This window comes from Bidens hawaiensis, unplaced genomic scaffold, assembly GCF_021521415.1.
Source record: "Bidens hawaiensis isolate Kalapana, Puna unplaced genomic scaffold, B.hawaiensis_p1.1 tig00030154_1, whole genome shotgun sequence".
Taxonomy (NCBI): domain Eukaryota; kingdom Viridiplantae; phylum Streptophyta; class Magnoliopsida; order Asterales; family Asteraceae; genus Bidens; species Bidens hawaiensis.
The window spans coordinates 134,195-206,283 of record NW_027494999.1 but is presented as its reverse complement, the minus strand read 5'-3'; the positions used below and the strand labels follow the sequence as shown (position 1 = coordinate 206,283).

The 72,089-nt window shown below is 36.6% G+C and overlaps 1 protein-coding gene and 1 pseudogene across 2 annotated transcripts; one reads left to right on the top strand and one right to left on the bottom strand.

The window, feature by feature from the left end:
• The first annotated feature begins 6,362 nt into the window (after positions 1-6,362).
• LOC143579884 (T-complex protein 1 subunit eta-like) lies at positions 6,363-10,926 on the top strand. Its single transcript, XM_077063059.1, has 12 exons — positions 6,363-6,415; positions 6,502-6,888; positions 6,954-7,327; positions 7,407-7,542; positions 7,635-7,751; positions 7,847-7,966; positions 8,385-8,483; positions 8,576-8,665; positions 8,845-8,932; positions 10,003-10,091; positions 10,177-10,251; positions 10,652-10,926. The coding sequence occupies exons 1-12, from the start codon at positions 6,401-6,403 to the stop codon at positions 10,733-10,735; spliced, it is 1,674 nt and encodes a 557-aa protein (XP_076919174.1). The 5' UTR covers positions 6,363-6,400; the 3' UTR covers positions 10,736-10,926.
• A 2,398-nt stretch (positions 10,927-13,324) lies between these two features.
• LOC143579882 (uncharacterized) lies at positions 13,325-55,200 on the bottom strand (annotated as a pseudogene). Its single transcript, XR_013143545.1, has 14 exons — positions 54,754-55,200; positions 18,205-18,261; positions 18,038-18,112; positions 17,905-17,954; positions 17,707-17,796; positions 17,055-17,111; positions 16,778-16,847; positions 16,565-16,626; positions 16,306-16,393; positions 16,178-16,230; positions 15,951-16,095; positions 15,803-15,887; positions 15,586-15,712; positions 13,325-13,580 (listed from the first exon to the last, which is right to left on the bottom strand). The product of XR_013143545.1 is annotated as an uncharacterized LOC143579882 (transcript).
• Between the last annotated feature and the right edge of the window lie 16,889 nt (positions 55,201-72,089).

The following is a 72,089-nucleotide window of genomic DNA, read 5'->3' as shown; positions in this document are numbered from 1 at the left end:
TGTTCTATAAAAGGAGGTTGTTGTGAATGTTATAAGATATATCAAACACACCCACTGCACTACACACGTATTCTAGCTATCGTCCACAATCAGTTCTCGAACTGTAAGCACCTTTTTTATATTAATAAATTGAGGTAGGAGATAGTTTTTCTCTTTTGAGGTTTTTTAAAAAAGATCTGTACCAGGATCCTAGGGTTTTCCTCGTTATATCGTTGTGTTAACCCTTTACTTTTACCGCAATTGTCTACTATAATATTAAAGAGCACACTGCCTCACTTAACAAATTTGTTCACTTGTTGCTTCGGAGATTTTTGACCAAAATAGTTTGGCGCCACTGTTGTGGGTCAAAATCTTGCTTAAGGATCCTGAGTCTCGGCATATTGCCAGTAGGAGCCCAAACAGGTTCGGTGTCCTGAACCTATTATTTTGTTTACTAGCGGCTATAATTTTTCAGGTCGTCACTGAAGACTTAATTGACGATAGAAGTTCATTAAATGCTTGGTCAAACCTCTGGAACAAATCTTGTAACCGCTAAGACTAATGATTGCATTGAAAGACACATTAAACGCTCGAGATCCTCACTGTCGGTTACGATTGTGAAGTTATCTCTTCTGAAGCAGCCCATTATTTGCTACCAACGGCTAGTAGCTCGCTACTTGATCAAACATGGCGTGCACACACAACAGACTTGGTCCAACGACACTCTTGAAGACATAGTTAATAACTTTTATTTTTTAGATAATCATTTTTTACTATATAATGTGGCTATGATGAACAACATAGGACATTTACAACTACTCACACTGCACTAGCACTCTCTGTACTCTAGACTTGTTCATCACTAGTTCTTGAGTTGTAACAGCATTTTCTTACTAATAAATTGAGGCATGTGGATAGTTTTCCCCTCCCGAGGTTTTTTGCCGAAGAACCTACTAAGGATCAAGGGTTTTTCCTCGGTAAATTGTTGAGTCATTTACCGCTTTATACACACTCTTGCAATATTGAGAAAAACACGCTACCTCACTTACAAAGTTTGATAACTAAATTGCTTAGTTAATTTTTGACCAAAACACCCACCTTGCAAAGCTATACTAAAAAATGGCATCTCAATCAAAAGCTACATCTTCATCCATGTCGTCTGCAATTTACGGAGCCGCTTAGGTAATCAAAAGCTACATCTTCATTCAGCCTCTATACTAAGTTTGGCGCCCACCGTGGGGCAAGTGGTGTTTTTCATTCAAAAATTCATCTACAACCACAATTCGTTCAAGCTCAATTTAGAAATGGCTTCTCAATCAAAGCCTACATCTTCTCCAATGCCATCCTCAGTCTGTGGAGTTTCACAGTCGCTTTTTCCTCCATCTGTTGTTCAAAAACGACAACCATTGTTGGGATACCCATCCCTGGATCTGCTCATGCTCAAGGATCTCAAAGACCAAGATCCTCCATTGCGATACCCGTACTTATGTCCAACAATGAGATATTTCCTTACCGATCGTCATAGAGATTGCAGACACATCGTCGTCACTTGACTCCACCTTCTTCGATTATCAACTTTCCTTATCGATCGTTATCACGGGCCGTTGTATCGGTCATGTAGGTTTTCGGTGTATCTATTCCATAATTAAACCCAACATGCAAGATAAGAAGAATAATTGCATTCAGAAAAACTAAAAAAGCAATCAAATTAAGATCTGAAGACAAACTTGCAAGCTATCGCCGGCGACTTCAGAGAAGAAGCATATAATGGGTTAGCTGGAAAGTGAAAAGAAAAGTGATATTAAACAACATTCATAGCTAAGATGAAACAAAATAAACACACATGGAAGGTATACCATTAAAGCAAAATGACACGTATCATATCAGAAGGTGCATTTGATGGTACAAATCACTAAGCTGAAGGTACAAACCTGATATGCATAAAAAGTTTGCAATTGTAATATATATAATTGCTTCAAACTTGAAAGAAGGGTTGTTATAATAGAAACTAATAGATGTGCTCGTTTTATGATTTTTAGTTACATATAAAACACATGTCGATATCCCTTTATCATATTACAACTTTATTTTTTGAAATTTCTCTGTCAGTTTCTATAACAAACAAGGTTTCAAAAGCCGCTAGCCAGATCTTAGGCGGGTGACTAGGGAGTTGGATGTACTCTGAGTATTCGGACATTATAAATATAAAGAAAACTATTTTTTTGGATATTATACATATGTCAAATATCTTAAGTATACTGATATTTATAAGAATCTTAATCTTAAATATATATAAATGATATTTCTCTAAATTCTCTCATGCCACCAGATTGTTTTATTCTTAAATGAAGGTTTCTCTTGCATTTGACCTGAATTCATGGGTATGGGTCTCACCAAACTCATATAGCCCTTAAACGGGTTAGAACATCTCATTATATTAAAAATTAATCTCATCAAATATTTAATATGAAAATCCTATAAAATAGAAATACAAAAAATTAATATCCAATTATTTAAGAAAAAACATTATTTATATTAAGAAACAATTTTATAGTAAAAAAATAATAAAAAGTGGGTCATGGGTCTCACTAAACCCACATAGCTTTTACGCTCTGTTCCTGAGTTTCATTTAACAAAAGAAAAGAAAGGAAAAGAAATTAGGTGAGAAAGGAAAGGAAAGGAAAATGTGTGATTGTATTTCATGTTTCCGAGTTTAATGAAAATTGAAAAAAAAAAGAAAGGAAATGAAACAACTTGTGTGTTCCCGGGATGAAAGGAAAAGAAAAGAAACTCGTTTTTTACCATTATACCCTTTGGAGAAATTAAAATTTAAAAACATGTGCATATAGTGTGTTTCACAACTTTAACCTTTGCAAATTGTGTTTCAGTAACATTTATCATTTGCACATTGTGTTTCATTTGACGGTTTAGTGGTAATTAAACTAAAAAGTTTCAGCCGATTTAACACTTCTTGAAAATCTATGAATTAAAAAAAATTATCAAAGAAGCCTATAAATTTCAAGTTCATATTAAATTCAAAAAACAAATTTCAAGTTCATATTAAATTCAAAAGCTTTAAAATCAAAGAACCGCAACCTCGATTACCTTAAAGTTACTTTTATTTCATACAAAAGCCAAATTAATCCATCCTTATTTGGTTACTACAACCCTAGATATGTAAAATCAAAACAGAGCATTAGAAATTAATTTATAAATACCTAATTGAAGAAGGATTTGAAACATGAGTTGAGAAGCAGGTGGGTATGCTTAGCAGCTTAGGGTGTCGCTGTGTCGGAGTTTCGTGATGAACGACATTTTTAGGTTCGGAAGGTAGAAAAGGGAAACAAATATATGAACTGATAAACTAAGGGCAATATCGTAATTATAAATATACTGAGTTTCATCAAATCTCTTCCACCTTTCTTTCTCCTTGATTTTTTCCAATTTGGAAAGAAAAGAAATACAATCAATTTGCTCTCTTTTTCATTCCCTTTCTTTTCCTTTCCCTCTCAAAAAAATCTCTGGAACACCTTATTTGCCTGATTTTCCTCACTTTCTTTTCCTTTCTCTCTCAAATTTGAACTCTGGAACAGACTGTTAAACCAGGTGTAACATTTCATTTATTTGTGAAACCCTTTTATCATCAAATCCTAAGAATATTATTAACTTACTTATAATAAATAAAATTAAAATAATATATATATATATATATATATATATATATTATAAACGAGTAATTTAAAATAACATATGAGGATGTAAATATTACTATAGAGGGGAGGAGGGGTCATGTGGAGACTTAGATGGTTTGGTCATGTGAAGAGAAGACAGACGACGAATCCTGTTAGAATCGTAGAAAACATTACTATAGAGGGGAGGAGGGGTAGAGGCCGACCTAGATTGACTTGGGAGGAGAGGATTAGGCAGGATTTGATAGACCTAAACCTTTCAGAGGATATGAGTTCTTGGAGACGTAGAATTAAAGCTAAGGATTTTTAGGGCGATATGAATTATTAAATGGGCTACTGTTTACCTTATTTTGGTCACACACCATTATGCTATTTTAATGTCATATATTATATAGTTTTATTTATTAGTAGTTTTAATTCTATTACGGGCTATTACTAATTATATTAATGTTAAACTTTAATTTCCTCTTATATTCCCTCAAACATATGTTTTTAGAGCCGAGGGTCTCCCTGGAAGCCACCTCTCTATCCCCTCTGGATAGAGGTACGGTGTGCATACATCCCACCCTCCCCAGACCCTACTTATAGCTTGCTATTGGTGGGATCCCACTGGGTATGGTTGATTGATTGATTGATGTAAATAAATTACAATACATGTTGCGCGCAAATAAAAGGAAAAAGAGAAGAAAAACTATTGAACTAAGAATCTTAATGTTAAATATATATATATATTTAAAAGCTGTCTGATTGTTTCTTATATTTTCTCAAGCCACCAGATTGTTTTATTTGAAGACTTCTCATGTATTTGACCCGAATTCACGGGTATGGGTATCACCAAATCCAGATAACTTTAAACGGGTTATAACATCTCATTATATTAAAAATTAATCTTACTAAATATTTGATATGAAATCCTATAAAATATGGATATATTAAAAATTAATATCCAATTTTATAAGATAAAAATAACATATATAGTAAGAAACAATTTTATAGTAAAAAAATATAAGTGGGTTATGGGTCTCACCAAACCCATAGCTTTTAAACGAGTTATAACATCTCATTTATTTGTAAACCCATTTCATCTTCAAAACATAAGAATATTATTAACTTTCTTACAATAAATAAATTAAAATAATAAAAAAAATATAAATATTAGGCTAAAAAAAACACATTCCCCGTAACACGGGGGATAAAAACTAGTTTCAATATAAATATGAGATATACATTTTTAAATACTAAATTATTTTAAATTTTTATAATCATCAATTAAAAAAATAATATTTTTTCTTTAATGTTATAAAAATACAAATTATGTTTTATTTTTTGAAGTTAGGTTCAAGTTGACAGAGTAGATTTGATTTTGGCTTAGGTTGATCACCTTTGATCGATTCTTAGTAACTAGACAGAGTTAAAGAAAGTTATATCGGTGTCATACCTTGTAGCGATTACTCATCGAGTACTCGACCTATTTTTACAACATTGATAATAAATAGGGGGTGTGCAAACGGGCTAAACCCATGAGACCCAACCTTATTGTAAATAACCTGGTTTGAACGGTTCAGGTCTCACGGGTCTTATCCAGTTTATGTAAAAAAATGATTAGACTCGTGAAACCCAACATGAACCCAAACCTGTTTAATGGTATTTTTAAGACCTAAAAACCAACTGTATTGTAACTAATTGAGTCTGATTCAGATCTTATAGGTTTTACCCAATTTATGCTCGCCTCTAATAACTAATAACAAATGCATACACATAACAAACACCAGCGATTAAATTTCCTTCGCATCACATAGGATCATCCAAATAAAATTCGAAAAAAAATAACAACTAACAATCAATAAATTAAAAATATATCTATACTATATATAAAAAGAATGACAAGGATCTCTTAATTTTTAAGAGGTTCAACCTATAATGCAACTTGTACAATACATAATGCATAAAATTATAAGATTTTAAGGGCACTTTTGTCTTTAACCATATCAATTAATGGTTAGCTTCAACTTTGTAAAAAAAAAATTCCAATTTTAGTTCTTAAACCTCAATTAGTTTTTGTTAATTTATATAATACTTACACTTTTACCCCTTATTCTAAACAAACTACCTCCACGACTTTTAAACGGCCATAATTTTTTCACAAGTTTATATAATACTTACACTTTCGGCTCATGGGTCATAACAAATTATGGTCAGAATATGCCGATACAAAAAATGGTTAATTTGGTTCGGTTCTCGATGGGTTCAGGTCAAAAGAGGCCAGGTCAAAACGAGCTTTGGGTTAAAACGATGTTGGGTTGGAATGGGTGAGTTAAAAAGTGGTCTACTTGAAATTACTGTACATTTCATCTTTGCTTCTTCCGGCATTAGTTACGTGGATGACCTTGTTTATGCGTACCAGATTACTCGCGTGTAGGCGTTGTGTGACGCGATTACCGACACTGGCTACGTGTCTGATGTCACATTACGCGCATACCATCATCGGGATATGCACATACTGTTGCGAGGAATGTACTGATATCAATAACGTTCGTGCGTATCCCAATGCATCGTGCGGGTAGCTGACTAGTATAAATAAATACATATACTCGCACCGTCGAACATCCTCATAAAACAAATTATTATTATTATTATTATTATTCTTATTATAAAGACACACCAGGTAGCGAGAAGCCACTACACACACAAAAGAAACCCTAGTTTCACCAGCGTTCTCCGCCGCCTCCACAATGGCATCAATGATGGTACTCATATTCTTTATCTATGTTTATATGATATTAATTAATCTGACAACAAGAAGATAATAATTTGTTTTGTTTACCACCAACAGCAACCGCAGATCATCCTTCTGAAGGAAGGCACGGACACATCGCAGGGCAAGCCGCAGCTGGTGAGCAACATCAACGCCTGTATGGCAGTCGCCGACGTCGTCCGTACGACCCTGGGCCCACGAGGGATGGACAAGCTGATCCACGACGACAAGGGCAACACCACCATCTCCAACGACGGAGCCACCATCATGAAGCTCCTGGATGTGGTGCACCCCGCCGCCAAGATACTCGTGGACATTGCAAAGTCACAGGATTCAGAGGTCGGTGATGGAACCACTACCGTGGTGATTCTCTCTGGTGAGCTCTTGAGAGAGGCCAAGCCGTTCATTGAAGACGGTGTTCATCCACAAAATCTCATTCGCAGTTTTCGAGCAGCTGCAAATATGGTACAAATCGTTTTTTTCTACATACATATATGTATTCATTTCTGTTTTTATTATTATTATTTCAGTCGATTCAGAAGATTCTGGAATTGGCTGTCAGCATAGAGGGAAAGAGTTTAGATGAAAAAAGAAACTTACTATCGAAATGCGCTGCTACCACACTCTCCTCAAAGCTAATTGGAGGCGAAAAGGACTTTTTTGCAAAAATGGTTGTGGATGCTGTCATTGCAATCGGAACTGATGATAGATTGAACATGATTGGAATTAAAAAGGTTCCTGGTGGTACAATGCGTGACTCCTTTCTTGTAAATGGTGTCGCGTTTAAAAAGACCTTTTCTTATGCTGGGTTTGAGCAGCAACCCAAAAAGTTTCTCAATCCAAAGATATTGCTTTTGAACATTGAACTGGAACTGAAATCTGAAAAAGAAAATGCTGAGATTAGGTACATAGTTTGTCATTTGTCTTCCTTATTATATTATTTCTTTAATCATGATTTGACATTTTATGTTTATATTTAACAGACTTTCAGATCCGCTGCAATATCAGTCAATTGTTGACGCTGAGTGGAATATCATATATGATAAGTTGGACAAATGTGTAAAGAGTGGTGCCAAAATTGTTTTGTCACGTTTGGCTATTGGTGATCTGGCAACACAGGTGACCAAACCTTGATTTTATTTCTTTCTGCAAATGGAACTTGATTGTTTTATAAACCAGTTTGTTGAATGACATGTTTCTTTGGTGATCAGTATTTTGCAGACAGAGATATATTTTGTGCTGGTAGAGTTGCTGAAGATGATTTGCACCGAGTTTCAGCTGCAACCGGTGCTACTGTGCAGACATCAGTTAACAATGTTATAGATGAGGTCATATACACACTTGCATATTTTTATTAAAACTTGAAATGATCCCCATGTTATTTCTGTTCTAAATATATAACTGCTTTTTGTATCTTCAAAAGGTTCTCGGGTCTTGTGAGGTTTTTGAGGAAAAACAAGTTGGAAATGAACGCTTCAACATATTTAATGGATGCCCTTCTGGACAGACGGCTACTATTGTCCTTCGAGGTGGAGCTGATCAGGTACGTTCTTTTCACACATCTTAGCTAATTTTATTTTATTTAATGGAGCATTGCATAAATCTCTTTGTAAACTTTACTAATTGCATGTTTACTCTACACAAAATTAAAGTTGCTTGGCATTGTTGGTGCTTGTTACCTGTTTTTTTTATGATTTGATCCAAAAGTTCATCATAAAGAAGCAAAGACGAAAGCAAATAATGAAAAAAAAAAAACACTGAAAACTTAGTGAAAACGCAAAAAGGTTAAAAAAAAGGAATTGACATAAAACTTATTAACCTAAAGGCAAAAAAAAGGGTGTAGATAATATTTTATACAACATGATACTCAAATATGGAAAATATGCAGGTGTATTTTTGTGGGGATTCATTGATAGATATGAACTTAATTTGATATGCTGTCTTTATATATTATTTTATAGTTTATTGAGGAAGCGGAGAGGAGTTTACATGATGCAATCATGATTGTGAGGAGGGCAATGAAGAATTCCACAGTGGTTGCTGGTGGCGGTGCAATAGATGTATATATGTTGTCTCTATACTTTCTATAAACTTTCCAACTTATTTTGTAGTTTTTGTTATTTAAAAGTGTATGTATTTTGTACAACTACAGATGGAGATAAGTCGGTACCTGTGGCAACACGCACGCAATATAGCTGGAAAGTCACAGCTATTCATAAATTCTTTTGCTAAAGCACTTGAGGTGACTATAATCTTTTTTGTTTATAAATTTCAACTTGCAACACTAGATAAGTTTTGTGGACTGTTGTATTATTTTCCTCATCATTGTACTCGAAATTAACTTCAGTTGCATGTTATCATATGACTATATCCGTAATTATCAATCTGATTACTTGATTAATGGGAATGCGAAATGGACAGGTTATTCCACGACAACTTTGTGATAACGCTGGATTCGATGCAACTGATGTACTTAACAAACTCAGGCAAAAGCACGCTCTTCCATCTGGTTGGTCTTCTGTGCTTGCTATATGCTTTGCTTGCTCGTTATAGTTTTATGTTTTATCTCATTTATTGATCATAATATTACATTTTGGGCTTTAAAAAGCGCGCCTGAGGATATATTATACTTTTTAACAATTAGTTTTAAGTATAAAGTTTATATATATTTTGGAGAATTTTTATACATTGTTGTAGTTATAAAATATATTCTACAGATTGATTTTCATATCAAAAGTTATTTTTTTTTTCAAGAAGTAATTAGTCACAGGGGCGGATCTACCTAGGCGAGACCGGGTTCACGGGAACCCACTGAGTTTCGAATTCTATATGGATCGCTTATATAAAACATGAGAGTAAACCCACATATATTTTGAGTGAACACATACACAAAATGGAACTCTAGTCTAGTGGTAAACATAAATGCTCTTCAATCTAAGAACCAGGGTTCGATTCTTGCTTTTAGTGCAATGTTTTCTTTTTTTCTTTTCCCCAACCCTCTCCAAATTTCAAATATGCATGGAACAACCCTATTAGAATTATGTAAGTTATTTTGTGAAAATGAACAAATAAGCAGGTATACAAGATGTAATATACATATATATTACAATTACTTGTAATAAAAATTTTGTTAAACATTACTAACAAAGTAACACTTCTTATTAATCGATAATATGTAGTAAATTATTTGTAATAAATTTTTTGTTAAACATTACTAACAAAGTAACAATTTTTATTAATCGATAATATGTAGTTAAAACAAAATATTTGCTAATTCGTTAGAACCCGTTAAACTTAACCCATTAGAATTGGATTGTTATTATGTTTTTGTTAAATAAGTTATTAGGTTCCGATCTTAACCCGTTGGCTGATCCGTGAGAACCAACAGTATGGATAAACCTTAACCGACCTGAACCGTCAAACCGACCTGAACAGTGAACCCACTGGAAAAATTCCTGGATCCGCCACTGATTATTCATGTTAGATATTTTTGAAAAGTAGTATAGTGAAAATAAAGAGGTAAAGAAAATATGTTTTGTTCATCAGTCTGGCTTATATAAAATTGTTATATATAAACAGGTGAGGGTGCACTTTATGGAGTAGATATCAACACAGGTGGAATTTGTGACTCATTTGCCAACTTTGTGTGGGAGCCAGCACTAGTGAAGGTAGTAATTTTGGTTATTTGTGTTGTCGTTAGTTTTGTATACACGTATGTGAAGTTGCTTACCTAATTGATGTTTATTACTATAGATTAATGCTATAAATGCTGCAACAGAGGCGGCATGCCTTATCTTAAGTGTTGATGAAACAGTGAAGAACCCAAAGGTAATACCTTTTTTTTTATTTGCATTAATATTTAAACATATAATATAATACGTTCTTTAATGGGTATGATAATGATAAAAGGATTTAGTCTATTCAACCTTAACATGCTATAATAAATTCTTTAATGGTATGTTAACAAATCTTGTGTTTTGGGTGGACTCTCATATTTAGTAACAATTTAAATAATCATATTACTAAATATCAAACTTGATTTTACATATTTAGCTTGAGATTTGAAGCAAGTAGAAATGATTAGAGAATGGTAGTTAGAATTTAACAATGAATTTTTGGAAATTAATCTCAAGACATGAACCTAATTTCACCTTTGAATAATTAATTAATGGTTCAAAGAAAAATAAAAAAGATCAAACTTTGTGTTTTGACTTTGTTTGCATTGTAGTCGGAGAGTGCACAAGGAGATGCTGCTGCCATGGGTAGAGGACGCGGTGGTGGTGGTCGTGGTAGAGGGATGCGCAGACGTTAAGCGTTATATTCTTTGTTTCGGTTTATATCATTTGAACTTCAGCATGGGAGATGTGAGTTGTTTTTGGTTTTTGAGTGAAGATAATTTGTTTGGTGTTTATGGAACTTGTGTTTTTTGTAGTAATAGGATCATTTTGAATGTATGGATTACGGAATGGTTGATCTTTTTTAGTTATGCAAACGTTTGTGCTATTTATTTTACAAAGCATTGTATTAAGTAGCTTTGGTATCTTCATTAAGGCTAGTCAGAATAATGAGTTAAAGTTCTCTTGTTCTTATCTATAATTTTTAGAGTTTAAACTGGTCTTGGTCTTATGGCATGGTAACACTTGATTTCTTCTAGAAAAGGTGCAAATTAGGATTTTGTTTTTTGAGTGCCACTTGCTAAAGTGAGTTTTTTTAGGTGACATAATTAATTAGTTAGCAAGCAAAAGATATGAAAAAAAATGTTTTTCTTGATTCATTTTGTATATTAATTTAAGTTACTAAAAATATATTAGACTGAAGTACAAGTTTTTGAGTTTTACTCATTCTGTTATATTTGAAAAGTTTATGCGTTTTTGTCCTTTCGGCAAATTGAGCATTATTCTCTCTCTCTTTTTTTTTTAAATGATATGTGATTTTATTTTCTCAACTAAACTATTAAATTTGTCAATTGAAGTTTGGTCTCTTTTATGACTTTCGTTCATTTTCTGTATTTCTTTTTGGGTAATTGGACTCCTAAGGTTTACAAATTATTACCAACATAGTCCAAATCAATAACTCTGTTAAGTTATTTAATTTGTTTAATATTTTATTAATTTTTTAATCTTTTTAACAAAAATTTAATTTGTTTAAAACTTATTTTATTAAATTTTTAATCCTCTAAATTGTTATTTAACATCTTTTTTCTACTTTACATAACTGTTTCACATGCTACCACATTACTTTAACTATTTTTCTATTATGAATTTTATATAATAAATCAAAACTCGTCAATAATATTATACACCTAATCAATCTACTACCATACAGTATATTGGTTGTTTTAACACTATTGTCATTCATTCTATTCTATGACTTCGGTGTTTTCGATCCAATTTCATTACAGATACATAAGATTTATGTAAATGATCTGTTGATATCACATCATATTTTACACACTGTCCAAATATATAACATTTTTTATATTTGCATTTTATTATATTTCTAGCTTGTTTGATAGACGTGTCCCAAACCTAATAATAATAATAATAATCTATTTCAAAGTTATACTATAAGATTTGAACCCTCGATCTTTAAAGTGAGAAAACATGTGTTACACCATGAGATATCACTAGGATAATGCCCTTTTGGTATATAATATACTAAAAGTCATACTAATTTATCCACATATTTTTATACCATTATTTATTTATAAATATTTAAAGAAAAGAAAAAAATAATCAATTCCGTATTTCCATCTTTCTATCTCTTTAAATGCATATATGCCCAACTCAAAAGTTTTGCATATTTCTGTCTCCTCTAATGAAAATTTAATATTGACAAAATTGTCTTTTCATAACTTAAACAACTCTACCCAAAAATGCTCTTCTTGAAAAAATATCAAAAAAAAGCCCCTTGTCTTGATTTAGCTTTCGGGCTTAGTTTAACTTTCTAGGTTAGATTTTTTTTAGCCGGGGGGGGGGGGGGGGCTTAGCTTTGGGTGGTTTAGCTTTCTTGGGGTGCTTAGGTTTTTCTGAGTTTTTGGTTTAAAGCACACCAAATTAAGGGTAAAATAGTTAACACATAAACTATTTTTAATTAAAATATATCAAAATTAGTAAATTTGTCATTTTTATAATTATAAAGAAAATATGCAATTAAAACTTTGGTTGGGTATATATGTATTTAACAAAGTTTGGAAGAGGAAAATATATGATTGCTCTACAAAAAGTAATATTTTACTTAGTGTTGTAACATTCTCAAAATAATGTATTCTCCAACATAAGTCTAATGATTAAGTGGGTTCATTTCAAACCTAGCGCTTCAAGTATCCCTTAGTGTTTCAAATTTATTTATCATATCGGTTCAACTTAAAATTAATGTTTACAGAGTTAGTAATAAACCAAAATGATGTTGATACTTATGTGGTGGAGTGTAATATTGTTTTAACTATGATAGAGCACATGTGATACACGGGTGCTTAGAAATAACAAAAAAATTAAATTTAATTATAACATACATTATGGATTAATAAGATAAAAATAATGATTAACAAAATGTTACAATTACAATCCATAAATCTCTAAAAACCTCTTTGAATACAACATTGGATATTGACTTAAATTTTTAATGATTTGCTAGCATTTACTTATAAGTGAATTAACAATATATCATTTATAAGTCAAGAAATCAAACACAATTACCACTTAAGTGTAGTTGGTAAACATATTAAGTTTGAAACAAGAGGTCTTGGGTTCAAGACTTGTATCACATATTGTCTTTAGAAGAAGAGATGATAAAACAGGAAACTGCTCACATGACATTTACATGGACTCCTATGGAGCTATTGACGGGGATTAACCATGTATCGCCCATCTTATTATTTGGTAACAAGTTGATACATTTCTATACATCATAAATGTTTAAATAGAAGCATTAGATTATAACAATTTGGTGTTTGTAACCGTCTCCCCAATGTTTTCATGTGTGCATGAAGCTATCTAGTAGTTCTGAAACTATAACATATCCCGCACCTCCAATTACTAATGAAAGGGTTAACCAGCCTCCAGGCACAAGCTCGGGAATATTTGAGGACGAAGAAGAACCCGAGTATCTATCAGACCAAGACATTGCAGCAGGAAGAACACCAAACAACACTAGAACTACACAAACACAAATGGAACCAGCCATTGTTAGCATTCTACACATGCGCGAAAGCAAATAAACGAGCACCCTTTATCCAACCGGGCCGACCTGCTCGATCTCCTGGCTAAAAGCTCGAATCAAGTCCAACTTAAACCACCTCGAGCCATAGCCTAGGCTTCACTTAACGAGCTCAAGCTAGCTAGCGAGCCTAAAGGATCCTATTATTTATATAACTTATTTATTTAATATATATAATAATTTTCATTATATCTAAAACTATGATAAAAAAAATAATTAAATAACATATATTAAGTTATGTATACAACTTTTACTTATAAAAATATATTACGAATAATTAGATAATCAATGAGACGGCTCGAGCTATAAAAATAAATGTGGAACCAAGCGAAGCTCGATCTCTGCTTGGCTCGTTTAAACCCATAGTCAGCAGAAACTAAATAAATGATTATGATTTGAATGCAATTTCTCATTTCTCTTTGTTGAAAGGTGCTTTTGGATATTTAACATAGAGAACATTTTACATCAGCAATGTGCAATGTCCACAAGATTGGTAAATGACTAGCATAAGTGGCATTTTACCTGGTCTTATTGGTTAGTGTGGTATTGGTAGGGCCCGTGAGTTTCTGATTGTGGGTTCTCACAGCAATAAATGATCAATAATGAGATCCCCGAAATATAGGAGTTTGGGGTGTTGGTTCAGTTCAGACGGAGCAGGTAATAGACTTGGCCCAACAGTTGTTTTGTTTGGAGACTAGAACTATAGTTTATGGTAGAATTGATTTATTAGTGTTTAATTTGGAAATGTTTAGTTGAATTACACACACGGTCAGCCATTTGTACAAATAACTTGTGTATTGAGTTTGTTTATTATAAGCAATAGATGATATTATGTGTGTTCATTTTAGTAATGTTAGGTCGTTTGTTATGACGAATTAGCTACCATACATTATCATCTCAAACCTATTACTGTAGTTTTCAAATGCAAAACGGATATGATTTGCCGCAAATTTTAGCACTTGTGTTATTCTATATGTATTGCATTTGATTAAAGATTAAAGAAACTGGTAACTTTTGCTAGAATAAGTTAAACCCATGTTAAACTAAATACATCTATATATTTTTTGATAGAAGTTAATTAGTGATGAATTCAGTGCAGGTGAATGATGGTTTATACCTATTATAACATAAAGTGTGTGATTGAAAGCATATTACTTTTATTTGGCTGATATCATCAGGATCTTATTTGAAGTCCGTGAGGCCTTTTTATTGCACAAATTATGTTCTGTTCCTGATCTTGATAGGTCAAGAGTGGTTTTTGATATAAGATGTCCACCTACTATCAAACGGCTGCATGGAGATCAAGAAAGACATAGATGTCCACATTGTTGTATGTATTATGGTACCAAAAATGGGTCAAAATTTTGGCATCGTTTTGGAGTTTGTCACATCAATTTTCTGTCATTTTTTTCACATGATTGTTTTGGCACCGTAATGTATAAAAACTTTGGCACTTTTATTTGATTTTGATGATTGCCATTCGTATTTTTATCTTTCTTACTTCAAAGCTCGTCATAAAGAAAAGTAGATTATACATGAAAGAAAATAATGAAAAAACGCAGAAAAGAAAACCTGGTAAAAACGCAACAAAAAAAGAAAAGAAAAAAAACTCATAGCAAAACATAAAAAAAAAAAGAAAGAAAGGAAGCACAAAGAAAAAGTTTGTAACAAAGACAAAAGAAAAGGAATAAAAAGCTAGTTAAATATGAAAATTTGAGAAACTTAAAAGTTTTAGTAAAAAAAATAAGGGTAAAATAGTCATTCTAGAATCTATTTTTAATAAAATATATTAAAATGGGTAATTTGATAATTTTTAATTAATGCAATTTTGGTTTTGGGTTGGATAAATATGCAATTAATGAAATTAACAAGGGGATCGATGCAATTGTCTCATTTAAAAAATAACCGAAGTAGGATCTGAAGCATAACTGATAATAAACATACCTCCATAAGTTCCAGCAAAATCCAATGCTTTGAAAAATATCAGGGTCTAACAATGACAGTATTAATGGTGGAAACAATGTCAGAAGGTAAGGCAACGGTCTATTTCTATCAGATGGCAATTTCAACACTGCAACAACATAAGCATATGCATGAATAATTTAAATTTAAAAAGAATTAGATAATACGATTATTATTACATAAGAAAGAAGTAACTTACAGTCGGATAGGAAGTCAGAGAGGCCCAAAACAAATCCAATATAAGAAGTTGCAATCGCAAGGAGCGAAAACGCCCCAACAATAGGCTGCACACATCATTTTTATTATTTGATAAATATAAAATAAATAATGTGAAAACAAATACTGACCCCAACAACTCCATTAGTAGCTTGCAAAGCCTGCAGTGGGTCAGCAATCTTATCTGTGCCTGTTGTTTCAATCGTTCCAAGAATGACAGCATTCCAGATAAGAAAGAGACCGAGGGGAATTGCAGTGCCTAGAATAATCGAATTTCTGCAAGTAAATATTTAAATAAATATACATAAATATAAATTTATTTGAATTTGATATATCATGTCATGTGTCATTGTGTCACCTTATTTTTGACAGGTCTCCTTCCAGATTTGTACAAATAACAGGCACTACATTCTAAAGTGAGCAAATTACTTAAAATAAATTATTATTATGATAAATGTTATTATGTATTGAAACCAGAATTGTTACCTGATAAACGAAAGAGAGTGCTATTATAGGTATACTAGCGGGAATAGCTTGCAAGTTAGCCTTCAAAAGAGCATCCCCCCGCAGCCGCCTATAAAAATATTATTAATATGTATACTATTAATAATATCAAAGAATGATGCTAATTAGTGGAACAAATCATGACATTAAGCGTTTATTCAGACCTTAAATTCATTCGTATGCTGTGAATTATAATTTAATTAATTCTTCTTATTTTGTGCTTCAGCTTAAAGTCACCAACACACTTAAATAAATGCCAATATATTTTGCGTAAGTAAATGGAATATGTTCTGCATAGTCTTTCTATATACATTTCTGCTTAAAACTCTAGCAAAATAAACAGAAAAAAGTTGAGAACAAAATCAACAAATTATGAAAAAAGTAATCATGATTTGTAGAACTCTCATTAGTGAAATTAGCAAAAATCTATTAGTTCATAAGTTATGAAAAATACCACTAACGCTGCAAAAGAAATTATGATGCCCGCCACTAGAACTCCATTGACTACATCAATAAGCTGCTGGCTACATAAAATATATTAACGGTTCAGTCACTAGCATATTTTCTAAAATTGCACTAAATGTAAGTGTAATAACAACAGCTACTAATTTATAAAGATGCCGGAATAGGCTTTCACCAAAATATACACAAAATACCAAGTGCATTAGGATTTCTGATATTTATTAACGGTTAATATAAAACTTGAAATAAATGATAACAGAAAAAAAGACCTTCCAAAGTAGCAAATGCCGCCCAGTAGAAGTGAAAACATGGATGCACATTCCCATCTACAATCATAACCGTGCTGTCAATATTATGGGGACTTATATATGACACTAGTAAGTCTAGAATGCTCAAACTGGAAACTCATGTTAATGTTTACTTCATGTCTCTTCTAAATAGAAAGTAAACAGCATGATACATTCATAATGACCCATTTACCCCTATCGTCACATTTGTCAATATTATGAGAACTTATTTTATATGACACTATTAAGTCTAGAATGCTCACATTTGCATTGAACCATTTAGCCCTCTAGTAATTAACATACACACTCATAGTGACTCATTTAGACCTTATAAAACATTCTTTCAATCGAGCATAATTGCAATACTTTTGAACATCTCTAACACAAGTTAATTCACTTTTAATATAAATTAATTATTTGTTAGCTAGGATGCTATTTGATCCCAAGTTATTAGCACAAATGAGTATTTTTTAATATTAAGGATTCAAGTGAACATATAAATACCTACATGTTGACAATAACTGTACTAACATATATTATGCATGAAAAGTTGGTCTGTTATAAGATTAAGGATCTCATTTTAAAGCATGAAAATTAGATGCTTGAAATATGGTTACAAGAACATAAATCATACACTGGGATGCCAAGGATGTTTGTCAAGATGTCTGATGAACGGGCCACATAGGCAACAAGAAGGGCGTAATGTATAAAAATATATGACCAGCTGCAAGAACAGAGTGGGACTGTTATTGTTACAACAACAACAACAACAATAATAATAACAATATACTTCATCAGGTAATAAGAAATTCAGGATATTTGATCATCTTACCAAGCAATCTGAACTCCAACTGCCCCAAGAGTTCTTGTAGCCATTGATACCTGAGCATGAAATGTTAAAATGAAGTATAGTTTTTATTCTGTCACCTAATAATTTATCGTTGCGTAAAAAATGTTGTAATTACCAATGATACCCCACCGGAGCCCAGTTGGGACATTGTGTTTACATTAACTTCAGCTATCAGTAAGCCAGTCACAACCTGCAGGATACCGATTTTTGTAATGTTGTATAATAAGATACATATATTGAGGAGGCAGGCAGAAAAGGTAATTAAATACTAGTACCATATACATCCAAGAAAGAATGCAAGTGAGTAACTGCAGGAATAGCAAGAATTCCTGCACCAACCTGTTTAATAGAAATAAAGAGTGAGTGTGAGAGAGATTACTACTTACAGTGGTTCCAGCAACGAGAAGGACCGAACCGGTGACGCTTCCTGGAGAGAAAGAGAGAGAGCACAACAATCAATCAATCAATCAATTAAGTAAGTATAATTTTAACATGAATATGAGAGTGAGCAAGCAGCAACAACATTAAGTTAAATAATAATAATAATAATACCAGGCTGTCTTTGAAGAGTAGCTGGATTGAGGTTAGAAAAGAGGCGCCTCTCAAACTGCAATTGAGATTGTTGATTGAGTTTGAGTGGAGTCTGTTGGCGTTGGCGTTTGGAAGAACAGAAGCATCGTAATTGTGGATTGGTGTAATGAGGAAGATGATGATGATGATGATGATGATGATTGGAAGAAGTAGAAGAAGAAGAAGAAAGTGATAACCCACCCACCTAATGGCGCAATCGTCACCACCACCATCTTTCTTTCTTTTCTCTTCTTCCCTTCACCCGCAAACCAATCAAAAGCATTTCTATTTTAACTAAACAACACAATGTGATATTTTTCCTCCTAAATCAACAGGACATGAGTTTAACGCGGTGTTTCCGAAAGAAGGGAATTACCTAGGGAAAGGAAAATGGGTGATTTTATTTTATGTTTTGAGTTTAATGAAAAAGGAAGGAAAAAAGGGAAATTAAACATTTTAGGTGTTCCGAGTTAAGAAGAAAATAAAAGAAAGATACATTTTCCTATTATACCCTTAAAGTAAACTATAATACGGAGTTAGATATAAGGGTACTTTAGGAATTGATAAAAGTTATAAATTAAACATAAATATTATCTCTCATAATCTCTCCAATTTAGGAGGATAATAATATGTTTATATTTTCTAGCATTTTCCTTCCTTTCCCCTCCCCTCTCTTTCTTAAAAAATCTCAGGAGCATAATTTTTTTTTTATATTTTCCTCTCTTTTCCTTCCTCTCCTCTCGTTAAATGAGACTCGGGAACACAGTGTAAGTTTTAAAGAGAAATTCAAAAATATAAATCAAACATAATAATTTGACTCGATTAAACTTAGTTATAAACGTTTGGGGCGTATTCACCTTTTTGCTTAATCAGCTTCACTTCACTGATTGAGTTCGTCTTTTGTGTTATCTTGGACCTATAATACGAGTATAACAATTTTTTATTACTAGATCAACGATCTAGCTTAAGATCTTTAGTCTTTTTCGCATAATCTTCACCTCGATTATATTTTCTTTTTCGAACCTTTAGTTCAAATCATATTTCCTTTATTAAATATGTTCGAAACTTTAGTTCGACTTGTTTACTTTTCTAAACACTACGTTTCTTCTTCTCGAAGAAACGTAAACTTTATTTCTTTATTTATTTTAGAAACTTAAATAATATTTTTATTTAATAACAAAGAATTATTTTATCTCAATATCCTTTATTTATATTTTTCTTTGTTTATACTTTCGAGGTATCGATTATAACCTCGACTAGGGTCTGAGCGCATTTTAATAATATTTTATTCAAGCAAAACCCCTACCTTGATTGGCTTAATAAACACCTAGACTTTCAACAGCACTTCGGCACTTGCATGCTTATCGAGGTGTTCTTGGTTAATTCTTGGCACGCACAACGAGGTTACGTTCAGTGTTCGCCAGGTCGTGCACGTACTTCGAGATAGAATGTCGGTTATTTTTGGGTGGCACGAACTTCGAGGTATTGTCGGTGTTGGGCACAATTTACGAGGTAACGGTCGTCGGGTCGAGGGCACGGGAAACGAGGAAGATAAAGAGAAGGTATACCGGAGAGATGTGAAGATGGGATGATGAAATGAGAGGGCTTGATGCCCTATTTATAGAGCTGTACCGCGAGGGGTCTTGAAAATGATCCATCGCGTATCGCGATGAAGTTGGCGACATATTTAATGAATATTATAATCCATCGTGTCATCACTTGGTTTTCTACGTATGCCACGTGGCGTGACACGCGTCTTGAGCTGTCAGACCACGTCATCGCGATACGCGATGACATAGTGGCTTTGGGGATCGCCTATCGCGACATTGCCCATTTCTAGGACTTTGTGACATACCCATCGCGGTACGAGATGGGCTGTGTTTCTGATCCATCGCGTATCGCGATGGGTCAAGAAAACTAATTTTTCAATTTTGGTCCTTTAACTTTGATATTTTGTCACATCCTAATCTCGTTTTCACTTTCCAAAAACATTAAGGCGGCTCTCAAGCGACTCGCGGCGATGCGAGCGTGCGAAATGTGCCATCAAAGCGCCACATTGCGCCCATCGCCCGAGCCCGTTCCCGTGCCCGTGTGTGTCGGGTGTTTCGCACCCTCCGCTAGGACCAATGGTTTACGCATGTCATAAACGAATATTACTATGAAAACTTATCTCCTTATAAAAAGCTTCCAAGTATTTCCTACTTTTCATGTGGGATGAATTTTATCTTTCTTATTTATACCCATGTGAAGGAGTTATATTTTATTCATTCTTTCCATGTAGGATGGATTCCTTCCATTTCCGTAATATGGAATTCTTCCAACTTAATATATATATATATATATATATATATATATATATATATATATATTATTTCTTTACCATATTTATTATTAAAATATTTTTGGATCCCTCTATTTTCAAAGTTGACATTTTTAACCAATATAAATATGGTATTTTTCGAGATTTTACATGAATGTTTAGTAAAGGATTATTAATGAAAACTCCAGCCAGCTTAACCCTATCCAGGGACTCTACCCCTTAGACCCTGCTAGGGGCTGCCGCCCCTAGAACCCCGCTGCCAGGGGCGCTGCCCCCGGATCCCTGTTCGTTGAGCGTTTTACTAACCTAAAAGTATGATATAGTTAGAAGTAGTTAATTAATACTTATAATTATTACACAGTAAGCCTTGCACAACTAAGGAGGGGCATTAAAGTTAACTCAGAGAGGAACATGACACATGTGAGTTTCTAGCCCTTTTCCCTGTTATGTTTTTTCGGGGCTGTGTGCATACTCTATGTAATAGGTTTAACACTTATTATATTTTGGTAAGTGTATAACATGTGAACGTGTATGTATAAAGGTATATTATTATATGTATATATGACAGAAGATATGTATGGATGTGTGGCAGTATGGTTATCTGTAAAAAAAGGATCAAACCATAATAATATCTTAGATAGAAGAGACCAGACCCTAATAATAACTTAGATGGTCGAGGTAGTTATGCATGAAGTATGAAAGTATAACGAATGTACGTGTGTATGAATGTATGTATGTAAGTATGAAGGAAAGGTAAACATGTTAAGTATGTAATATGTATATTCGGATATGTATGTATTAGTATGTGAAGTATGTTACCTTATTAACTAGAACTCACTCAGCATAGCTGACTTTTTGTATGCACGCATGTAAATAGGATAACGGGGTTGGCTTGAGGATGTCACATGGTATGGACTAAGTGGTTGGCATCTAAAGAAGGAATACATGATGTTTTATATTGAGACCATTGTGATGTTGGTTTGTAAGAAACTGTTGACTTTTTATTATTTCACGAAAAGTTTTATTCACTCTGATATTTGAACTGTGTTTATGAGTAAATCCAACACCAAAGTACGGCACCCGGGCTCGGGGCCTTACAAGTTGATATCAGATTAAGGGCCGGACCGGTGGTGCTAGGTCCTGCGAGGACGCTGGACCCCTAAGGGGGGTGGATTGTGATACCCCACTTCGGTTGAGGAGGAGAACCAAGCCTTCTTTTTAAGGAGGTGGATACCTTCCCTATCATGACGCGTTTTTGGTGCTTAATGGTAGTGGATCATGTTGGTGCATGATGTCAGTAGTTCAGTGTCTAGTGTCTGTAATCGCGTTTGTAATGTTTTATGTTTTGTATAAGCGAAGTTGCTAACAAGTTCGCTGATATGGGCGAACTTGTTAGACAAGCGAAGTTAGTGACAACTTCGCCTGAACATGCCAGGCGAAGTTGTCGTGATTATATAAGCCATCTGTTACGGCTTATTAGTTAATGATATACATTCAGTTTTACAGAGAGTATTCGAGAGAGAGAGTCTGTAATCAAGTGATCTTCGTATCACGTGTTTAAGGTTGGTATACAACGTATTTGATTATCGTATCGTGTGTTAATCGTATTGTTTTCTATACTCGTAACGTCTTACGTAGGGATTCCGCACCTGCGTAGTACGCGATATCTCGTGTAGATCCGGCTGGGAACCTACAATTGGTATCAGAGCTTTTGCTCGATTGTGTGGTTCGGGATTATCACGCGGGTATAGAAATCGTTCCGTTCGACTATTCGCGGGACGAGTTTTCTGAGTTTTTGTGTCATACTCATCTCCTACAAGCTTAAACAACCCATAACACCTTCACAAACCTCGAAAAACCCAGAAATCTAATCTGCAGAAACTTCGTGTTCATCAGGCGAAGTTGCCGTCACTGTTACTAGGGTTTCGGCGAAGATATAAGGTTAAGCGAAGTTATCCACAACTTCGCCTACCTCTTCAAGTTCGCTTACCTTAAGCGAAGTTACCCACAACTTCGCCTACCTCCTAAGTTCGCTCAACTTAAGCGAAGTTATTCTCAACTTCGCCAATCCGGCGAATTTAAGAAAGTGAGCGACGTTACAAATTCACGCGAAGTTAAGCTTTAAGCGAAGTTATCCACAACTTCGCCTACTGTGCTGTTTGAAAATAAAATTTTTGATTTTCGGATTTCTTTGAGTTTTGAGAAAGATGTCTTCGATAAACATTACCGAATTAGTAAAGATGGAAGTAGAAGCAGGTTCGGCTACAAAAGCACCCAAGATGCTTAAGAAAACTGATTATGTAGCGTGGAAAGACCGTTTTGAACAATATGTCAAGTATCAAGATGCCAAGATGTGGGTATGCATACAAGATGGTTACATTCCACCTACTACTGAGTATGAAGGTCGTGATCAGATCAAGAAGTACAAAGAGATGGAAGATGAAGAGAAGAAAATGTATGAAGCCGAAAGCAAAGCTCATGCAGCAATTACAATGGCTCTTCCACAAGAGATTCTGCACACTTTCAGAAAGTACAAAACTGCTAGAGAGCTTTGGGAAGCTCTTGAAAACCGTTTTGAGGGCAATGTGGGAATTCGTGCTTCGAAGATTAAACTTCTAAAAACCCAATTCTCGGTCTTCAAGTATCTGAAAAACGAATCACTTGATGATATCATCACCAGATATTATCATCTGATGACTGAACTCAGCAACTATTCAATCGCATACAAAGAAGATGAGATTGTTGAGAAGCTTCTTGATGCTCTCCCACCAAAATGGGAGATGTATACAGTGTTGATGAGAGAAGATAAAGACTTTGCTGACTATGACCTTGAGACAGCAGTTAACAAGCTAAGAACGTTTGAACTGAACATGGTACGAAAGGAAACACCTACCGATCAGGTTCAAGATCCGGGTATGTATGGGGCAAAGGTTAACTCAGGATCAAGTTCGAAAATGGAATCATCTGCTTATTACTCTAAGGGAGAGTCAGGCGCGAGCTCAACACATGAGGGACACGTATCTCTCAACATGAACGGTGATGTGTGCTATGTAGCTGGAGGGTCAAATGCTTCTCAACCACAAGCGACCAAGAGTAGTTATTCCCCAAGTGTTTCAAACAACAACTACTCGAAGATGCCCATGAGTGTCAAATCTGCTGAACAGCAGTTTGCTCTCTATGCATCTTTTATTGTTTCGTATGAGAACTACATTCAGGGAAAGATCGTTGATCCTGCAGTTTTGGATGAAGACTATGACCAGATCGATGCTGATGATCTGGAGGAGATGGATCTGCAGTGGCAGATGGCTATGATTGTCAGAAGGGTGAAGAGGTTCATGAAGAAGACTGGCAGGAAGTTTGTCGGTGAGAGGCCAGGGTTTGATAAGACGAAGGTTCGCTGCTACAACTGTCAGCAGAATGGCCACTTTGCAAAAGAATGCAAGAATGAACGTGTAGAACGCAGTCAGAACAGATCTACACAGCAGAGTGGTAGTGGTAATGACTATAGAGCCATGATTTCCAGACAGAATGAGGAGTATAACTGGAATCTGCATGTTGAAGAAGTATTTGAACATGCCAACTTGGCAAACACCGAAAATGCAGATAGTGAAAAGGGAACTGGCGAAAATGAAGCCTACATGGCAGATGTAGCAGACCAGCTCTCCGAGGTAAGTACCGAACTCCCTTGTACTAAGTGTGAACATCTGTCTGAACAACTGACAACTCTAACCGATCAGTTTGTTAGTTTGGATGCGCAATATAAAACTTTAAAAGGAATCTTAGTCGGATACGTTGTTGGGACTCCCAACAGACGGGTCTTTAATACATCGACCAGCAAGGTTGAGGTGGTGTGTAACACTGATATCACAAGTTACAAATCACCAAAACCAAGCACGGGACCCGCTGGGGTTTTTGACTATGATAGACTTTTTAAATCTTTTAACATGCCTTATTTGGATTTTGCAGAAGATGAGGAACGAATTGCTACGAAGATGATATGCGATGAGGAAGACACTTTGGTGCAAAGACCACAGTATGATGAATGTCAGCCTTCCTCGTCAAATGCTGTCAATACCCGTGCTGCCTCTACTGAAGAGGAATTCATCAATCCGTTTCACTCTCAACATCAATCAACCATGGATGAGCTATCTTCGAACTTGGAAGATAATCTAAATGTCAGTTCGGTTCCGACTACGAGAATTCACAAAAATCACCCGTTGGAGAATGTGATAGGTGATCTGTCCGCCGGTGTACAAACAAGAAAAAGCGTGAATGAGCACACCTGTGTTTACACAAGCATTAAAGACACGAGCATTATCAACGAATGCTTGTACACCTGCTTTATCAGCCAGATTGAACCAAAGAACTATCAAATGGCTCTTAAGGACAGCTCGTGGGTCGAAGCCATGCAAGAAGAGTTAGCTCAGTTTAAGAAAATGGAAGTATGGAATTTGGTTGAAAAACCGAAGAATGTGCATGCGATAGGCACTAAGTGGGTCTTTAAATGTAAGAGAGATGAGAAAGGGGTTGTTATCAGGAATAAGGCGAGGCTGGTTGTTAAAGGCTTTAATCAGCAAGAGGGGATTGATTACAATGAAGTATTTGCTCCTGTGGCAAGATTGGAAGCCATTCGACTATTTTTGGCATTTGCTGCTCATAAGGAGATGAAGGTCTTTCAGTTGGATGTGAAGAGTGCGTTCTTAAACGGTAAAGTCGATGAGGTTGTGTATGTTGAGCAACCTCCGGGTTTTCCTGACCCTGACTTTCCCGATCACGTGTACAAGCTAAGTAAAGCGCTGTATGGACTACATCAGGCACCTCGTGCCTGGTACTCAACGTTATCCGATTACTTGCTTGAGAATGAGTTTGAAAGAGGTAAGATTGATAACACGTTGTTCTTCAAGAGAAAGGGAAGCGACTTTCTGCTGGTGCAAGTCTACGTGGACGACATTATCTTTGCTGCATCAAAGGTCGCCATGTGTCAGGAGTTTGAGGCCGTCATGAAGAAGAGATTTGAAATGAGTGCTATGGGTGAACTAACTTTCTTTTTAGGATTGCAGGTTGATCAGAAGAAAGACGGGATGTTCATTCATCAGACAAAGTATGTCCATGATGTTCTCAAACGCTTCAAGATGGAGGACAGCACTCCATATGATACTCCAGTCTGCGTCAATCACAAATTGGGTGCTGATTCAGATAACGATGCAGACGTGGACCCAACCCAATATCGGGCTATAATAGGTTTTTTAATGTACTTAACTGCTTCTAGGCCTGATATAATGTTTGCTGTTTGTCTTTGTGCACGCTTTCAGGCAAACCCAAAAGAATCTCATTTGAAGGGTGCGAAGAGGATACTGCGGTATCTCAAGGGCAAACCGAAGCTGGGGTTGTGGTACCCGAGAGGAGGAGACTTGGAGCTAGTCACTTACACAGATTCTGATTATGGAGGGTGCAATCAGAGTCGGAAATCTACAACTGGTGGATGTCAGTTTCTTGGTGGCAGATTGGTGTCGTGGCAATGCAAGAAGCAGACTTCAGTCGCAATTTCAACCTGTGAAGCAGAATACATGGCAGCATCCAACTGCTGCTCCCAGGTTCTTTGGATTCAACAACAGTTGCGCGATTATGGTCTGAATTTCTCACTCACTCCTATTTGCATTGATAACACTGCTGCTATCTTAGTAACTAACAATCCCATGAAGCACAGTAAAACTAAACATATTGACATACGTCATCATTTTATACGGGATTGTGCTGAGAAGAAACTGATTGAGCTCGAAAAGGTTGACACGTTAGATAATTTCGCTGACTTGTTCACGAAAGTGTTTGACAAAACTAGATTTCAAAACCTTGTTGAGCTGAATGGGATGATCAATCCCGAGTAACCATGCTTTGTGTTTGATTAAAAAAAAAAAAAAAAAAAAAACGTCACTATCGCTTAGAATTATGTCGGTTGCCTCAGTTTGAAGGACATGTCTTCGGATATGTTTGGTCCACATTTCTACTTGTAGAATATGAGGATAGCCATTAACCAGATGACTGAAAGTGACCGGGGCGGTTTATGATGTGTTTTTATTCTTTCGTTGAAAATTAGTCGAGTCGATCATACTTAGTTAGAAGGACACATACTTGTATGAGGTCGGTCCAGCTGATCCATTGGATCTTCGGGATAGCCGTTTACCTGAGGACTTTGTTTTGGTCGGGGCGATTGATGTTAAATTTTTTTTTTCGGGAAATGAAATTATTTTTCAAGTCTACTACTTCGTAAGAAGTTACTTTACTATGTTTAACAGAAAATTGATCCAACCTTGGAAAATGATAGATATACTGATTCTGTGTGCTTAAATAGTGAAGTTATTAGGCTTAAAAGACTTTAGAACAGTCATTGTATGTCATGGTAGCTTTTTATGGTGCGTAAAAGTAGAAGTGATACTAACTAAATCTACTCGATTTTTTGTGGAAACTCCTTAAGAGTTGTGCGTGTCTTCATACATATCTTTCCGAATGATAGGCAGAAAAGCGATTACCCAGTCATACACGAGCCCGTGAGTGTTCTGATTCCCGTGAAGATAGCGTGTCAAGACACTGCAGTGATCCAGATTCGGGACTTGCAGTTACTTTCTACTTGAAGTTGTGTATATACATGTTAGATTAAAAAAAAAAAAAAAAATTCTAGAGTTCATAATGATAATGATTATCAATCAAGACACAAGAAGGTGAACGGGAAGCAGAGTCTAAGATCGAAGAGTAATTACTACTTAATCAGACACTACGGGTCAAGGTCAATTCGGGGTGACTTGGGGAAAGCCAAATACGCCTTGAGAATAGATAGGAGGCATCATAATCTCTGAGTTGTTGCCCACTTAAGTTTTGAGCTTAATTGAACCTAACTCGTATCACAGAAACGATAAAACCATTTTAAGTAGATTACCTGCTTACAACCTGTTTCTTTATGTCATAATACAGCTGAACACGGATCTGTGTGACAGTCACGTAATTAGTATGATTCCTGTTCGGATCTTTTCTAAAACATGGTAGTCCCTGTCGAGACTGAAATTTGATCCCGTGTACTTTAATTTTTCAAATTTTTGTTAGTTTTGGAGTTTTATGATTTTATACCTGGTTACTTGGTCTTGATCGTTTCATTTAACGCTTTAAAGGATGTATTAAAACTTAATTGCAAATCGTTCAATGTATAGGGGTGTATTTTGTAAATACCGGCGAACTTGTGCTTAACTTCGCCTGGAATAGGCGAAGTTATAGACAACTTCGCCTATACTAACTTTGACCCTATATAAAGGAATTTAAAGGTCAAACGATTTCATTATTTCAAAATAACAGCGAACTTATCCTCTGATATTTCAGCGAACTTATCGATATCTCAAATCAGTTTTTGTTACCTCGATTCAGATCAGATTCAAGGTGTGTAGGGTTCCATATTCGTATAATCATTGTCGTTAATGTTAATCACAGGTCGATACAACCCGTTTCGTGACCTCGATTATTTGAAACCTAAACACCCGATTTTCAAACTTGATATTACGTGATAGTAATGTGCATGAACGTCTAAAACTTCATAAAATCATGTATTTCGGAGTCCACGATCTCCGAAATCATCATCTACACGTCGTTCAATATCCCTAACTGTTGCCGATTCAAATTCGGTGAAGTTATCCGTAACTTCGCCTGAGGTTTAACTTCGCCTGATTATTGATTTTGAAACAGTTTATGAGGCGATGTTGTGATTAGGCGAAGTTATCAGTAACTTCGCCTGGACCATTTTACTTAACTATTATCAGACGAAGTTCAAGTTGAAGCGAAGTTGTTTCCCAACTTCGCCTCACCTTTAACTTCGCCTATACAGTATTGATCACAACTTCGCTCATGGTAACAGGCGAACTTGTGATTCGCTTTGAAGTTTACCTAACTTAACCTGTTTGTTGAAGATATGGCTGCTGTTGCTGGAGCAGGTGGTGCAGGCGGTGATGATGGAGGTGATCAACAAAGACAGTTCTTCCCGGGTCATAACATGTTTATAAACCTTAGACCCGGAGGCGAGCGGAGTTGATGATTTCCGCGAAATCATCACATTCCTTTTACGCTCGAGGATATTCCACGCCATTACAACAACTCTGCCGATATCCTTACCCAACATTGAGGATTTCTGACAGACTGTGGAATACGACTGTAGAGTCGAGCCCCCGGTGATGCGTGTAACAGTCAACGGTCAGATTGTTCAGTTCTCTTCTGAACAAATCCGAGCGGCATTACGATTTGGGAACGAGACAAGGGATGACCCAACCGAGTTTGTAGCTCCTTTCCGTGATGGAGCGTTTTAAGGATGGGATACTCTGGTCCCTTGGGGGATACACAGAGGAGGAAAGGCTTTCTACTTGACCAGTGGCGCTTTCTCATGCATGTTATGATAGTATGCATGTCAGGGAGAAAGGCGGGCACTGATGGCATGGGCGCGACCATGCAGTCAGCAATGACTGCTCTGACATACAACAAGCGATTCAGCTTTAGTCAGATGGTCTTTTATGAGATTGATCGTCAACGAAGAGCGATGGCGCGTGAGCGGTTCATCATGTATCCAAGATTCCTTCAAAAGATCTTGAATCATGTTGCTCCAACACTTCCTCAGCGCCGTCCGATCCGATATGTAGAGAGTGTGAACAAACGGATCTTCGCCCAATGCAGATCCTCCAGTGCGAGGAGCAAACCTGAGCTTCGTCCTCGCCATACTCCACTTTTTGGGTACTTAATTAACCCGGGGTATGTGCCTGCTCGTGGGGATGAGTTTAGGGACCCGGCACCACAACAGACAGGAGCACCTCAAGCTATAATTGCTGCTCCTGTTGTGTCACCGGAGGAGAATGTGGACCTTGACGCAGAATTTGGTGGTCAAGGATTCTTTGATATGGATCGGGTGGATCCAGAGGAGAACGTTCAGGTCCCAGTTGAACGTGCCTCGACTGTGCATGTTACTAGGGCAGCTACAATGGTGGCTGGCTCAGATTCTGATGATGAAGTGGCAGAGGCTAGAAGGATTATGGTGACTCGAGAAAGACTACATGGGAAAAGAAAGAGAACAGATGATGATGACGAGTTAGACTATGAGGAAGAGGTACAACAGTTGATAAGGAGGTCAAGAAGGGAACGGATAGGTGCAGGATCAGGAGCTGGTGAGAGCTCTAGGGTGGTACGTTTCACTCCACCAGCACTATCCGGTATGACAATGGTTCCCTCATCACTACAGGTTACAAGGCCAAGCGCTACGGGTGTTCCCGTGGTGGCTACCTCGTCTACATTTGGCCTCCCACCCACTACTTTTCAACTTTCGGCTCCGAAGATCGTTTCATTGCCGCCTCCAACCGTTACTCCATCGGAGGTCGTGGCACACTTTATAGAGTCGACTGTTGTGGCCACTGCAGGGCTATCGGTGACGATACCACCTGCGGTTACGTCTATTTCTACTTCTGAGGTCCCGGTGACATCGGAAATCCCTCCTCAGTACACTCAAGACATATCACATATGAGGTTCGATTTCGATGCAACCCTCTCAGACTCAGAACGAATAGCAGCACTTGAACGGGTCGTGGCAGAACAATCAAGGGTGAATCTTATCCAGACCCAGGCTATTCAACGCCTAGTTGCAGAGAATCAGATCCAGTCGTCCCTGCTGGTAGAACATGGAAAGATCATAGATGCTCTGAAGGAGTTCTTGGCATCTCAGGGGGAGACGAGCTGTAAAGGCGATGAGTTGAGGACCAAGAGAAGGAATGATAGAGACGATGATCCCAATGCGTCGAAAGATGCAGGTGGTGAGCTACCAAGAACTACTCAAGCTCTTGGAACTTCCACAACTCAGGGGGAGTAAACAACTGCAGCTGGTGGTGATGATGTGGTGGTGGTGGACGTAGAGGAGATGGATGATAGCTTGGTTGGTGATGATGATGTATTGCCAAGTGATGTGATAGAAAAGATTGGAGAAGATATTGTGATTGATTATGAGATTGAAGAGGGAGAGATAGTAGAGGAGAATGTGGAGCATGAGATACCGCAAGTCGATAACGTAGATATGAGTCAACAGCTTGGGAATGATGAGTCTGAATGGGAAGAGCAACCTAGGTGGAAGGAAGGCTATGCTCAGTGGTTCGTCAAAACGAAGAAACCGGCGGTCCCTACAATGTTTAAGAAGAGTTACAACATTAAAGGCTATGCTGAAGCGAAGAAAGGGATTATTTGCTGGATCTATGATGAGCAGTTGAGGCTCTTCGTGATTAAAAGGTATAACGGTGTTCAGTATTTTAGAAGGATGTTAAGATCGTTGAATACACTGCCAGAATGTGAAGTGAAAGACTTAGCCAGATTGGGATTGATAAACAGAAGTGACGATAATATGGCTAGAGTCATTGGGAAAATTGTATGGAAAGAAAGTATAAAAGAGAAGAAATTTGAGCTGTTGAAGCCACAAAAGGGAAAACTTGTTGAAGACAAGGATAGAGGTTTGAGAGCTGATGGAAAGCCTTGGATGGTCATGAAGTATAAACCGATCCGGTGTTTGAAAGAAGTACCGATGAAACTAATGCCCAAGGATGTGCTTAAAGACCTAAAGTGGTGGTTTGTAGATTGTGAGATAGCTGAGGCAGTGATGGAAGACGAGGATGAACAAGAGGTGCTAAGAGTTTACGATCCGATGCATTTGGTAAACTTATCGCAAGCTGATCTGCAGGTGCTCAATGAGAAGAAAATTTTTTATATTCCTGCTTGGAAAGACGAAGCGAGGAAATATCAAAGAGTTGTCTCTGTTTGTGTTCGAGAAGGAGTGCATGCGTGAAGATACAAGGTTGAAGATTACAAGACACGTGTTTGAAGCTAAAGAGATGAAGCTACTGCCAAGGGGGAGTCTGTTGGTGCATGATGTCAGTAGTTCAGTGTCTAGTGTCTGTAATCGCGTTTGTAATGTTTTATGTTTTGTATAAGCGAAGTTGCTAACAAGTTCGCTGATATGGGCGAACTTGTTAGACAAGCGAAGTTAGTGACAACTTCGCCTGAACATGCCACCCGTGATTATATAAGCCATCTGTTACGGCTTATTAGTTAATGATATACATTCAGTTTTACAGAGAGTATTCGAGAGAGAGAGAGAGAGTCTGTAATCAAGTGATCTTCGTATCACGTGTTTAAGGTTGGTATACAACGTGTTTGATTATCGTATCGTGTGTTAATCGTATTGTTTTCTATACTCGTAACGTCTTACGTAGGGATTCCGCACCTGCGTAGTACGCGATATCTCGTGTAGATCCGGCTGGGAACCTACAGATCAGAGGAGAACTCCACAATTAAACTTCAATTAAGATTCATTATAAATCAAGATGATACTATGAAAGTTTAGCCAATAGTAAACCTAATTCTATACATCAAAGTAATAGATACAAACATGATCAAACTATAACAAACTAACCAATTTGGATGACTAATCTTTGATGCTGTTGACTTCTTCCAAATGCTTTATCTCCTTGATCTTCAAAGGTTGGATGGATGAGATGATTCCTTTATTAATGTTGGTGAAAGGAGGTTATTGAAGAGGATTTAATGTTATTGAAGGTGTAAATGGGTATGTATTCAATGAACAATGACATGGTGTTTATAGGCTGAGCTAGGCACTCAACACGGTCGTGGTGAGTTAGGCACGACCGTGGTGATCACGTTGTCTTGTTGTAAATAATGCTCGTTGTTAGATGGTACAACATGAGAGTGAACACGACCGTGGTGAGTTTTGAACATGACCGTTGTGAGCTTGGAGGAGTCATTTTTTGTATTTTCTCTTGTACTATCAACATGGACGTGTTTAGGGTAAATATGGCCGTTGAGCTTCAGAATCTTCTATTTTTTCTTGTCTTATTGTTATTGTTAACATGGGGTGTGTTGAGGTTAACATGGTCATGTTGTGACTTCTTGAATTTTGTCTTTTCTTCGTATGTTCTTGACATGGCTATGCCTTGATTCATTATGGGGTGTTGAGTCAGTTTTTCTCTGTCTTTTTCGTTTATCAGCTCGCTTTATTCTTTAAGGCTTTATTTACCTAAAAATAGAAATTATATAAATTACTGGTTAATTATTCTAATATAATTGCTGAAATTATACCATTTTGGAGATATTTAGTGCTAAAAAGATGTATAATTTTATATACATCAGTAGCCCCATCACATCGTTACGTCATCTTTTTTTATTTTTTTATAATTAAATTAAACAAATAAAAACTCATTAAATTAAATAAATAAATAAAATACATTAAAATTAAATAAAACAAAATTAAAATACAAAAATACTAAAAAAAAAACACTAAAAATAAAAACTAATTTCGTAGGTCATACATTTCCCGTGTTTTTTGTAATCTTTTTGCCTCCAATTCTCCAGTCGCTTTGGTATGCTCCTTTGAGAGGAGGTAATTGATGTCTCATTGCATTTGTCGCAATCCATAAGCATCGGAAAATCGTTTATTGGCGTTGGTACTAGCACGGAGGGTAGCGAAACAGTCCATGTATTGGGTTTTGAAATGACCGAACATATCATTTAGTCAGTCCAATTCTTCGCGGGCCTTCTAATCGGCTCGTGTTGACTACAAACCGCCCACATTTTTTCCCTTGTTTTTACTTCCTCTCCTGTGGGGTAAGGCAAGTCTTGTACGTCGTCGTCCCCAAAATTAAACTCATCTTCCTCATCTTCGTCAACGAGGTGGAAGTTATTAGCATCGAAGGGCGTTGCAGGTGTGCTTGGATTTGTCAAATAGGGATGATGCACGGGATCTTAGAGCGACCAGAACAGTGGGTTCTCCTTTCCATTTCGGGCATTCCTGAAGTCTCTTCCAAGAACTTAAATACTTAAAAGCCTTCCATTGCCCTTGAGTTCGGTAGTCGGATAACACTTGAGATTGGATGTCGGCGTCATTTTTTATAAAGAATGAAGTTCTGGTTTAACGAATGAAACATAATGAATAATGAACACGAAGAGATTAAGCGAATGACACAATTCAAACGAATTAACAATGACGAATGAAGTAAGACGAATGAGGCAAATGAATATTAATTGGGTAACGAATGTGTGAACAGTATAATGAATGGGCGAATATTGTAACGAATGAGCTGTTAAAATGGTTACAACAACCTATTAACCGCTTAACGAACGAGTTTAAACAATGAAAATGAATGAACTCATAATTTCCAAGAAACTAACGTATGTGTTCATCATCATCTTCAACTTTCCAGAACCAAACCCAATCCAAACCTTACCAAACCACTCCAATCCACACCAAATCACACAAAACCAATTCCAACACACTCGCAAACCAATTCTGAACACAACCAAACCAATCCGAACAACAAATCCGTCCAAATTAACCTAAATTTTGACTCAAATAGTCAAAATACGTTTAAACACTTGAACAATTTCCCGCGAATTTTGAATTCATGTCTAAACACCAAAGTAATACAATTAATTGAATCCAGCTAATCAACTGATCATTACGATCAATCCTAGATCCAATTCAGTACTAATTATCATCATTATGATTATCAATTGATCGAGTATAAGTTCAGTAATATCCTTGAACACATACGAAACAATTAGAACTCGAAATCTAGATCAACTGAAGCTAATTCGTATCCTAAACGTATTCAATTAGACAGAATGCTCTGATACCACTTGAGAATACTTTATTTGATTCATATTATATGATCTAGTATTTGATATGAATACGATTAGGTTCAATTACGTTAAGTGTGTGTACAGTGTGTGTTGAGAGAGAATTTGGACAACATAAAAGTGCTTTTATGTTAAGATTAGAACTCTTATTAATTTACACAGGTATAGGGGTATATATAGACGACGAGACATTCATCTCTCATTCGTTAGACATGCCTAACGAATGAGCCTCTCATTCTTCTTCTATATATTTAGTCATTCGTTAACATTCCCTAACGAATGACACTACGTACGTTAACCTCATTCGTGTATAGGGGTATTTTGGTCATTTAATGTAAGTCTTATTGGTTAAGGTTATAATGACTAATGAGACCCGCTTATTTTGTATATATTCGTTAACGTTCCCTAACGAATGAGTACAAAATAAGCGGGTCTCATTAGTCATTATAACCTTAACCAATAAGACTTATATTAAATGACCAAAATACCCCTATACATTATCTAATTCCCAAAATACAATAAAACAAAGACCGAGATGCAAGACGATGCATTAACACTTTTCATCTTCCAAGACAACAAGAAGTTATATATGAAGACTTAGATGACATACCGACGATGTCTTAGATAAACCTTCAGTGGCTGCTTCCATGTTTTAGAATAGATGAACTCCAATAAAACTTACCAGCAGCACGCAAACTAAGTTATGTTAAATTTCCTACACAATTTGTTTGGAAATTCGATAAACTCAAGTGTGAGAAAAGGAAAATAGGTTTCTCAATTGGTTGAATTCATTCCGTTTCTACCTCTCATGGTGAAACATATTATTTTAAGAATTTTGTTGAACAAGGTAAAATGTCCAACATAATTAGTTGAAATTCAAACTGTAAATCATGTGGTGCATCCTACGTTTAGAGATGCATGTTACGCATATGGAATTTTGGATGGTGATGGTGAATACGTTGAAGCAATGTTAGAAGCAGGTTTCTCAAGAATCGGTTATTATTTACGAACTTTATTCGCTACATTGTTAATGTCTGAGAGTATCTCTACACCTGAAGTTGTATCTCTAAACCAACGTCTTCTTTTAAAGCATCCATGTATCTAACATTTATAAGTTTCTACAAATTTCTCTTAGTTATAGTTAGAAATTAATATATTTATTTAATGTAAACAATTTTTACCAAATACTTTTGCAGGTTTAGTACTTAATGAGCAACAAATTAAGAACCTTACGTTGTTTGAGCTTGAAAGTTTCTACAAAGAAATAACTCAACTCTAAATTTTTTTTAACCATGCCTTATCCTGATCATGATTCTATACCTTTTGCAAATAATCGTCTACTTAGTGAAGAACTGGCTTACGAGAAGGTGATGCTAGCTTAAGAGTTTGATTAGCTTTTTTCTTCACTAATTGATGAACAACGACTTATATATGAACAGATCATTACCGCAGTTGGTAAGAAGAAAGGAGTCGTATTTGTTGTTTATGATTTCGGTGGGATATGATAAATATTTCTTTGGAAGACCTTATCTGCATCTATAAGATCTGAATACAAGATTGTTTAAGTGTTGCTTAAAGTGGAATCACATCTTTGTTGTTATTAGGAGGCAAGACTGCACACTCCAGGTTTCACATTCCTGTAAATTCAGTTGAGGATTCATTGTGTCACATAAAGCTAGACAGTGATCTTGCACGTTTTTTAGATGAAACGTCGCTCATTATTTGGGATGAAGCACCAATGGCACATAAACATGAATTTGAAACTTTGGATAGATCATCAAAAGACATAGTTTCATCTTAATCGGGAATACCATCAAAATTACCATTTGGTGGAAAGGTTACAGTTTTTTAGGAGATTTCCGAAAAATACTACCCGCTGTCCCTGGTGGAAGAGACAACAAATTGTAAATGCCTATTTATGTCCGTATTACATTTAGAGAAACTGCAAGTTACTTAAACTCACAAAAAACTTGAGGTTGACTTCCTCAAACGACTCATTTCAAATTAAACAAACTAGGCTGTTTGCAAAATGGCTTTTGGATATAGGGGAAGGTTATGTCGATGGTTAAAATGTCAGTGAAACAATCATAGAAATATCGGAAGACCTTCTAATCAAAGATTCAGTAGATCCAATTTTTGATCTAATAGACTTTGTATATCCGTCTATTCTTGATAATTTCAAAAAGCAACATTTCTTTCATAAAAGAGCAATACTTGCTTCAAAAAATGACGTTGTTCAAGAAATTAACGAGAACTTTCTCTTAGTATTTCCATGAGATGAAAGAGAATATCTAAGTTCAGATAGGGTCCAACATTAATGGTTAATGAAAATTTAGATGAAAGTTTATGCTCACCCGATATTCTTAGTGGAATTAAAGCTTCAGGTTTGACAAACCATGGATTGGTAGTAAAAGTAGGTGTTTCAGTTATACTTCTCAGAAATATTAACCAAAAAAGTGGTTTGTGTAATGGACCTCAATTAAAGGCGGTGACATTGGGAAACCGTGTTATGTCTTAGACGCCTGGCAACTTATATGTTCCATAGGATGTTGTATAAATAGCTTTCAGTTGTCATATTTTGTAACAGTTTCTGGAATTCTGATCAGAGATAATTCATCATTTGTACTTTGAATGTTATATGAATATAATGATGATTAAGAGTGTGAACGTGTGGTCAATTCCTTTATTATATGTTTCCGCCATATAATTTAGTATAGTAAACACAAAGTTCTCGATCCTTATCATGTCGTATTATGATCGGGCACGAGATCTTTCAAGTGGTATTAGAGCATTTGGCTCATGTTTGCCACTGAATTGAACACATTCACTTGGTTAAATTTGAAGATTATAAAGTCAAAGTTTATATAACCGATTCTATTTTCTTCAATTACTCACTCGTCTACAATTCAAATTAGAATTAAACTTAGAATCGTGTTCGTTGTTATCCACGAATCATTTCTGCATGAGTAATTTCATCAAATTTCAAGCTGACAATCATTTTTCAGATCATGAAGTTTAAACAGATGGTGCAACGTATAAGTGTGTCTGTGCAATGTATAAGTTTTTGGTTCTCCGTATAAGTCATAACTCCGTATAAGTTGGGTTATACGTATCAAGGTGTTATACGGCGTATAAGGTTTGTCCGTATAAGAGTGTTATCAGCTGAAGATTGTTCTCCATATATATACTAATTGTAGCTTATAAGGTTACACATGTCAAGACATATACGCTAATACTTACCCGCTTCAAAACATATACACCAGAAGTTCTGTTTTCTTGATTTTCGTTCAATGATGGAAGATTTGAATGCTTTCATGACACACCCATCGCCAATACTTCAAAATATCAATTTGGATAATGAAATGGGAACGCCTACTAAGCCCCCAAAGCTGTTGAGGATGGAAGATTATCCAAGTTGGGCATAAGTTCGAGACATATGTTCAAGCTATGAGTTATGATGCATGGGAAACGGTTGAGGTGGAGTACATTATTCCACGAAATGAGAATGGTACAAGCTATCGGTTATCCCAAATACCCGAAGTTGAGAAACAAAGATTTCATAAGGAAAAGAAGATGATGAATCTTTTTCAACAAGCCGTTAAGTCTGAGATTTTCCAACTCCTACAACACAATGGCTCGTGTCACTTAATCTGGGAAGCATTACTGAACAAAGATAGAGGGAATCCAGATATGAGAAAGTCCAAGATTGCTCTTTTAAGGAAGGAATTTGATATTTTCACTATGGTTAAAGGTGAATCAATGGCACAATTGATTAATAGGTACTGTCACCTGGTGAATGAAATGAAGCAACTGGGCATTGATAAGCAATAGTATGAGTACATTGACAAACTTGCTGATTCTTTATCTGATGAATGGGAGACTGTCATTATGATTCAACAATCAAACCCGATTACATATGCAAGATTACCTCTAGCTCGATTTATTGAAAAATTGGAAGCACAAGAACTTGAAGTTCGCAAGAAACAAATGATGAAGAGTAATACTGTAACTCAAGACATCGGGTTATACTTTAATTCATCACAATCGGTGGTAGCTCCTAGCCCGAAGATTCAAACTGTTTTTGTCACAAATAGTAGTTTTGGTGGTAGTCTTCAATCAAGTCAACCATCTAACATACTGTCACACCCCAACCTAAGGCGGAAATGCCGGGGCGCGAGCTGATTGCTCACAGCTCTCAAGGTACTATCATGCAATATTAAGTGTGACAATATCTATTAAATTAAATAATCATATACATCAAAGTAACCAAAGTACATAATTTAAAATTAAATCAATAAAATAAAATCCAAAATTCTAATTCTTGAATCTTTTTCTCTAACATGCAACCCTAAGTTTTCTTCAAAACAAGCTTGAGAATCACATCACACGATAACCTGCATACGCATTAAAAAACAATAGATTTTGTCAACACTAGGTTGAGTGAGTAAATCACCAGATTTTCATGATTATATAATAATAATATAAAAGGCAAACAGTGTCAAGTGAGATAATCAATTAACCAATGAGCAAATAAATAATGATGTCGGTAAGCACGATGTCAGATGAACTGAACGATGGCTAACACGACGAACGTATGATCATACTAGACTAAGAATATGTCAGGTCCCCGATTTCAGCTGGATCTTACTCGAATCATGTCATAACTCACGCAAATAGATGTGTTGACAAGGGAGTTAATGACGGGTTGCTATATTTAGAAAGTTCACCGTTTTTTAAAGACGGAATCAATAACAAACATATGGTTGCTTAAACAATATTCAAAGGTAATCAACACAAACAAGATTTACTCAAAATATTTCCATTTATATAAATGAATCATACAAAGTGGATAATCGTTTTAGGGTTTCTTGATAAGGAAGGTTTCAGCCGTCACACATAATATTCTTTCTTAATAAATGTGACTGTCTGCCTTTTTGTGTGTCTTTTTCCAGGCGTGCCCTAAATTATTCTATTTATAGGCCTGACACCCGTGGACAACTGTCATTCCTTCTAGAAACCCTATCCGATAATACATATTCAAATTACATATTCAGAAATATTCTAAGTGTAAAACAAGTCTTCCGGGTAGGCTTTGCATCAATCTTGTCTTTCCGAGTATGCTCGGCCATCCTTCATAACTTGGTAACATAGAAGTGTGCTAGGGATCAGTTTCCGGGTAGACTTTACTTGAAGAGTATTTTACCAAGTAAAATACTCACCGGGTAGACTTCAATCTTCATGACTTTGCCAGACTTTGCCTGACAAACCCTTACGAGCAACCTTGTTCTTCAATGGTCCCTTCAACCCTTTGTTAGAAAATAACTTATTAGCAAAGTGTGCTCGGTTGCACTGTTCCTTGCTTAAGTTGAACCTTGCCCGATGATACTTGAGATATATCATTAGATCATCAAGCCTACATGGACCATACTTATTAATGAATACCTTGCCCGGTCTTCCAATTTCTTGGCATCATGAGCTTAGTTAGCCTAAAGCTTACTCGGAAATGAACTTTACTTGGCTAAGAAGAACAATCCTGCTTGATAAAGTGATCCTTGCCCGAACTTGCATATATTAGTGAACCATACCCGGTAATGCACTAGTTTGCAACACCCTGCTCGGATATTCACTAAAGGAGACTTAGTGAAGATAATTTTGCCCGATAGACAAAATATCATACCCGGCTAAGTAAAAGCATGCTCGGAGGTCTGAGGTGAACCCGGATCCATACTTAGCGAATTCTGAGGAGGTTGAGAAGATTCCAATCTTTCATCTGATCAGTTTTGTGTCAAATCTTGACTCAACAATCTCCCCCCTAGATTGGAACACCTCAGCTGACGCAAAACATTTCTAAGGTTACTTACACTTAGTCAAAATACACATCAAACTAAAAGTAAAATTACATATTCAATTATCATTAACCACAATTACATATTCAAAAAGGCGGTCATAAGACACTACAAAGTAAAAGCCTAGTCTAGGAATTTTGTCTTTTCCATGCACTGTAAGCGGCTTGCCTTCTGTTTGTTATCACTGATGCAGCTCTCATTCTGAAGATATCAAGGGCTTGGTAATGAGTATGACCCAGTCCCTAATATCCATTAGATCTTCATCATGTAAGCAATTCAAATCTTCATCCTTTTTGATAATCCTCAGTATTTTTTCATAAGAATTTCTCAGCAAGTAATGGTCATCTTTTTCTTTGTATTCCACTTCAGTAATGATGCCATTTCTTTGGACTGTGTAGTTGGGGCGTATCATTCTTCTCTCAACACTTATGCATGTGTTCATGTTTGACAGTGGATGCTTGTCTCTGACACTCATCTTGTAGTTTGTTTCAGCTATATCCATCCTTCTTAACTTTGCAGTTCTCTTTGATCTGTGAAGTTGGGCAGTCTTCCAGTTTCTCTTTTCTTTTAGGAATCTGAATCCTCTGTCTGCTTCATCTCTTAAGAATTTAGAAAGATTATTCATCTGTTTTCTAGCCACTCTGTTTCTGTTTCTAAAATCATACAAAGTGAGTGTCGTCATTCTTTCTAATTGTTCTTGAGTGTATTCATAGAAATCACTTCTCACAACTATATCTCTTAGTTGTCTACTTTCCATAATCACTCTTATGCATTCACACACAGAATCATAGTAAATCTCTCTAGGAAGATCCACATCTGACTGTGGTCTTGTTGATCTTTGTTGTGCAGATCTACTTGATTCTCCTCTTCCACTTTCACCTCTTCCACCTTGTGGATATCTTCTTGAAATTGGCGGTCTGAAAGGAACAAACTTCTTGGGTTTTCTGGGCCCCAAATTGAAGAATTTGATGTAGACTGCTTCAACCATTTCAGTTGGAAGGTTGGCAAGCTCAACAACATTTGTTCCTGCATCTCTAAGAGCTAGCAACATTTTCTCCATACCAGGAGTTCTTGACAAACCAGCAGGTACAAAACTTCCATCTGTATAGTATCTAGGGTTCTCACCTTCTTTTAGAGCTTTCTCCCATTCAGCCTTTTGAATATGGAAGAGATATTTCAAATCCTCCTTTTCCAAAGCCTTGAAAGAGGCTTCATCCATTCCTCTTTGAGTAATCATTATATTCCTTAGAATGTTGATCATCTCTTCATTTTCCCAAGGTATACAAGGTTCATCTTCAGATTCAGAATCCACTTCTTGTGGATTAGGGGTTTCAACAACATGAACTTCCTTAGACACTTCCTTTTCTCCCTGTATCTTCTGTTTCTCCCTCAGAGTAATTATCTTTCTTTTCTTTATTTGAGGTTCAACAGATGTTTCAACATGTTTGGTAGAGCTCTCAGTTTGGACCCTCTTCAATTTTTCTTTTCTTTTCAGTTTGTTGTACTGATCCAATACTGATTCTCTAGATAGGTTCTCAACCATCTCAGGCTTTAACCCTTTCTCAAGCAAGTAACCACACATACCTCCAAATTTCTTCTTCAAAGTTTCCAATTTCTCAGTCTTCTCATTCTCTTTTACACATTTTTCAATAACCTTTTCTCTTTCACTGTTGTAAAGGTCTTGGAGTTGGTCAACTGTGAAGTGAGACAGATCTTTCTCTGAATAATTATGCCTTCTGAGATATTCTCTGTATTTCTGGCAGTCTCTATTCTTTTGTTCCATCCTTTTCTTGAAACCATCTCTCTCTTTGTCAAGTCTCTTTTGCAACTGATCATTATCAAGATCAGCCAAAGTTTCAAAACTTATGCCATACCTCCTCAATTTTACAACCAATGGATGATTTCTCTTAGCTTCTCTCATACTTGACTCAATATTGGCTCTCTGTTCATTAGTCATTTCAACCTGTGGAGATTCAGCATTAACAGCTTCACCTCCTTTTCCTTGATCATCATCAGGATTATTATCATTATCTGAATCCTCAGATTCATCCTCCTCTTCAGTTAGGTTTTTCATAGCATCAATCTTGGGTTCATCAGAGGGTGGATGCTCTGGGTTTGATTCAGTTTGAGCAGGTACATCAGGAACACCTAGAATCTGTTGACCAGGTTGCAGTGTCTGCAGTGGAATTGCTCTGATTGGACTATTATCATTATCACCCTCATCATCAGGAGTCTCAACATAGCATTTGTTCTTTTCATCCCATTTTCCTCTCTTTGATCTCCTCTCATCATTTCTTTTCTGTTCATCAAACTTTCTCTTTCTTGTATATACTTGTTCAAACCTTTTGGCTCTTTCCATCTTGATTCTGGTGATATTAGCCAACATTTCTTCAATAGATTCACCAGTAGGCCTTTCAGGTTCCCTTTCAGGTTCCTTTTGTGGCATTTCTTCAGATTCACAAGCCTTTTCAGATTCCTTTTCAGGTTGGCTTTGTGGTTGAAACATACTAACCACCATAGCCAAGGAATTGTCAGCTTCCTTAGTTCTGTTCATCATAATCAGTGTTTCAATTGCTTCTTGATCAGCCACCTCTTCAAAAATTTCTTTAGCAAGATTGGCTTGATTGATCAAATTTTCTAGCTCTGCCATTTCTTCTGGAGTCACTGTTTGAGCCAATATCTCCCTATCCCTTGTCTCCCTTAGAATATTCTCTTGTTCTCTTAAGGCAGCAGCAGCATCAATTTCATCATCTGTAAACAACACATCTTTCTCTGGATATGCCTTAATAGGCTCTTCTTCACAGACTTTTGCTTTACCTTCCTCAATTCTTCTTCTCTCATCCTCTTCATCTTCAGACTGTACAAAGTCATCTATTTCTTTCTCAAGTGCTTCCAGTTCTGGATCATGCTCTACTCTCTTGGAACTAGCTTGTTGATCAGTTTCTGGTTCAATGTTTATAAGCTCCTTAGTAGTAGAATTTTCATCAATCATTACTTCAGTCTCTACTTCTTTCTGTACATCAGTCAAGACATCAGTAGCTATGTCAGTTAAGACATCAGTAGCTATATCAGTAGCATTGAAAACATCAGTAGCTAAGTCAGTAGCAGCTACATTCTCCTCAACATCTGTCTTTTCAATCTCATCCCCTGTCCCTTCATCAATCTCTTCACTCCACTCAACATGCATTATTTCATCATTAAAGTCATAATCTTGTTCTTCCACCTCTGATTTGTCACCTTCATATTCATCATCTTCAACTCTTCTCTCCTCACTATCCTCCTCACAATCATCATAAGCATTTAAGATCAGTTTCAAACTGTCTACAGTCTCTACACCTGTAACAGTTACAGTCTCAACATTCACACACGAGTCAGTTGGCATTATTTCATTCTCCCCCTGTTTTGGGGCAGCTGAGGTCTTCTCAACCTCCTGCTCCAGGGTTTGAATTCTCACTTTTGCCCTTACCAATTGATCTAATAACATGACATTCTCCATAGTGACCTCCTCATTTCTTCTCTTCAACTCAGCATTCTCTTTTAACAGGGTCAACAGGTCAATGTCAGTGGGTGGTGTTGTAGGTGGTGATGTAAAAAATGGTTCATACTCAGTTTGTTCATGGGTTGTGGTGTGAGTTTGGAAAATGGATTGTTGTGGTGATTGTGTATGATGTGGGCTTGGGATGAAAGGATCTGAGTGTATAGGGCCGGATGTTGGTGGTGTTTGTGGTATTGGGGATATATGGTTTGATGTTTCAGGTTGGCTAATGGTTAGGATTTTGGGTGGGGAATGAGTGGGTTGATGTGGTGGAGTTTGTGGTGGTAATGGTATAATGGGTTGGTCATTGTTTGGTGGTGATTGTGGTGGTGTTGGAATGGGTTGTTCTTGATCTTCAAGTTGCTCCCCCTCATTATGTGCATCAACATTCATGGCCACTCCACCACCTCCTTCATCTCCATCAACATTATCATCTTCATCATCAGAGCCATCATCATCACTCTCTACATCATCTCTTCCTTCCTCCTCTGAGCTTAACTCAGGCACTGGCATCACATTCAACTCATGGTTCAACAACCAAGGCAAGATCTCAAATAGAACTTCAGAATTGAATCTATTTGCAACTCCAGGATTCTTAATTCTGTTGTATGTATTAGGATTCTGCAGTAGGTGTGTAATTCCCATAGTGGGTAAATCTCTTAATTCTCTGTTAAAGATTATCTGCAGGAACCTTGGGTATTGCAAGAATCTGTCCTTCTCTGCCTTCTTCAAATTTGCTACCAGTCCATCAAATATCATCTTTGAAAAGTTGAAGGGAAGGACACATAATCCCAACAGTGGCATTTGCTAAGTCATGACTCATCAAAGTCCATGACCCCTTTCTTGGAGCAAACCCCTGTATCACATGATGAATGAGGAATCTATACATCATTGGAAACATCCCCTTTTGAAACTGTCCATCATGTACAGTTCCCTGATAACCTATTGTCTCTTCAAATATTTTCATCAGGTGTGTTGTATTGAAGTTTATATGATAATGGTTATCATCATTCAACTATAGGCATCTTCTTATCATCCTCTCAGTGATGTGTATTTCTTGTCTTGCAACAGTTGCCTCGATTCTCTTTCCATTGATGTCTTCAACAAGTTCTGCTGATCTCCAGAAATCCAGTGAGTGATTTCTGTAGATAACAAGACATTCAGTGAAAGCAAAGTTGACATTTGATCGAGCCATCCATGTAATCATTGGTGTCACCGGCTCGTTGTCAGGTGTGACTTGCAATAGAGCACACATGTTATGCTTCTTTTCAAAAGCATACTTGGGTTGATCCTCTTCTGCCATATCTGAACATCACAATCAAACATATTCAAAGTGAAACTAGCATAAAAGTTTAAAACTTTACCCAATTTCAAGTTATAAGTTTGTAGAAGAAAGAGAGAAATTTTATTAAGAACCTGTTCTTCGACAAATTAATAACCTAAAAACAAAAACAGAATATTAGTAATCAAGTACATAATCAATGCTCATTATATACGTATATGAAGTTACATATTACTTACTTAACCTGTTTATCGTCCTTTTACATACATACATACATACATACATACATACATACATACATACATACATACATACATACATACATACATACATACATACATACATACATACATACATACATACATACATACATACATACATACATACATACATTCTTTCTTTAACATACACAATACATTCATAACTAACCTTACATTGTAAAGAGCATTTCGCCCTATATACCTAGGATATTGTTTGGTTCCGGTACCCTCCATCCTTGGATATTATTAGGGTCCGGTTTCTCTCCTTTCTCGGATATTATTAGGGTTCGGTACCCTCCATCCTCGGATATTATTAGGGTCCGGTTTCCCTCATTCCTCGGATATTATTAGGTTCCGGTACCCTCCATCCTCGGATATTATTAGGGTCATGTTTCCATCCTTCCTCGGATATTATTAGGGTCCGGTACCCTTCCTTCTATGAAACCATACCATCATACATTCATTTTATTACCTTCATAATTGTGTACTTCCTAAATCATTCATAGGTTATTAATAACACATTCACATGTCATACATACAACATTCATAACATATTCACATATCATACATATTCATATATCATACACTACCACTTAAGGTAAGTGTATTAACTAATCACATAGAGTATGCACACAACGCCGAAAACATAACAAGGAAATGGGGCTAGAAACTCACCTGTAAGCGATTACTTTATGAATTTACGGTTATGCCCTTCTTGAGTTGTGCACGGCTAACTGTGTATCAACTAACAAGCATCACTTAAATACTCCTAATTATATTATACTTCCCGTTTTATAAACGTTACATTTCCTTATTAATTAATTACTTATCTTCATATATCATATAAGTCCATATCTATCGTTTACGTACGTATACGATATTTATCTTTCGTGTATTTGGAAAATCATTTTAACGTGTAAGTCCTTATTGGCGTGTAAGTCATCTGACGCATAAGTCGTCTAGCGCGTAAGTCTTACATATACGTATTATATATACATATACGGGCATACATACATATACGCCCACATACATACATATAAGTTTATATGTATAAACACGGTAAATGCATACATACACGGTGCATGCATACTGTCACACCCAGAAAATCTTAACTAAACACAACGAAAGACTTAACTTAAGTCATTTGCGTTATGAAAGATGCCGATAGCCAATAACAATAGACAATTAATAATAAAAGCATTATCTTTTATTAAAGAAAATATTTTACATTATCACACGTGCTATTGCACGGTTTACATTATTTCAACTTTGTTCAAACACCACACGCCCTACTTTCCATGCCACCTCGAAATCTTCACTTACCTGAAAAGCATATTAAAATATCGATCAACACAACGTGTTGGTGAGTTTCCCTTTATATCAAAATAGTCCATATATATATATATATATATATATATATATATGAATCAAAAACATAATCCATATAATGATCTTCCGTCTTTATATCTGATATCAATTCGTGTGTAATCGTCACTACACCCCGAATTATATCTAAAATATTCAGTGTATAATGGTCTATTGCCATTATATCACAAATCCGTGTGTAATAATCTACCGTCATTACATCACAAAACAATAGGCATTTTACTTCTTAAACAAATCGTGCTGTTGTAAACTAGCTAAGAATACAAAATTACGTATGGCTATCATAGTTGATAACACGATACATACCATACTCAAAATATTCCCACTTTTAACCCAACGCGATTAGAAGGGGGGGGGGGGGGCGTCACCCCAATAGATCTACTAATATTTATGTGCCCCTTTCTAGGGGTAACCGTTATTTAGCCAAGTAGACTCATCCCGGGTTTGACACGGTTTGTAAAATAAAATGCCTTTAAATATCAATAATATACATATGTAATAAAGAATATGCTTTTCCTCAAAACACAATTAAATATCGATTTGAAAACAATTCCAGTTAAAAATCGAGGGGGGGGGGGTTCGATAAAGAAACTCACGGTTTTGTAGCTTTTCGTTTCCAAAAATCCCGTGTCCTATATTAGAACACGTTTTTTTAATAAAAACTTGAGTTTAGTTTTTATACAAAACTCTTTTAATTTATTAGTCTTACTCTAATATACACATAACCAAATAAACGAGTACATATAGTTTGGTTTTCTGTTAACTTTTATTTAATTAATTAAATTAATTAATAAACAATTAAAATTTAATAAAATATTTTAAGTTTCAGTTGCTGGAAATTTTTAAGAAAATATTAATTTTCTATTTTTCACAAAACTTGTCGGTTTTGTCGGTTTTGTTGGTTTTGTCGGTTTTATGCTTGAAATGTATTATTTCGGTTTTTCGTTTAAAATGTAACTTATAAATTATGGAAAATACTTGTTACATATATATTAGTCAAGTTTTACAAGTTAACTTGTGAAAATATATTATTTTCATTTTTGTTAATATTTACATAAAATAGCAACTTTTTAACGTTTTCGTGTCGGTTTTCGCGACACGAACCGTTTAGGACTAAGTTTTATTATCTTGTCATTTTCTCATGTATTAACTTATGTTATACATGAGTATTTTACCACTTTAAGGGCTGTTCTAAAACAGTCCCTAATAGTTGTGTCGGTTTTTGATTAAAAAGCCGATTTTTCGACCGTTTTCAAATAAATTGCACAAGTCTATTATAATCATTCTATGAACTAAACACACATATAATAACATATAATTTATTATAAATTGCAGTTTTGACTATATATGTTCATAAGATACTTTTAATCGGGTTTTTCGGTTCCTAGTTCATATTTTAGATTACCTTAACAATGTTGCTAGTTAAACTTGTTATTTATATATATACAATTATGTTTAAATATCCTAAAAATCCAGATTTTAACTTATTTTATGAGTTTATAATAATTCCAAAATATTACTTTTTAAACAAAGATTCTTAATTTTTTTTAAAGAATCTATGTGTTCATGATCCAAGTATTATTCTTTTTAATATCATCATGTTAGAAGTTTCTATTCCTTTATGATTAATCACTATTATAGTATTCCCATCTTTATCAACCTTTTAATCAATCAAAGAATCACAGTTTTATAGATTTCCTAAGTGTTGTTTTAATAAACTTTCCTATTTTAGTAACTTTTATTATTTGATAATTTCAGTTAATCTAATTCTTACACTTTGATTAAATGTAATTCTAAGTAACATTCATTCAATTAGTTTGATAGGGTTTCATGCATCCTAGATAATCTATTCCCATTTTATTCTTTTAATTCACTATTTAACAAAATTTATATCTTTAGCATATTGTTATTTATTTTAACAATGTTTTAACTAATCCAAGTTTCTAATTATTCATCCCATCTTATTTAAATTGTTATTAATCACCTATTGATTTCATCGATCACAAGAATTCACATAAAAATCAAATTTTCATCTTTTCTTAGATTAAAGTTTCCCTATTAAGTAACTTTAACAAATTTTCAAGTTCTATCTACTCTTTCTAGCATGCAATCTATCCTATTTTCAATTAAGTTGTTCCTACAACTTCTTTTGATTCAAGAATTCATTCAAAACCTCTTAATTAACTTTATATCAAAAATACCTAATTTTTACAATTATGAACATATTCCTTCTTTATTCATCTCTAACAACAATTTTTAACCATCTAAGTTCACACTAACACTTTAAAGATCAACAATCAATCCTAAACTTTATTCCAATAATAAACCCTAGAATCAATTTCTTTTAAATTCATCAAATATTCAAGAGATTATAATACCACATATTCAATCTAATAATCAATATAGAGTCTTTAGGATATGTATGCATGTGTATGGAGTTTTGATTCTCTCATACATATGTATACATATACCCACGGCACACATACATATACATACACTACACACATTATCAATTTTTCAATCTTTCAAACTTAAAAACATCAAATCTTGTATATTCATAATCAATACTTAATCAATCTTAACATAATACTTACTTGATTCTTGATATTTTGAAAGATGAAAAGTAGTGATTATGTGAGAGAGATGTGTTGTGCTTCCTTCCTAATAGCTCTTTAATAGCTTAATCCTTCCTATTGATCTTATAAACCTCCATTTATCTTGATCTTGATTATTATTTGTGTCTTAATAGTAAATTTGAATTTGAGTTGGATGATTAGGGGTGTTTTGGGCCGTGGCTTTTAAGGGGGAATAGGAAGAGGGAGTAGACTTATGAGTTGGTGATTTAGAGTTAAGGTGGAGTGTTTAGGAATTAACAAGTGTATTGTTTCTAGAAGGTAATGATCAGGGAAAGAGTTGGGAGAAGGGGAGTGGTACAAGTGTAGGGGTGTGTTGTCCAAGGGAGGGGTGGGGCGGCCTAGGGGGTGGGGGGGTATGTGAGGGGTTTTGATCATCAACTAGGTGATTTCCGATTATTCGTTTAATGTATTATGTATTTTAAATATCCAAACGAATTCCGTTTCAATAATTTTTGTCAGACTTTAAACGAAATCAAATTCCTAACAGTATGGACCATAAAAACCATTTTCTTGAAAAAGTTTATGTGGAGTCCTTTCTGGGTCCTGTACTGACTCGTGTTTGCTTATTTTTGAATTTTCGTGATTTGAGTCTCCTTAAATTATATTTTATGTTGTCTCACATGTTCTCATATATATTTTGAATTTTGAGATTGTTTAATCAATCTAATGATTTATTTATTTTCTGGCTCGTTGCCCGAGGTTTTTGCACGTTTTTCTCGTTTCGTGCCGAAATTTGGACTTTTTGTTAACTTTACAAGATATTGGACTTTATTAAAGGGAGATTTTATTAATAAACGATATTAGGATGGATAAACATGATTACATTAGTGAAAATATTTGCCAGATGTTACACATACATATATGTTTATATACATACACGCCACATACATACACATTACATACATATATGTGGAATACACATACATATACGCTGCATATATACACGTTAAATACATATATGTTATATACATACTTATACGGTCTCTTCTACTTATGCGCTGCTTAGACTTATACGGTGTATATACCTATACGCATACATACTTATAGGAGAAACACACTTATACGCTAACATCATATGCGTCCAAACATATGCGCCCGTATAACCCGTTTCGTTCCAACAACTTGTTTATGTTCACGTTTACATTTTTCTCACATAATAAGGTCCGATTTACTAACCCACCAAGTTTCATGTAAAACCGACTTCGTTTACCCAATCTTTTCACAAACCAAACACTACTCGTTCTTCCATAAATGAACCAACTAACCCGTTTACTTGCAAGTTCATTACTTTATCAAGAATCTTGGCCCGTTCTGTCATCCTACCAATTTTCATGCAAATCCGTACACGAAAAGTAAACCTTTTAACGAAAACGTACCTTTGAGGTTTATGTTTGAAATCACTCGAATAGACCAAAACTATATCAAATGAACTCGGGAATTGAGTGATTCACGCGACTAGGGAATCGTCTCACCCAAATCTATAAAACCATCAGCTCACATTCGCTGGAAAACTCCGCTACAGTTGCCGGAAAACTAAAACAGTTGCCGGAAAAACTCAATTTTTTCTGTTGCGGTTTTGCTGATAAAAACCGGACTTCTCGACCTCTGATCGAAGATTTGATTGGTGGAAGTCTTCATTTATATGCCATGAACACTCATTTTAAATTTGAGACCGGTTTGATGGTTAGATCTCTGGGAATCATTGTGTCTTTGTGGACTATTTTCTCAAAAACGGGAATTGGAAAAGTGTGTGTTTTTGAAGGTGTAGGCTATGATGAAGAGATGGATGGAAATGGAAAGGATTAGGTTTTAAGGGGTATTTATACTCTCTTAAGCACATGGATCTTAGCCCATTTTTCCTTTTAGTCCATGTTAAATTCCATCTATAAAGCCTACTTAACCTCCCATCTTTATTATTTTATTATTTCGTCTGCTAACTCAAGTAAACTTTTCCATCATAATTAAATAATATATTAAATATCATTTTTAGAAATTTCGGGATGTTACAAGTCTACCATCCTTAAAAGAGGTTTCGTCCCCGAAACCTAACTCTTACCTAAACAACCTCGGGTAAAACTTGCGCATCTCTTCTTCAACTTCCCAAGTAGCATCCGATCCATTACGATGCTTCCATATTACTTTCACTAAAGGAATAGCTTTATGACGAAGATGCTTTTCCTTACGATTCACTTTCTCAATAGGCTGTTCGATGTAGTTCAACTGCTCTTCAACCTCGATGTCTACTACGGCATATGAGACATGTCATTAGCTAGGCATTTCCTCAAGGGAGAAACATGAAAGGTAGCGTGAATTCCTTCTAACTCTTTAGGCAAATCCAGCCTGTACGCTACTTCACCCACACGATTGATGATCTTAAACGGCCCAATGTACCTTAGACTTTACTTTCCCATCATTGAGGTAACAAATGATTCCCTTCCAAGGAGAGACCTTGAGCATCACATTGTCACCAACGTTAAAGTCGATTGATCGTCGCCGCTTATCGACATATGACTTCTGACGGTCTTGAGCAGCTTTCATTCTTGCCTGATTAGATCGAACTTTGAAGAGGTTTTTTGCATGACTTCTAGATTTCCAATCTCCTTTTGACCGCTCTCTCCCAAAAATACATAAATAAATGAACTAAGCATGTGTTCATGTTCGTTCGTTTAATTAAAAGAACACAAATTTTGTGTTTGTGTTCGTTCGTTTATTAAATAAACGAACATAAACAAAATTCTCGCCGAACGGTTCACGAACATATCACCGAACGTTCGGTTCGTTTGCATGCCTACTATTTTGTTCTATTCAATTACAAAATATCACAAGAGATCATATCTTTTGTGTCAAGGAGGTTTGTTCCTATTTTGTTCTATTCAATTACAAAATATGACATTAATTATAGATATTTGTTTTTCATATTCTGTTGTTACAGCTACCACCACTCCCATCCTCAAAAAAACCCAAATAGAGCTGGCAAGAAGCCAAAGGCAAAGTACACAACGATAGACAGGGTGACCAAACAGAAGACAAGGAGCAGTGCCAAGAAAACCGACGCCTTAGCTAGTATATAGGTGGTTGTTATTTTGTATATTGTATAGCTTGTTTTGCATATATCTTACAAAAAGATGTATAGATTTGCTTAAGTGAATATTATTGTTAATATAAGTTGTTTCTAATTTTGTTTTGTCTTTCTTGCTTACAGCTGTTTAATATTACTGCACAAAAAATAAAAATAATTATATGTTGCCTAATTACACACTATTGGCAACATAGAAACACATTAAATATGTGTGACCAAAAGTAAAACAATAGCCACACTTCAAATTAAAAAAAATTAGAGTCTATACATGACAGTTAGCCACAACACAAACATTGTTGTGTGACGGAATGATAACAAAGTTGATGGAGATAACAAATTATGTGTGGCTTAAAGTGTGACACAGCTACACCGAAAACATAAAAATTCGTGTGGCTATACATAAGCATTATCCACACCATGCTTGCTTCGTTTTTTGTGTGTGTGACAGAATCATATAAAACGTCCTATAAAAAATCACTAAGTGTGACCAAATGGCATAAAATAACCACACTCTACATATTTTCGTGTGTCCATCACTAGCCATTGGCCACACTTTCATCACTTGGTTTTTGTTTGTGTGGTGGAACGACATAAAACATCATTGGAATAATCACTACATATGACCAAAAGTATGATAATTGTCATGTCCCCGATTTCAGCTGGATCTTACTCAAATCATGTCATAACTCACACAAATAAATGTGTCGACAAGGGAGTTAATGACGGGTTGCTATATTTAGAAATATTACTGTTTATTAAAGGCGGAATCAATAATAAACAGGGTAGTTGCTATCAATATTCATATGTAACTAACAGACACAAGATTCACTCAAAAGATTTCCATTCATACGAAGATCATCATACAAAATGATAATCGATTTAGGGTTTCTTGTGGGAAGTTTATGTCCGTTCTATTCTAAGACAGCCGTCACACTCAAAAATTTTCTCTGAATTAATGAGTCTGTCAACCTTTCTGTCTGTGTGTGTGTGTGTCCACAGGTGTGCCCTAATTATTCCTTTTATAGGCTTGACACCTGTGGACAGCTGTCATTCCTTCTAGAAACCCTAAATGATAAAACATATTCAAATTACATATTCAGAAATAATCCTAAGTGTAAAACAAGTCTTCCGGGTAGGCTCTGCAACAATTTTGTCTTTCCGAGTATGCTCTGCCATCCTTCATAACTTGGTAACATAGAAGTGTGCCCGGGATCAGTTTCCGGGTAGACTTTACTTGAAGAGTATTTTACCAAGTAAAATACTCACCGGGTAGACTTCAATCTTCTTGACTTTGCCAGACTTTGCCCGACAAACCCTTACGAGCAACCTTTTTCTTCAATGGTCCCTTCAACCCTTTGCTAGTGAATAGATTATTAGCAAAGTGTGCTTGGTGGCACTATTCCTTGCTTGTGTTGAACCTTGCCCGATGATTCTTAAGATATTCCATCAAGACATCAAGCATACTTGGACCATACTTATTAATGAATACCTTGCCCGGTCTTCCAATCACTTGGCTTCATGAGCTTGGTTAGCCTAAAGCTTACTCGGGAGTAAGCTTTACTTGGCTATGAAGAACAAAATTGCTTGATAAATTGCTCCTTGCCCGGACTTGCATAAACTAGTGAACCTTGCCCGGTAATACACTAATTTGCAAACCCTGCCTGGATATCCACTAAAGAAGACTTCAAGAAGGTAACCCTGCCCGATAGACAGGATATCGTACCCGGCTAAGTAAAAGCTTGCTCGGAAGTCTAAGGTGTGCCCGAATCCATACTTAGCGAATTCTGAGGAGGTTGAGAAGATTCCAATCTCCAATCTGATCAGTCTTGGGTCAAATCTTGACTTAACAATCTCCCCCTAGATTGGAACACCTCAGCTGTCCCAAAACAAATCTATAGTTACTTACACAGGATTAAAAATACACATCAAATTCAAAATCAAAGTTACATAATCAAATTACATAAACAATTACATATTCAAAAGTCTATCAAAAGACATTACAAAGTAAATCCACTCTATGAGTCTTGTCTCTTACTCTCATTGTACGCAACTTGTCTTCTGTTAACTATTACTGATGCAGCTCTCAGCTTAAAGATATCAAGGATTTGGTAGTGAGTGTGACTTTCTTGAATAACCAAATCCCTTATATCCATCAGATCTTCATCATGCAGGTAACTCAAGTCTTCATCTGTTTTGATTATCCCCAGTACCTTTCCATCAGAGTTTCTTACCACATACTGGTCAACATCTTCTTTATAATCAATCTCAGTAATGATGCCATTCTTTTGAACTGTGTAGTTGGGGCGTGTCATTCTTCTTTGAAGACTGATGCATGTATTCATATTTGACAAAGGATTTCTATCTTTGACAATTATCTTGTAGTTCCTTTCAGCAATGTCCATCCTTCTTAACTTTGCAGTTCTCTTAGATCGGTGAAATTGGACAGTTTTCCAGTTTCTCTTTTCTTTTAGTAATGGGAAACCTTTGTCAGCTTCTTCTCTTAGGTACTTGGATAGATCATTCTGTTGTCTTCTAGCCCTCCTGCTTCTATTTCTGTAATCATACAAACTGAGATCTGCCATCCTCTCCAGTTGTTCATGAGTGTATTCATGAAAGTCACTCCTCACAACAATGTCTCTCAGTTGCCTACTTTCCATAATTATTTTAAGAGACTCAGTAACAGAATCATAGTAGAGTTGTCTTGGCAGATCCACATCAGATTGTGGTCTTTCTGTTCTTTGTGATCCACTCCTACTTGATTCACCTCTTCCACCTTGTGGATATCTTCTTGAAATTGGCGGCCTGAATGGAATAGACTTCTTGGGTTTTCTAGGCTCCAAGTTGAAAGTTTTAATGTAGATTGATTCGACCATTTCAGGTGGAATGTGAATAAGTCCATCAACATTGTGTCCTGGCTCTTTCCATAGAATTTTTATCATTTTTTGTATTCCTGGATTGTTTGATAATCCTGCAGGCACAAACACCCCATCAACAAAACTTCTAGGGTTATCACTTTCCCACAGAGCCTTTTCCCAGTCAGCCTTTTACATGTAGAAAAGTTCTTTCAAGTCTTTCTTTTCTAAGGCATTAAATGAAGCTTCATCCATTCCCCTTTGATTAATCATTATGCCCCTTAGAATATTGATCATCTCTTCATTCTCCCAAGGAACAATTAGTTCATCCTCAGGTTCAGGCTTAACTTCTTGAGGGGTTGGGGTTTCAACCAGTCTGACTTGTTCTTTTAACTGTTCCCTCAAAGTTTGAATTCTTCTTTTCTTTGTTTGAGGTTCATCGGTTGATTCAGACTGCTTGGATGAGCTCTTAGTTTGTACCCTCTTCAATTTCTCCTTTCTTTTAAGTTTATTGTACTGGTCCAACACTGATTCTCTTGATAAGTTCCCAACTATCTCAGGTTTTAACCCTTTCTCCAGCAGGTATCCACACATACCTCCAAACTTCATTTTTCAAAGTTTCCAATTTTTCAATCTTTTCATTTTCTTTTACACATTTTTCTATCACTTTCTCTCTTTCACTATTGTAGAGATCTTGGAGCTTATCATGATTGAAGTGGCTCAAATCTTTTTCAGAATATCCATGCCTCCTTAGATATTCTCTATGTTTATGAGCATCTCTATTCTTTTGTTGCATCGCTCTTTTAATCTTTTCATTTCCTTCCTCAAGTCTCTGATTCAACTCATCATCATTCATAGCAGCCAGAGTCTCAAAACTTATTCCAAATCTTCTCAATTTCACAACTAAGGGATGTTTTTTTTTAGCTTCCATCATACTTAGCTCAATGTTTGCCCTTTGTTCCTCAGTCATTGTGACTTGAGGGGACACAACACTGGCAACTTCTACACCTTTTCCATCATTGCCATTTTGATCATCAGAATCATCAGATTCATCAGACTCATCCTCAGTTGAGTCATTTACTACATCTATCTTGGGTTCATCTGAAGGTGGATGTTCTGGGATTGGCACTGATGTGCTTGCGCGTGCGGCTTGTAAAATATAAAAAGGATGGAATGAGTTGCTTTTGCACAAGATCGTGTTTTAAATTTATAAAAGTGATTTCTACAAAGACTAAACACACACAAAATAGGCAAGTGTACCTATCGTATATGTAGAATAGTATTGGTAAGAACCAAGTATCGATCCGTGGACACAAATGTTTCTATTGATAAATCGTCGTTTTACTTTAATTAGAGGTTTTAATCATTTTGGGTTAATTTTTGAACTTTTATAAAATATAAATACTTATATATAATATATAGGTGACCAAGACAAGAGATTTTAAACGAGTTGTTCAAATAAGAGAAGGTTACCATCTAATATCTAGAATCCACTCCATTGTTCCTTGATGATAATAGTTAAACATGTGATAGACTTGTCCTAATAATATATGATAGAATTATGATCCTCATTTTTGAGTGAACACATTCTATGACATAATGAATAATAGCATGCATATTTTCAAGTCCATCCTATGCTTAATAGCATGCTACCCCGAGAATGTCAATTTAAGTAGACAAGCAGTTGGTAAAGTAGAATGATCAGAATTGACTTCGATTTCTCAAATACCAATCCTAACAACTTCGAGTGGTTGTAGTTAACTCACACAACCTCCCCTTGGTTGATTTATGTAGGTTATAATTACATATTCCGTTAACATATGATTTCTTTAACTAGCATGATATCCTAAGCAAAGCCATTTTCGGATTACCAAGACTTAGAGAAATACATCATAACTTATATCTCATCATTTCTAAGTACAATATAAGGATCCATGTTTCGATAATGTATCAAAGTATTTCTATCTTTAAAGAACATGAATTGATCATGAACGATTGCCAATATAATTGACAATCACCAACTTAGAATTAGTATTTTAAGATGGTGAAACATTTCTCATCAAAAGATAATTGTAAGATAACCATGTACTTTACCAAACTAAACCACATGTTTTATATAATCATCAAGTAAAACAAAGCTTCTTCATAGATTTAAATGGTAAATGGAGTTTAGCTCATAATGAGCATAATGATAAACATTAAGATGAATGATGATAACAAATACATGATTAAACTTGGAATGATCTAACCAAATGTAGATGAATCTTCCTTCTTAATGATGGTGATAATGGTTGATGATGATGGTTGATGGTGGTGATCTCCAAGCCTTCAAACTCTTCACTAAACCTTCTATGTGAGTGTTAGTGTGTGTTTTTATAAGTGAAAACCGGATAGAACTCTTTTCAAGGCACACCAAATGAGTGCAACATGAGCCACTATTTATAGGCAATCTGGATGGTGAGGCACGGCCCCGTACTTGATGAGCACGCCCCCGTGCATTTTTATAACATGTGCCAGATTTGTTTTGTCTTTTGTGTGAGGTGGCAACGGCCCTGTGGTTGGTAGGCACGGCCCCGTGGTTTTTAGTGACATGTGCTAAATTCTTCTTCGTCTTTTCTGTACTCCCGCCCACGGCCCCGTGCATGTTGGGAACGGCCCCGTGCTTTTGCTTCCAAGTTTTGTCTTTTCTTGTATCAGAAGCATGGGGGCGTGTTTTGATGTGTTGTAAAACACACTTATTTTTCCGTACCATTTTATCACTTTTTTATTACTAATTATATAATAAATAATGTTTTTAACTCGTTTTAATTTGATCTTTCAAAGTTTAATATTTTGTGTATGTGACGAGTTTTAAAAGTGAAAAGGACCTAGTTTTTGCAAGACTTAAAGGGCTTTTTGATCAAATCTTGATGAACCAAGTTGAAGCCCGACCCAATCCCACTAGTAAAAACCATTACATGCATATTATATATGCATTAAAAAATAAAAACCCTAACTCCTAATAATAATCCCAATCAGCAGCTAGGAAAAAAAAAAAGAAAAATCAAAAGTTCCTAATCTGGTCCGATCATGAGTTGGGTGGACAGCAAAAGAAACAAATAATTAAACCCAATTGTTGGGTGTTGGTGAAAAATTGGCGTGAGCAAGAAGAAAAGAGAAAAAATTATTTTTGTGAGCTTGTTTGATAATAGCAGCAGTAAAGAAGAATTGACCAAAGAGATTTGGAGCTCTAACTGGTTCGTCTACTGTTTGGTTTTACATGTTAAGCATTATTTTATTCAATCAAGGATTGTTAGACATGTGTTTTGCTACTAAAATTGTTTCGTTTTCTTTTAATATTATGAGTAGCTAAACTTGTTAGTACTACCTAGGTTGAGATGAATATTGACATTGTTTAGCGGTGTATTTGGTTTTAATTGATCACATGACGTATTATTATTGAAAGCTTTATATAATTTAATCTTTGATGTGTTAAATATTGTCTTTATATAATTATTGTGTATTGATTCAGCGTATTACTTTGATTGATTGATTGTGTGTCGTTCGGTTAGGGTTCTACGTTTAGGTCTTAGACTTGGTGTTTTTTGATCTGTTTGTGGTTAGCGCGACCATAAAAATCTTGAGTGAAATTAATTATTAAAATTCAATAGTTTCACCTTCCTTGCGACCGAGAGGTAATAGGGAGTCGGTTTGTCTCGCGTCTTTATTCTGAGGTTAGAATTGCGCGAGAGCGAGTTTTGGTCTTGTCCGGTTTAGTTTTGCGTGCAAATAAGTGTCTTAGATCAAATTAAATATTGTTACCCCTTTATCCCTATAATTGCTTGTACACCAATTTAAAGCGGGTTTTGTGTCGTTGAGTCCGAGAGGAGATGCGTCATTAGGGTACCTTAGTAATATTTTTCCCGGTGCATTTATTCAATCTTCTTAGATTTGTGAGGGTTAGTTGGTGAGACCGAGTGGTAATCTAGCGAACTTTAATGAGCCTTAGTTGATTATTTTAAGATCCCGGTGTCATGTGATTAGTTAATTCCGTTAGCCATTGAACCGTCAATAGGATACTTTCCTAGGTAGTCGTTTCTCCACATTTGTTAAAACCTCGTTTAGTGCAGTTAAGTTTTCTTGTTAGTTTCGTTAAGTTAAGTAAGTTAGTTTTAAATTGATTAAAATAAAATAATAAAAATAATAAAATCAATTACAAATATTATTAGGGTAGGACTTGGATTAGGGTCTATTATTTGAGCCGTTCTCACGTGTCTTCGAGTTCGATATCCGGACTTTCCTTATCTTTGCTATACGCGACCGGTACACTTGTCGTTTGAGTGAACTAGGATAAATTGTTTGGTTTTTAAAGCTTAGTTGCGATTCGTGTTTTATTTATATATATCTCTTCGCACATCAAGTTTTTGGCGCCGTTGCCGGGGACACTGTTTGAGGCGATTAGAGAACGACCCGAGTTTGGGGACTTACCTTTTTTCTGTTTACTTGCTTATTCGTTTATAATTCAATTTTATCATAGTTAATTTTTGTTTTTCTTTATAGTCGTATGCGTCATACCCGATCATAAGGACCTCCGAAGTTTGAAACATCTGACGATACCGAGAAAGTCCAGCACGAGAGAGAGCGTTCTGTTTCACCGACAGGTTCTGATTCTTCTTCTAAATCTATTTCTTTTGCATCTTCTAGGGATAGGAACATGGGTGACCAACCGCCTAAGAGAGTAGTAGCTGACTATGGTAGGGCGACAACGAATCCTCATTCAAGCATCACTTTACCGAACGGTGCCGCCGCTGGCAACTGGTCCATTCCTGCCCACGTCATGCAATTCATCAAAACCGCACTCCAATTCGAAGGGCTAGAGAGCGAAGATCCTTCAAACCACATCGACATGTTTGTTCAAATCTGCGAAACTTTCAATATCGGCAACATGAACGATGAAGCCATATATCTCCGTCTTTTCCCCTTCTCACTTACCGGCAAAGCCTACAAATGGCTTAAGTCACTACCTGCTGGATCCATCACCACTTGGGAGGGCCTTCAAGAGAAATTCATGACCAAATTCTTTCCGCCATCTAAATCCGCTCGACTCCGTGAGGAGATTTGTTCCTTCCGCATGAGGTCTGACGAGTCTTTCGGGGAAGTTTGGGAAAGATTCAAAGACCTCCTTCTTAGTTGTCATCACCACGATTTAGATAAGTGGATGCTTATCGAGAAATTATACAATGGAGCCACTCAGCACGTGAGAGAGATGTTGAACCAAACTGCTAACGGGAACCTCCTAAAGAACAAAGATCCTGATGAGTGCGTCGTCCTTTTTGATGATCTAGCAGCGAGCTACGAGGGGCACGTGGGCAAAAATTCTTCCACGTCATCGAGAGGAGTACTTCAAGTCGATTCGAACACTAGCATGAAGGCGCAGATTGATGCTTTGAACAAACTCGTTAGAGATCTTACCGTTAAGAGCGTCGCGAAGTGTGAGGTTTGACGAGGGTGTCAAGACACAATTGACTGTCCTGTTAAGCCGGGTAGCAATCAGGAGGAAGTTGACTTCGTCAACAACCCCTTGAGATATCAAAACTCCGCCTTTGGCGGGAACACTGGCTGGAGAAATTAGAATAACCATCGAGGGGGAGAAGCCAGTGGCTACCAAGCCCAATACCAAAACCAGCGTCGAGAGAATCTATTCGTGCAGGGGAGTTCAGGTCAGGAAATTTCGGAACAAGCGGGGAGAGAGGAGAAGAAAGCCTCACTAGAGGAGATGATGGCTGAGCTGCTGAAGCGAGACGAGAGGAACCAAGTGACAAATGAGGCGAAATTTGCGGAACACGATGCTATGTTGAAGAACCAAGCCACGTCTCTAGCTAATCTCGAGCATCACGTCTGAGAGATTGCCAGCCAGTTATCCGAGAGAGCACCGGGTTCACTACCGAGTAACACTAAGAAAAATCCGAGAGGGTTCGCCAAAGCGGTGACTACTAGGAGCAATGTTAGAAGAGAAAGAGAGGCTGGACCTTCGAGAGTTGTCACACCTGCGGTTGATGAAGAAGAGCAGGTGGACGAGGAGATCCAGATGGAGCCTCCTCCGGCCGAGGCACACCAGCAGACTATTCCAGCGAGTACAAAGCCGGCCGATATACCTTCATCATCTTCAAACCCACCTTTGAGAGTCTACAAACCCAAATTACCTTATCCTGGGAGACTCCGATCAGATAGAGACAAGGAACAAAACTCCAAGTTCCTTGAACTTCTCAAACAGCTTCACCTAAACATTCCTTTCCTTGAGGCGTTTACTCAGATGCCCAAATATGCCAAATTCCTCAAGGACATTCTTTCCAATAAGGAGAAGCTAGCTGAGCTCTCTTCTATTCCGTTGAGTGCTGGGTACTCTGTAGTGTTGCAGAGCAAGTTGCCAGAAAAGATGGCCGATCCTGGGAGTTTTACAATTCCCTGCATCTTAGGCGACGATACGGTTCGACATGCTTTGGCCGACCTTGGGGCCACCATCAATCTCATGCCGTATTCTGTGTTCACTAAGTTGGGTCTTGGCGAACCGAGGCTAACCCGAATGAGTATCCAACTTGCTGATCGTTCCGTGAAATATCCGCGAGGGGTGGTCGAGAACATGCTCGTTCGTATCGACAAGTTCATATTCCCGATGGACTTTATCGTTCTAGATATGAATGAGAATGATAGTGTCCCGCTCATATTAGGCTGAACATTCCTTGCTATCGCACAGGCGTTGATCGACGTCCGTGAGGGAAAATTGATTCTGAAAGTTGGGGATGATAACGTCACCTTTGACGTAAGACAATCACTCAAGCACCCAAAGTCGACGGACGACTCCTTGTATTTCCTTGATACCATCATATCACATGTGCGGGAGTTTTTCACTGACATCTGTGGAGGACCTACCTTGGACCCATAAATTCTCGATGGGGAGATTTCAGAGGTCGAGATGGTTGCCATGACCACTCCACCATTGATGGATGACACCGTGTCACCACCCCTAGATTCAGAGTCAACTGTTTAGATCGTGCGAGACGATCCGAAAGACCGACCTTATGTTGAGAGCCCTCCTCCTTCGTTAGAACTTAAGGATCTACCTGATCATTTGGAGTATGCATTTCTGGACGAAGAGAGGAAGCTACCCGTCATCATCGCGTCTGCCCTGACGGAGGTCGAGAAGGTGAAGTTGTTGAAGGTGCTTAAATCGCACAAGGAGGCGATAGCATGGAAGATTATCGACATCAAAGGAATTAATCCCTCATTCTGCACTCATAAAATCCTCATGGAGGATAATTTCAAATATGTCGTTCAGCCTCAACGGAGGCTTAATCCGAAAATCTAGAGGTCGTTAAGAAAGAAATCATTAAACTCCTTGATGCGGGAATCATTTTTCCCATCTCTGATAGCGCCTGGGTGAGTCCGGTCCAAGTGGTTCCGAAGAAGGGTGGCATGACTGTCGTCACCAATGAACGAAACGAGCTTATTCCCACTATGACCGTGACTGGTTGGAGAGTCTGCATTGACTACCGCAGACTGAACGATGTCACTAGGAAAGATCATTTTCCTCTACCCTTCATTGATCAGATGCTTGAGCGTTTGGCGGGTCAGCAGTACTACTGTTTTCTGGATGGTTTCTTCGGGTATTTCCAAATCCCGATCTCTCACGATGATCAAGAGAAAACCACATTCACTTGCCCATACGGCACGTTTTCCTATAAACGCATGCCCTTCGGACTCTGTAACGCTCTAGCTACTTTCCAGCGATGTATGGTGGCGATATTTCACGACATGATTGAGGATTCCATGGAGGTCTTCATGGATGATTTTGCTGTCTTCGGGAATTCTTTCGATCATTGTCTCTCTAACCTTGATAGGATGATGGCTCGTTGCGTCGACACCAACCTAGTACTCAACTGGGAGAAGTGTCACTTCATGGTACGTGAGGGCATCGTTCTAGGACATAGGATCTCGAGTGCGGGGATCGAGGTCGATCGAGCAAAAATTGAAACCATTTCTAATCTTCCCTCGCCCACTTCTGTGAGATCCATCCGTAGCTTCTTAGGTCATGCAGGTTTCTATCGTCGGTTCATTAAAGATTTCTCGAAAATTGCGAGACCGATGACCAAGCTACTAGATAAAGACGCTCCATTTGTTTTCTCTGAACAATGTATCGAGGCGTTTGATCTTCTAAAAGACAAACTCGTTAACGCCCCGATCATGATTGCTCCCAACTGGTCTTTGCCATTCGAATTGATGTGCGATGCGAGCGACTATGCAGTAGGAGCAGTGCTTGGACAGCGGAGGGAGAAGCACTTCCACCTGATCTACAATGCGAGCAGGACCCTAAACAATGCTCAGGAGAATTACAATACCATCGAGAAAGAGTTGTTAGCTGTAGTTTTTGCATTCGATAAGTTTAGGTCATATCTTGTTCTGTCCAAAACAATCGTCTACACAGATCATGTTTGTCAAAGCCCGGGATGACGGCTACCCGTGGTTTGCTGATATCGCGAACTTCCTTGTTGACAGCTCCCTCCCTAGGAGGATGTCTCACCAGCAAAAGAAGAAATTCTTAGCTGACGTAAAGTTCTACATTTTGGATGTTCCATTTCTTTTTCGTATAGGTGCTGATCAGCTAGTGAGGAGATGTGTGGATGTTGAAGAAGGGTGGCGGATTTTGAGCCACTGCCATGAGGGACCGACAGGAGGTCACCATGGTGCTGTTCTTACTGCTAAGAAGGTCTTCGATTCAGGATTCTATTGGCCTTCGATTTTCAAAGATGCTCATGCGTTCGTAAAAGGCTGTGACCGATGTCAGCGTGTCGGTAACATCTCATCCCGAAATGAGATGCCCCAAAATGCTATTCATGTTTGCGAGGTTTTTGACATTTGGGGTATTGATTTTATGGGCCCGTTCCCGTCTTCTAGAGGGAACAAGTACATACTCGTGGAAGTTGATTACGACTCCAAGTGGGTCGAGGCCAGAGCCTTGCCCACTAACGACGCCCGAGTTTTAGTGAGATTTTTGAAAAATCTCTTCTCTCGTTTTGGTGTACCGAAAGCCTTGATCAGCGATCGAGGTACTCACTTCTGCAACGCGCAGATGGAGAAGGCGTTGCAACGCTATGAGGTCACCCTTCGGCTTGCGACTGCCTATCACCCACAGACCAGTGGACAGGTAGAGGTGAGTAATCGGGGCATTAAACGCATTCTTGAGAAGACAGTTGGGCTAACCGAAAGGATTGGTCCGACAAATTAGATGATGCTTTGTGGGCTTTCCGTACAGCGTACAAAACTCCTACCGGTTCCACACCGTTTCGGATGATTTATGGGAAAGCCTGCCATCTGCCTGTTGAGTTGGAGCATTGTGCTTCTTGGGCACTTCAAACAGTTAACTTTGATCTTTCATCCGCGAGCGAGAATCGTTTCCATTAGATACATGAGTTAGAGGAACTTCGCGATCATGCCTATGCAAACTCGTACAATTATAAGCTGAAGACCAAAGAGCTGCATGATAGGAAGTTGAGAGGTGATAAACAGTTCAAGTGTGGGGATCGGGTTTTCCGGGAAAGCTGAATTCCCGATGGTCAGGCCCGTTCACCATTACTGAGGTATTCCCGTTTGGCACAATTTAGATTGAAGACAAAAGCGAGAAGTTTAAGGTGAACGGTCAGAGGTTGAAGCACTACATAGGCGAGCCGGTAGCTGATCAAACAGTCGAGGTGTTCTACCTTGACTCACTCACCGAGGCGTAGACGTGTTGGATGCATCACTCGTGAAACAACCCGAGTTGTAGAGTGTGTATTATGATTTTCTTTATTATCTGTTTTATTTATTTTATTTTTGTTAGTTAAAAAATTAAAAAATTAATAAAAATAAAAAAAAAATTAAAAAAAATACAAAAACACAAAAATATGCTTATTTCTTATGTTTTTTGCTTTATGTTTTGTACGCCGCTACATGCGAGCGAGTTTGAGTTATTGCATGTATTATGATGCGCATGGTAGCTCTGATGGCGTTTTGGAATAGGTTCTCCCGAGGTTGCGGCCGCGAATGAAATGCTATACGATCGCTCGATTAATACACAACTGATGAAGATTCTGCATACAAACCAGGGGAGTAACCCGTTTTATGTTTTAATTTTGATTACTTTAAGTTTTTATTTTTATTTTATTTTATTTCTTTTCCTTGTTCTCATCGAGGACGATTTCGTTCTAAGTGTGGGGATGAAAATTTATTTTACTTAGTTGTAGAAAAAAAATAATAATAAAAAATAAAAAAAAAGTTTTAAAGAAAAAAATGTCCCTTGAAAATGGTTTTTCTTCTACGTTAAGCAGGAAATGATATTATTACCAATGTGCTAACGAACTCTCGGAACTTTTGAAAAATATAATATAATAATAATAAAAGGTATGGTTTGCATATCTGATTTGGGATGTGTCGGTAGGCCCAACTAGCTTTGACAGTCCTCTTTAACATGTTTTTATATATATATAATAATTTTAAAACGGTGAAACCGAATTTCGATGCTTTGGGAGAATTACCATAATCTGAAAACTTTGAGATGGTAAGAAATAAATGCACTTAAATCAGCACACACCACATGTCCATCTTTTTACGAGCTTAGAAATAGTTATATATTTTAGACTGATATAAAAGATTGAAAAAAAAATGAAAAAAAAAAAGAGAAAAAAAAAGTATGTTTTGAAAGTTTGTTATGTATTGTATTATCCAAAGTTGTCCAAGAAAAACAAAATGCTTGTGAAGAAAGTTATGTATTGTGAATGCCAAAGAAGCATTGTTTAAAGTTAGAAAAAGAGGCCAGAGATGCACATACTAGACGGGACTTAGAGTTTACGTGTTACCTTGGGGATAGTGACTCTGAGGATACACTATTGGGGCTCGAAGGTTCTTAGTCAATAAATATCAAATTAGGAATTTATAGGACAATGTCCAATAATATTTAGGAATAGCTCGTACGACCTCCACATGACCATTCATCCATCCAAATTTCAACGAGTGCATCTAATTAGTACCATCAACGAGTCCTTGGCTTATGGTGATTTGTCGAACCAGTTTGCTTCGACTCTAGTTTTTTCTAGCTCTCTTTGTCTGAGATGGGGTAGGTGTAGCCTTAATTTTTGAACTTAAAATGTTTAATGCAAAAGAAGGGTTTGATTGGCTGGTGGGTGGGTTTAAGTGGACAACAATATCGGCAATCGCGGTCAATATGTCAGGCTGTTTCTTATGCTTTGATAAATAATCTGAGATTTTGTTGCTTTTCACTTGGTTATGATCCTGTGTAGATTTCTTTTTCAGAGACGAAAAAGTATTAAGTGTGGGGATGTTTGATGTGTTGTAAAACACACTTATTTTTCCGTACCATTTTATCACCTTTTTATTACTAATTATATAATAAATAATGTTTTTAACTCGTTTTAACTTGATCTTACAAAGTTTAAATCTTGATCATCACGTTAGCCAGTTCCAATCCAAAGATCTGCACATTTGTACATCGTCTGTGGACACCTCTGAGTGTTCCTCTGGCTCAGCCGGTTCTTCCTCCGGTTCCTCTTCGGGTTCCTCCTCGGGATCTTCCTCGGGATCTTCTTCAGGCTCCTCTTCGGAATCTTCTTCAGGTTCGGCCTCAGGCTCCGCCTCAGGCTCGGCTGCGTTCTGAGCAAGTTGCATTTGTAAGACATCGCAACGCTCTAGAGCTATCTCGGTTCGGGTCCTTGCTACCTGGAGTTACTCTTGCAAGTCTATCATCTCGGCTTGCATCTTCCTCATAATCTTCATCTGTTGATCACTAGCCTCTTGCATTTCCTTCATTGCCGCTGCCATGCGGGCAATCTCCTCCTTAGTCTCGGTTCCGTCTTTTAACAGTCCGGAAACGTTCGCTCTCGTATAGCGCATGTAACCCACATCACGCTCCAAGCATGAAACAACAGCTGCGAGAACTCTCTCTACAGGTTCGGTTATGGGTGGTAGGGTGTTGGGATAAGCAGGATGGTTCGGGTGAGGCAACGGGGGAACTTGTTCGCGATAGACCATACGTCTGATCATGTTAGGGTACCATTCCCAGCTAACGTCGTTTTCGTATATGCCTCCGGATAGGCGGTATTTCTTCGGCGCGGGAGCTTCGAGTTCCGGGACTACTCGGGGTGGCGATGCGATAGGTAACTGCGGTTCCTTCTCGTGGGCATGCGTCATCGAATGGGATGATGATGAGGGTGGCGTCGACATTCCTACAGGTAAGCCGTGTATGCGCGCGTGTATGAGTGAAAGAGGTAAAGAGATAGGATAACAAAGACTACACAAATCTATGCAGTGCGTATCATTATAACTAATGGGTCATCGCGGTTATAGTCTAGTATGCATGCAGCTTCTAGTTCGCTATAACCAATGGCTCTGATACCAATCTGTCACACCATCAAAATCCACTAACGGAGTTTTACCGTCAGAGGGTGTGAACTAACAGGATCGGAATCATCAGTTATAATCAAACCATAAAATAAAGTTTCAAAAACCATGAAAACGTTTACGAGTAATTAAATAAAAACGTTTAAATGAAAATAAGTGCGGAAGCGTAAAACCATAGAAACAATGTTACGTCACGCAGGACGACTTAAAACCAATGATAACCGTTAAAAATAAGTTTTGCATAATTAGAATGTGTCAAGCAATGCATGTTCCTAAACCGCGCGCCCGCCTCGGCTACCTGAGAATAACATACTAAAAGTGTCAACACAAGGTTGGTGAGTTCACAAGATATATAAAAATAAATCGTTTAGCGTTTGCGTTCAGCGTTTTGCGTTACAGCGTTACAGCGTTTTGCGTTACAGCGTTTTGCGTTACAGATAGTGTTATGTCAATTATATATCGATAGGTAGCTAGTCTATACAACAAGTATTACTAAGTGTTCGACACCGAAGCTGACTTGTTTATTAAGTGCCTTGTCACCAGGTCCTCCAGACCATGGTACGTGTTAGCCAAAATTACACCCGCTCGACCTCCAGTCGAGTTTAGCGTTGGGTGGGGTTTGTCAAACCCAGTAGTACTACTCAACAGTGACTCGCTATTCTAAATATTAACTGGTTCGATGTGTAGGACTTCAAATGTTTCGTTTGCCACTTAGTGTCACACCCCGTTAAGCGAATTGCGGAAGCGTAAAACGGAAATGCAACAGATACAACTGGTATCAAATACATTGTTCATAAAGAAACATTACTAACTAATTTACAATATATTATATCGTTCTAACATCTTTTACAAACTAGGTGATACAATCAAACCGGTTCTTCTACTTTACTTCTAACTCAAATGCCCATGACATCAATCACCAATCAGACACGTAACGCACAGGAAATGACTTCTCATATCTGATTACCTGAAAAGCAAGTTAAAATAGGTCAACTACGAATAGTTGGTGAGTTTCATAAGTTTAACGAAATCAGTTCTGCGTACCACACAGTCATAGTTTGTATGTACGCGCGTACGTAAAAATATGCATTTACGTTTGTATGAATATATACAGCCATATCCTTGTGTGTGCATATGCACACAGGTAAGTTTATAATATAAATTCGAAATTTCAGGAAAATCGTGATTGTTTGTTCTTACTACCTGTTTCCAATTTTCGTGTTTAACCAACCTCTGTGGCCCCCCTTCCGCCCATAACGGTTCCGTGTTAACATCAACCACTGTGGTCCCCCCTTCCACCCACGATGATTCCACGTAAACTCAAACATTATATAGTATACACGCAATTAATTAATATATTCTACACATAGTATTTCCTACGGCTAATCACGTAGCATGTATATAGACACATATACACATATAGTATTTATCACGTATCACCAAATACTGTGGCTCCCCGTCCACCCACAATACGCATAATCACATTATGTTCTTAACATTCATGTCATAATCAAGTTAGTTCGTTTAATAAGTTGCAGCAGAACTTGGCTCACAGGCCATACTCAACTTTTGTTTATAAGTTGCAGCAGAACTTGGCTCATAAGCCATACTCAACTTTTGTTTATAAGTTGCAGCAGAACTTGGCTCATAAGCCATACTCAACTTTAGTTTATAAGTTGCAGCAGAACTTGGCTCATAGGCCATACTCAACTTTAGTTTATTACTATTGTGGCCCCCTTTCCGCCCACAATAGCCCCATAATCATCACAGACCACGTTATCTCCAAAATTAGTTATGTTTAACATTACATAACATGTTTGTATAAACCTGCTGTCACGTGTAATTTCATTATGTTTTGCAAATTCGTATTATCTCCACTTAATATATCAGTCAACGATAATAATCATCTTTCATCAGCACGTAGTCAATCATTATGTTTGTAGGGACTTTTCATATATAATTGTTCAGATATATATTATGTCCCGAATCGTTTTCAGATCGATAACGTGTATAAACATGCTTTCCACCCCAAAAGTTCGTAAAACAGTTTAGAAAGTGGGGGTCGTGAAACTCACCTTATTGTAGTTCGCACAGAAATTACGTATCAATAAGTCAGATGCCTCGTTTATAGCCTGATTCCTGTAAACGGTATTGTATCGTTAATACTAGTACAGTGTTCAAGCTAAGTCGGGCTGTATAGATAATCTGGGTATAGCTGTTAGGTCCAGAATATGACCATAGTCTTAGATTGTGACGTTGTATACTATGAAATGTTTAAAACTGGATTTGGCTCAGTTTCACCGTTTTCCGAGCCTAGCTCAGTTGATCGTTTATACGTTTCGGGATTAGGTAAGATCACATAAACTTAAGTAAATATATTGATTGATAAAATGATTTGATTTATGAAAGAATTTTAAGGTTTCGGTGTCTGGTTTGATCGCAGGTTTCGTTTCCGTTTTCACACGGGTTTGATTATACAAAACGCGCCCAATCCACCCGATTTGTCCGGAATTTTCGTAACAAGTTCGTTTTTATCAATATCATTCAAAAATATGATATTTGACCACTTTTGACATTTTGACATACCAGTCAGTCCGTTAAACACAAAACTGCCGGTTTCGTTAAAACAATTATAATTTAAATCTTTGATTAATCATAACTAAATATGTACTTATATATAAATTATGTAAATTTTTGTAAAAATACATTAAGACATGGAGAATTTTATAAAAATATTCCCAGAAATTTTATGATTAATTATTTATTTATAAAAATTCATTTAATAGGTTATAATCGTGTAATAAATGGCCCGTTTATATCAAATGACCTCCGAAAAATCCAATAATTTTTACCAATGGCCTCAATATTATTACATAGCCCCTGCAAAATTTCCAGAACCTAACTCTTTTGACAAAATGCCTTTTTGTGCGTTTTTCGGCTGTTAAAATTTGGTTTAACCATGATTGCACAAACCATACTTAGGCATTTCCAATGATTCCCAAACTTTACCAGTGATCTTACCATCCCATATTAAACTCCAAAACCAAGTTTCAGAATTTTTCAACATGTTTAGCTATTTTTCCCAAATAAACGCTCATAAACGGAAATAAATTCACCAAATATTCTCCGTTTATCGAAAAATTACCAAATTTGAACAGGGACCCATTTATATGATCCCTAATGTCCCTGCAAGTTTTCACAAGCTAACAACAAGCACGTCACAACCTAATACTAAACAGCCCCTAAACGAGTGTTATGGGTTTACCTTGTCGGTTTTCGATGAATTTTGCTAGTTTAAACGATTCTCCGGGTCTCGGGTTGCAAACTCAGTATATCTACATATCATATAACATCAAACCAAGCATAAATCATCCATGTAGCAGCCTTGATAATTAGGGTTTCGGTTTTGGGTTCAAACCGAACTTTCTAACCGTAAAAACGTTGTATTCATGTTCTAATCCGCGTTTTTGACCAAAAAAGTATATGTTCCTGGTTTGAAACTTTTATTAACATCAAAGTATATTTTTGGATGATTTTTGAGAGTTTTACACCGTTAACTTGGATTTTTACTAGCCAAGACATGTTTTTATGCTATTAAACGAGTATAAACGAATCAAAATCGAGCTTTTATGAAATCATACCTAGGGTTTCTTTGAAGTTCTGTATTGAAGAAGGAAGGATCCAGATTTTTTGTTGTAAATATCTCCCAAATATCTCATATCTTATTTATATAAAAAAAAATGTAAACATGGGAGCTTTTCCACTTTGGCGGCCGCAAGAAAGGTTGGCCCCCCTTGGGCCCAATTTGACCCATTAATCTGATTTTAAAGGCCCAAACACGAAAATCCCAGTCCAAATTTAGTTCGGGTTCAGTTTTTGACGCGAAAAACTTATCGGGTGCGTCAAACAGCGCGAAAACGAGTGTTTTTCGGCTAGTTTTGTGTAAAATTATAAAAACATACTATATGTCTGTAAAAATCGAAAATATTTTCACGGGTCGCTTAGAACATGTCATATAAGTGTTTTATAAATCTTTTTCGGCTTAACGGATGCTACAATGCTTGTTTTGATATTAACGATTGCGTTTAAGCTTATAGCGTATCGATAAACGAAACCTTTTTCGTTTAAAGAGTTTTAAACGTACTAAGGCCTAAATATCAATATGTTAGCCTCTATAACATATATATAACTCGTATATGACCCCTCAGTATGTATACGGGTCATAATTAGTATCGGTCGGTTACTCGTTTAAGCACTACGAATTAACC

Excerpts from the sequence above, each read along its gene's own strand:
- LOC143579884 (XM_077063059.1), top strand. Across the intron at positions 7,543-7,634 it reads TTGGTGATCTGGCAACACAG|TATTTTGCAGACAGAGATAT; the intron begins GTGACCAAACCT and ends TTTGGTGATCAG. Across the intron at positions 8,666-8,844 it reads CTTTTGCTAAAGCACTTGAG|GTTATTCCACGACAACTTTG; the intron begins GTGACTATAATC and ends CGAAATGGACAG.